This window comes from Perca flavescens, chromosome 24 (assembly GCF_004354835.1).
Source record: "Perca flavescens isolate YP-PL-M2 chromosome 24, PFLA_1.0, whole genome shotgun sequence".
NCBI lineage: Eukaryota > Metazoa > Chordata > Actinopteri > Perciformes > Percidae > Perca > Perca flavescens.
Genome location: NC_041354.1, coordinates 5,187,794 through 5,259,882, shown reverse-complemented (window position 1 = coordinate 5,259,882; position 72,089 = coordinate 5,187,794). Strand labels below are relative to the sequence as shown.

The 72,089-nt window shown below is 42.2% G+C and overlaps 1 protein-coding gene and 1 long non-coding RNA gene across 3 annotated transcripts; both read right to left on the bottom strand.

Moving 5' to 3' along the window:
* Window positions 1-16,377: 16,377 nt before the first annotated feature.
* Window positions 16,378-24,236, bottom strand: LOC114551226 (uncharacterized). Of its 2 annotated transcripts, none has more exons than XR_003691877.1 (4): window positions 23,959-24,236; window positions 18,699-18,800; window positions 17,385-17,440; window positions 16,378-16,606 (listed from the first exon to the last, which is right to left on the bottom strand). It is a non-coding gene; the product is annotated as an uncharacterized LOC114551226 (long non-coding RNA). The 2 variants fall into 2 exon arrangements; XR_003691878.1 differs by having other exon boundaries at window positions 16,378-16,575.
* Window positions 24,237-31,550: 7,314 nt separating this feature from the next.
* On the bottom strand, window positions 31,551-64,088 carry LOC114550946 (fidgetin). Its single transcript, XM_028571946.1, has 3 exons — window positions 63,905-64,088; window positions 62,958-62,988; window positions 31,551-36,488 (listed from the first exon to the last, which is right to left on the bottom strand). Exons 2-3 carry the CDS (start codon window positions 62,980-62,982, stop codon window positions 34,225-34,227), a joined length of 2,289 nt encoding a protein of 762 aa, XP_028427747.1. The 5' UTR covers window positions 62,983-62,988; window positions 63,905-64,088; the 3' UTR covers window positions 31,551-34,224.
* Window positions 64,089-72,089: the final 8,001 nt, after the last annotated feature.

Genomic DNA, 72,089 nt, shown 5'->3' with positions numbered 1-72,089 from the left:
TTCCGTTATTCTGTTTTTCTCAAAGCCAACTTTTGAATCACACAAAGTGTTTGCAGTATAGGCATATGGTACTTGAAATGGATGTTCAAATAACACAGGTCTGCGCCGTCTAGCCGTGTCCATTTTGTATTTACTACAAATTCCCATTTTATTGGGGACTGGTTTCAGCTGCGGACTAAGACATATTTGGTCTAATAACAAATATCTGTGGCAGCAGGAAGGTGTATGTGGGCCAGTGAGTCAAAATAAACTATAGTGTGTGTGTTCCTGTTAATGAGGGAACATTTGCACTTGGTTACATTTTCCATTGATTTTTTTTTTAATAGTTTCTGGACAACAATGAAGATCATGGCCCGGAGGAAAAAGATATTTTATATATGGTAAAATATATATTTATATATATATATATATATATATATATATATATATATATATATATATATATATATATATTTCCTGTATTTAAATAAAAAGCCTGTGTGGCTAGTGGATTTTAAAATCCACCTGCCATGGTGGCTGGTAGCCAAAAAAGTTCACTCCAAGCCCTGGACACATACATTGCTTTTGTGATTAGTTGACAAGCAGACAAATGCAGAATATCATCATCTTCAAAGACATGTTCGTATAATGTCAATTTGGAGTGGAAAGCTTTGTGGAAGAAATCACCCTCCCTGTCCATTTGTAATATCCCGAGCTGTGTGAATTGCATGACCAACCAAATGGAACTAAACATAATTAAGATCTACTCAAGGTTAATTTGGTCAGTAATGGTATTAAGTATGTATGGAGTAGACTTTTTCTAAATACCACCATTAAATCTGTTATTAAAAGACAATACTGAAATGAGACCAAGCATATACACATTAAAAATAATTAGTTTGTTCTGTGCGGTTTTCTTGAAAGAAAGAGCAGAGTGTAACTAAGGTTGGATTTTAATGTTTATAATCACTAATGTTGTCTTCATTCAAACCAGTTTCTTTTCATAATTTCATTTCCTTCTCATTCTGCACAGAGCAAGTCATTCATGGGCTTTTGATAAAAATCGATTGGTCGTCGTGCACTCATTTGAGCTCCATTCAAACTACAAATAAAAGAGTCTTTTTGAATTAAGCTTTGGTACGCAAGGAGTGCTACTTAAAAACTGGCATCTATCCAAGAGAAACATTCTTATTCATTTCATTTGAAAACTTGGTCACAGAATGCCCTTAAAGAGAATAATTTCCATATGCCAAATGTGTTGCTAGTTATCCCTTACAAGGCTAGCTTCTTTTAACAAAATGATCTGAAATAACCAAATAATCCATCAAGAACCACTGCTTTTCAGACAGCTCTACCTACAAAAGGCTTGTGTTGCCTTGTATTGAAATGTTCCTGTATTATCTGACCATTCATTTCATTTAAATAATAAAGCTTTGGAAGATATAAAACCTCTGAAAAATGCATCTTAGTGGAGCAAATTACTTTTTTTTTTCTCTCTTCAATGTGAGGCCTGTAATTTGTGCTGTCCCTGAACCAGCAATGGCTATTAAGAATGACATATCGAAAGCTACTGCGTATGATTACACTTTTAGTCTTGTCAACCCTTTCCATATGTCCTTGATACAATATATTAATCTGATGTTGAGTGTTTAGAGTTTGAAACAAGATACCTGTAATACCATGGCCAGAACTCACTCCGTGTTTACATGCATGCATATGTGTGTTTGCATGAGTGCACACATGGAAATATTTGTTTAAAAGGGAGATTGTTATGACCATTACATTATCAGCTACAGTTTACACTCCAGTGGCAATTAGAATGTCTGCTTGTGCGTAAATATGTGTGTGTGTGTGTGTGTGTGTGTGTGTGTGTGTGTGTGTGTGTGTGTGTTCACAACATACGCTGGAGTCAGTGGGGAATAGTTTTCCCCAGAGAGTATTCCTCACAGCCCTCCAGTCTGTGTCTCAAATTAGAGGGAGCCGCAGCATAGCTGTGCCTCATCCACTTTAATAGCAATTTAACTGTTATTGGAGCTCTTTTATATGAGCATTCAGTGATGCTGGTCATGCCGGCACGCCTATGAAAAGGACAGTGGCACACATAGCCTCCAACTGAACTGTGACAGGCCAATTAATACGCCTTCATTGGGAAACAGTCGTTATATAGGTCACCTAAGAAGTGTAATTAGAATGCATTGTAGATGCATTTTTATTGAGAGCGTTAAATTGAAAGGGGGAGCACAATCAATGGCAAGTCGCTATAACGATGCAGTGTGATAGATTTGGGTAAAACAAAAGGTGACTGTTTATGGTAGAGATGCAAAGCGGCTCACATGCAAGAGATAGCACATGTATTTGCTACCACACACACACACCCACACCCACACATAAATGTCGCCCATGAGGCTTGATAGATGTGTCACAGTGGGGATGTGAATGCGAGCCAATTACATTTATAATGTCAAACATGGGGCAGAAATTAGCTTCAGTATTATTATGTGAAACTAATTGCAAGAAAATGCTAAAATGATTTAAATCACCAGGGCTATTTGAAGACATTAAGACATTTTGAAGATAGCTACAGCACTAACAATTTGTACCACCCATTTTATAATTACATTTAATAGGTTGTCTTATCAGTGCTCTAAAAGTGGATTCAGATTATCGCAGGCTGGACCAGACCGACAGAACAAAATTGTATTTTTTCTTTTTTTTGAGTGATGAGTGCTGGCTATTCTGCTCATTGGAGAAGGGGGAGAGATAATATTCTGGTAGTTAAAACTCTTGGATTGCCTCTTCAAAAAGGTAAAATGGAGCAGAATGCCATTGGCAGGGCCATGCTTTGTATTTTCAAGAAGGCAGTCTGGAAGGTACTATTGGCATTCACTGCCACTTAACTTCCCACCGCAATAGATTTCCTACAGTATGCAAAGACACATACAGAGCGTGTTGCCAAGCCGTCCTCAGAATTGACCCCAACCAACGGCACTGACCTCACCATTGTTGGTGCTCTCAGCATTCAGATTGTATGCTAATAAGGGCAGCGGATGGAAGGAAGGGGAGTCATGCTTTGTTATTAGGTGTATGCAACACTTGAGTTGCTGCTGCTTATTAACGTCCAGGGTCCAACACTTGAACGGTGCTATAAATTATGTTGGTTATACAGTATGTAAGTATTGTCCACAAAAAGATGAGTGTAAAAAAAGGTTAAAGATTAAATGTAGTCTTTAGGAAAATCTTTTCTTTGGCACTAAACAGAGGTTTTGTTTCATTTCACTCACTGTAGGTCAGTTTGAAGGACAATCAACACTACAGTGCAATTCATTGTTGAATACAAGATGGGGACTGCCTCCGTGTTAGCTGTATGTGTCACAAGTACTCTCTGAACTGTGACTCCAAGTCAGAAAATGAACGACAGGAGATGTGATGGAGAAAAAAGAAGTAGAGCGAGGCGCTGATGAATGGAGGAGACATGATGAGGAAAGTGATTGTGTGTACATTTGAAAGGAAGCCGGATGAAAGGGAGATCTGTATTCTGTGAGTGTAGGCCGTAAAGGGCTTAGGGCTCTCTGTCCGCAGCACCTGAAAGCCTTATCCACAGGTGTACAATCAGCAACATAAGCAATAGGCCCTTTACCCTAAGACCACATCATCCGCGGGCCAGCCACGAAGACATAGGGTGCCGCTCGGAGCTTAGGAGATTACGGTCTGGATCTTGTGAAAGAGGAAATGTATCATTCATAAAGCAACATTTCCTAATGGTGTATGATGTCCACACCATGTCTTAACCATTTAACCTCTGGCTAAAAATGAATTCCATTTCCAGTTTTGCTTTAAAAAATGTACAGGATTTTCACGATTGACTCAGTTAAATAGCTTATGTAATAACCAATTGCTTTTTTGTATTACAGATATTTACTTCAAAGAGGCATACAGTAGTCTTGAATCCCAGGTTTGGATCTACAGTAATGTTATTGCTAACATTAATAAATGAATTAAAACACGAAATAAATCAAATGCCTTTTGTTTAACATTTCTAGTGTTTCATGTACAGCGCAATTGATTAATTGTCAAACTACTGAATTAATTACCAACTATTTTGATAATCGATTAATCGGTTTGAGTCATTTTTATGAAAAGAAAAGTAGAAATTCTCTGATTCCAGCTTCTTAAATGTGAATATTTTCTAGTTCCTTCACTCTGCTATGACAGTAAGCTGATCCACATTTTCCACTTTTTTATAGACCAAACAACTAATTGAGAAAATAATCAACAATGAAAATAAGTCAGTTGCAACCCTAGTTTCAAGTAGTGATTAATATTCTTCTTGCTCAGCAGTTGGCAAAGTGCCATATTCCTTTCATGGAATTAATTGAATCATGTGATCATCTATATGTGCTATTTGTTCAGACTGTGTAGTAGTGGGTTTGTACTTCCATGCCATCATAAAATCAAGTCAAAGTGACACACACACACACACACACACACACACACACACACACACACACACACACACACACACACACACACACACACACACACACACACACACACACACACACACACACACACACACACACACACACACACACACACACACACACACACCATTAGCCATTAGCCATTAGCCATTCCAGACGCAGGGTGATCAGCAGAGCCAGCCTGGCCTGAGACAATTAGAGACCCCAGAGGTGGCTGCACATCACAATGAGTCCTGCGGCCATGATTAAAACATCAGGCGCTCTCTATGCAACGCTGACGGGAAAAGAGAGAGAAGGGGGAAAAGAGATCACTAAAAAGACGAAGGGATAGAGAGTTTAGTTCTATCAGCTGTCTGTTAAAGAGGTTCCTGATTTAAAAAGGGGTTTGTACATCATTTTATGAGTCATCAAAAGGGGTGGAGGGGGGGGGGGGGGTTGAGCTTCATTTAATCTTAATTGTACATAATATTCCCCCACATACACTAGGGAATTGGAATCTGGTTCATTTTTAATATTCACATTCAAACTTGTAAGACAGAGGGACTGGGAGGGATGTGAACATATCCACAGAGCACAAACCCACAGACTCACTTGCGTAAGATTACAACAGCCAGTGGATTACCACAACTGCAATGTTGCTATCTCCTTTGACATTTGTGGCTTTGATATGTATCTCCGTGAAGGGAGATTTAGATGGCAAATCCCTAAAGTGCTTCATTGAGCCAAGGTGCATACTATTCAAAAAGCTCACAGAGGCGGTCAAAATAACTGGAACACCACTTGAAATAGCTGAGCTTTGAAGTAACCAAACCATAATTACAAACGGAAGTTAAATTATGTTAAATGCATTAAACATCTCAAGCCCTTTAAAAAGGCCCATATGAATATAAAGATTAGATTCAAGTCATAAGCACAGGCATAAATTGAGTTTGAGAGGAAAGATTTTAATAATATTTTTTTTTCTCCATATTTTGTTTATTGTAATCTATTGAATTCTGGGTAAACCTACTTTGGGCAAATTTCACTGTGCAGCGGTATTACAATACTGTATGTGGGAGTTTAGATGTCCAGGGTGCCCTTCCAGCGGAGAAAGCAAGATAAAGTGCCCTCTATAAGGTGCACTTCTAGTAAAGAAAATGTGGTGCCCTCTAGGGTAGCGATGGTGCCTTGCATGCTAGAAGCCTTTCTGCGCGCTGGTGCCCCACCACATGCAGGTGGTGCCCTTTTCATTTTTTTTCGCCCATGCCCCTCAGACAGCCTGAGTCCCCCCCCTGGAGAGAAAACACCTATGCCCCAGTATTTAAATGCCCTTACTGCAACATTGGTGCCAGTGATTATGATAACATGCTGCATTACAAGGCACTGTATCACAAGTACTGACAGTTTAATAAACTGTCATCCATCAATCAAGGCTCTTCTTTATTCAACTAAGATACTACATATTTAATTGTCTGCTGGCCTAAAAGTCATATTCAACTACACTGAAGCAGCACAGGCCGAAATATCCAGACTTTTAGTCCACAGTAAGCTCCAAAATACCCCATCATACATGTCCCATAATGCAACTTACTAGCATCTTTCATTGGACCCTTGCTGTTTTTCTCAGTAGCTTTGGTACATTTCTCAGATCACAATTGACACTCTCAAAACTACTTGTTCAACCTCCTGATGATCTAGTCACTTGTGCACAAGATAAAAGCAATTTATCATTGTTTTGGTCAAATTGTAATTGCTTTTGTACATGCATGCAATTGATAATGTACAATTGTCTGCGTTTTTTTTACATGATCAATAGCTTATATGTCATGTTGCTCATAATATAATACATTGGATGTCTGTTGAATTGGTTTACCCCCCCAAAACATCTAGGCATAAGTTCATTGAATAGGTCTTTAAAAGCAAAATAGTTGAACTCATTGTCATAATCAGTCAAGCAAGTTTTCCATACAGTACATTCCAATTCTTCTTACAGATTGTTGTTGTGAATTTGTCCAGAATTAATTACTGTAATTTTTCTCAGGTGAATATTGATTTCCATAATTAAGGGGATTGTGTAAAACATTAGATCAACCAATGATCAACCAGATCAACCTCTATGTAAAATACCTTGGAGGTGCACCTAATGAACCTCCAAGCATATCTAAACAGAACATAGTTTTGTGTCTCTTTCTGAATCGCAATGACACTGTAATTTGTTGAAAAAATATATATATAGTAATGTATGAATTCATACAAAATGTATGAATTCCATACAGAAAAATTGCAGCCTTGTGCATTATTGGCAACACGACTAAGCTTTTTGACAAAGCTAAGCATCTACTTTGTGAACAATCACACAAGGACTCGACATTCTGATGCCACTGACATGTTCACTGACATAAAGATTTACTTTTGAGGAATGGACTAGAGATTTTGAGCAAGTCACAGGCTTTTGCAGGTCATCCATTGTGTGGTGCTGTTTGTAATAATTGTTTTAAGAAATCGATTTAAAAAAAAATGTAAAGAATGATTGGATGTTGATGTACCAAAGCGACTGAGAAAAACTGTAAACTCTACGTCCTGTTTTCAATGACATGACCTCAGTGTCCTCAACGGTAGCCACTGCCCCATTACTGCATGTTAATTGAAAGTTTAACTAAATGAGCCTGGTCCTTGTAAGACACTGCCATTTAAATATTTGCAGGTGTTTATTTCTGCTACATTTGCCCTTATTCCGAAAAAGACGATATTCCGACTGAGCGGTTTACACTGCTAATGAAAGTGAATATTCTTCTAATATTCCCGTTTACATGTAGCCGCGCAAAATACGATTTTTTCAAAAAGTTTACCAGCGATGGACTTGTTGGACCGTACAAACACAGCCTCCCTCTTTCATTCCTTCAACCAGCTTCTTGAAAAGGTCGGCGTAACGATGTGTGCGAATATCCAAAAACCTGTTGATATCCAAGTCTCAGATAATGTTTAAAAGTAGCTGCGTTTCACCTCATCTGGTCTGCAGCCTTGCAAACTGTTGGCTGGCTGGTTTGTGTACAGCAATCATAGAAACGCCCAGAGCTGACCATAAGCCGTAAACAGGCAAGAGGCTGTAAACTGCAGTAAAAACCCCGACTGAGACACACATATTCCGAATACGTTGTATACGTGTCCAAAGAATGCCTCTAAAACCCGAATAATACCGGAATATCCCACTTCTTAATCAGAAAATGCTATATTCGGAAAAAGGCCTAATTTTGGAATATCCAACCGGAATATGCTGTTTACATGACCTGTATCTGTATCTGTACCTGTAAATTCGGAATATTGTCATATTTGGAATAATAGTGGAATATTGTTGTGCATGTAAACATACTCACTCATGCCTGGTAGCTTTACAAATTGTGTTGTAGTAACAAAGACAATGTTTGACCTGACATTTGAAAAATAGTCATGTAACATTTAATTAATATTGTGTCGCTCAAACATTCATAATGCTTTAACAAAACGCTCCTGAATATCATCATCATCCAGACTGAACCCACATTTCCAATCCTGGCTCCAGTCAAATAAAAACCAACCTACTCACTGCTATTCCCACTGTGATCTGCCCTCGTATCCCCTGTCCTCACAGCCTCGGCCAGCCCTCGTCTCCCCCTGCCTCCCCTCCAACTCTTGCCATCCCACCCTGCTCCGCCTACCCTCAAGAGCCTTGCTGTCCTCTGATCTGGAGCGACACCACCACTTACCCAAGGCAGCGGTCCTCCCAGAGAAGGTTGAGCTATCCCAGAGTCCCTGTGGTGCGCAGCCCTCTGTCCCTCTGTTCTTATGGTTCAGTCACCATTGAGCAAAGCCACATGGGAGCTCCACTCCAGCGCCTACCTAACCCACAGTGGTCCCACCGAAAACTCCCAGCACACCCACTGTGCGGTGTTGTTCTTTTGTGCAACCAGCGAGGATGAGATGTCGCAAAGTTTCAACTCTGAGATGGATGACTGACGAAAGAGCGTTTTTGCAACGGTGACAGATCAACTGTGCAAATGTTCATGATGTTTAACGGCTTCACTTTGCACCAATCCTAACTAAGACAAAGCAATAAAGGACACACAATTAGACAGAAGTTACCTACAGTAAATGAAGGGAAAATAACGCTTGTCTAACACAATCTTGTATCTAATGTGTCCAAGGTGTGGCTGCTGATGCTGTCGCGTTGCATTTGAGATGTTGCTGCATCCCCTCCTGTTCCGACACATGCTATAACGGCTAATTAAATGTGATGGCTGGTATTATTCAATTCGGAAACAGTCGTACCTCAAAGAGCAAAGAAAATTACAAAATTGATTTGATGACAGCTAAATTGCACGAGAAGGCCTTGATTTAACCAGCCAATGTAAATGAGTCCAATTTAGAATCGTGTAATGTGGCCGGGAGAACGCGGCGGAAAATGATCAGGCCGGCCAGTCACAGATATTAAAATGAATTATATCTAATCGGAATTTTAGTCACGCTACATTAACTAATAGAAAGTTATTAACATTTCAAGAGCGCAGGGAGGGAAGCTTTTGCCTGCAAAATTAACAGTGGCTGGGCTGACCCGTGGGCCTGGGGATGGGAACGCTGTAATGACAGCATAATGGCATATTTACATTTAAAACCCTGCTGGTTAATAATCAGATTCAGAATTAGACGTTAAGTCAAAGGAATATTTGGTCTGCCCTCCTGGCCTCTCTGCAGAGGGTTTCTGTGATTTCAATACTCGAGTCTAACTTTTAATTTCCTTCACTATTTCTACCTAATCTTTTTTCTTTTTTTCTTTCATCCTCCCTCCACTTGTCACTGCTGTCTTTTGTATGGTTGGAGAAGGTCTTTCATCTAACATGTTACAGTAACGTGCCAACTCCTTCTCTTGTTCCCGTCTTTATTTATTTCCGTCTTTAATCTTTTCACTATAGAAATATTGCGTCCCCACCTGTGTTTGTCTTTGTCTCCCTCTCATGATGAGCCCAGCCTGTCATTAGGCTAGAAGGCCATCCCTGACAGCAATTTTACCTCTGGCAACAGAGATTTGTATTTTAAGTGTTTTACTTTTATATTAATTTTCTTTGCTCACCAATATCACTTCAGTCTCTTATGCTTCTTCAATCCGCTTTTTTTTTTTTTTTTTTTTTTTTTTTTTTTTAAGTTCAAGGGCTGCAAAGAACACAGAGGAGTGCTTAACGCTTTCGACGCTGTTGATACCTGCCAAGTTTTGTTAATTTTCAGAGTATAGTGAATATCCATAAAGAAACGGCATCCACCAGTCAGCCAAGAACAGAGCAGCATTCAAAGACGTTTCATCACTTATCACTGCCCACCGAGCCATTAGCATTCACAACATATTACAAGTTTCATGGACATCATACAGACGATTCAGATGAACTCAAAAGCAGTCAATTCTTAATAAAGGCATCACACTCTTTCAGTATTCACAAGGTTTGTTTTCATGACCGGGGGTTATTCAAATTCCAGTGTTTTTCAGTAAGTGAACACAACAATTTACAAGCACACAATGTGAATGTATGTATGTATGTGTGTGTGTGTGCGTTTGTTTCTGGGTTTAGCCAGAGTTGGGCTGACCTCTGGCTCAACACGTTCAGCGCCAGACATCACCGCTCCTCTGCTCTCCTCATTTCCACTCCTCCGCTTGTCTGCAACTGCTCTGTTCATCCGCAGCAAGCGATGAAATTTTTACATAGGACAGAGTGCTTCTTTTTTTGTTTTATAATTTAACACAGTACGGAGGAGAGCAGGAACCGGTAGCCAGTAGTATAGTGTGGGGGAAGTATTTAATGTTTGATAAAAAAAAAGGGAAGAACCGCGCTTCTTTTCCCGGGGTTGTCGTGGTGGTTTGAAAAGCTTTCAGGTTTCGGGAGGATTTAGCGTGAACGTGTGTGTGTGTGTTTGCAGACACACAAGGGAGGACAATATCTGGGTTCATGTGTCAGGGTTGATTCATAAAATGTTCCCTTTGCAAGATGTACGATGGTATTTGAGGAAAATGTGCTTTTCTATGTCCTTTGAGGTTGACACTTTTAACTTTTGACATTCATATGGTCTCTCTCTCTGTGTGTGTGTGTGTGTGTGTGTGTGTGTGTGTGTGTGTGTGTGTGTGTGTGTGTGTGTATCTATGTATGCCTTGCCGGTGCCAGCGGTGGTCTGTTCCAGAAATAATAAAAAAAAAAAAAAAACACAACAAAGAACGTCTTGGGCTGTGACGTCCAGGCAGCAGACCTTCCTCTTAGCCCACCATCTGCTCCCCGGGTCACCAGCCCCCGCTGCCTGTGAGCTTCATAACTGGTAGTAATATGCACTGATGTGTGAAGCGTTAAGAGAACGAGCTCTGATTTTCTGTCTACTACGTTTTACCCCCAACAGCCATTGTTAAAACACAACTCTTGGTGCCCGGCTATTTCCTGTAGGTCTAGAAACCCCTCACACTAACCTTGAACATTTAACATTCCGTACCAAAATACATTAAAGACACAAGAAGCATCTCCATGGAGCCATGTTACATAATAGTTCCTTGTGGCATTTTTACCATCGAAAATCACAGTTATTCTTTATGCAAGGCAGCTGATAAGTGAGTAAAACAACAGCACGTGTTCATAATCAAAAGGATTTGCTGGACAAAAACTAGGGCTGTCGAAATTAACGCGAGTTAACGCAAATTCCTTTTAACGCCACAATTTCTTTTGACACATGATTAAAATTAACTGAATGGCAAGTTCAGTTTCAAAGCCCCTCCCCTCCCGATGGTTCTCTCCACAAGACTACAGTTATTTGAATGTACCGTAAATTGAGTTACCACCGGAGTACGTCGAGCCTCAAATACCACTTGAGCATTAAAAACTTGAAACATATCCCCTTTAAAATAAAAATGTTAATTATGGACAACCATGTACATATTTTAATCGATTGACAGCCCTAACAAAAACATCTTGCCGCTGCCGTTCAGAACACGTCCGCTACTCTGATGCTCAGGTGATAAATGTGCAGACAAATAGAACGGATAGCTGGTGTCAAATGCTCTCATATTTTGCTTCCCTGCAGGGGAACAGAAGCAGCCGAAATGTAAAGTGTTAATGCAGGTTACAGTGTCGTCCCAGCAACTGCCCGCATGAGTCTACTAGCAAATATCTCTAAGATGTTCAAAGGAAGAATGTGTTTGAGGATTGATGCAGTCTCTAAGCTACGCTCAGCAATTTAATTGTTGTTTTCTTGATACTTTCCGCCTGCAAAGAAAACTCTCACATATCATTAGGTTTCTTTTTGCTACCTTGCTGAGATAGCGGGAGATGTATGCAGCATGTTGTAGTTACTTTATATAATGAGACTCCCTGTAATGGCAGGCTGAGGGGGATGCAGGAAAAATCCTGTGGACAAAGTCAGTGAGTGTGTCCATCTGCTGATCTATTTTTTGTGTGTGTGTGTGTGTGTGTGTGTGTGTGTGTGTGTGTGTGTACACACACACACACACACACACACACACACACACACACACACACACACACACACACACACACACACCTGTATATGCTGGAGACCAAGGTGAGTGGCGGGGCACATATATACAGCATGTGTGCGAGCCCGCATGTTTGTGATTTTGTGTGCGAGCAGTGTCTGCATCACAGCGACTAAGTCCGTTAACACCCTGTGGAAAACAAAAAAAAAAATAAAAAAAAATACCAGTTTGTCTCCCCCCACCACTTTACAAATGAAATCAGTGCTGTGAGGCGGTGGATTAATATCATAAGGAAGGCCAGAGTGGGCCATTAGAGTGGTGTAATGTTGCTCCGGGGCCTTGTGATGGATGGCCATCGGCGCTACGGCCCTATTTGCACACAGTCACCTCTGTGGTGGCCGCCATTAGCAGGACATGGGAGGTAAGGGCTAAGGGATGGTGATGAGGTGGCTGGAGCAAGGTTTTATTACAGAGGTGTGTGTGTGTGTTTGTATTTCACTGTATATGCCTGTGTGAGTATACCAGCGTGCTCATATTTGAGTGTATATGCGTGTTTCTGAAACTGTGTGTTTTTTAAAGTGTGTGCGTGTGCGTGTGTGTGTGTGTGTGTGTGTGTGTGTGTGTGTGTGTGTTTTCAATTCTTCAGCAGACAGATGTTGCGCTCCCCACCCTCCACTCTATCTAAAGTGTCTGTCTCTCTCAGTGGACGGCAGTAGTAGGCAGCAAACACACTCAGTGTAATTAAGACAAATTAGCCCGGATGGCAGCTTGCAATAACAACAACATATGTTGGGAGGTTTGTGTACAGAAGAATACAATCAAAATCATCATTAGCAAATCACTTATCGCAAACAGAATCACATTTTCCACCTTGGAGTTCTTGTAGATTAATAAGATGCCTTGATTTCTTTTCATTTATTTATCTTCTTTATGTCTTTCATCACTTTTTATTTGCCGTTGCCACTTTCTGTACTGCAAACTTGCCCTCTTGGTTTCTCTTGTCTTCTCTCCGTTGCTTTCCATCTCTCTGCCTTCCTCTATCACTCTCCATGTCAAGCTTTCCTTTCTCGCACAGCACAAATGCAGTTCACAAGGATAACGGTGGCAGATTAACCATCAAATAAAAACCCTAAGTCATTTTTTAACAATGGGTCTTTGATTTCAGACAGAAGAAGAAAAATGCAGCCAGCTGTCACCATATTCTGCTGAAGTGCACACACTGGATTTGCATTTTGCCTTGCATGCAATCAGCTGTTTTATGTTTATTGATAACTCTCACTGTGCTGTTTGCTCATTGCATTGCTAAGACTTGACCAGCATCTTAATTTCTGTTTCAGAACTGGAATTGACATGAGTAACTTTTGCAGTAGGATAAGAGAGGACACAGTGAGCTAGGCTTGTAGTTTGTTTTGGTTTCCTGATGAGGTAAGAGTGTGTGTGAGTGTGTGTGTGTGTGTGTGTGTGTGTGTGTGTGTGTGTGTGTGTGTGTGTGGTCAGAGGGTAGAACTCATGGTTCGCTACTGTTGAAAATTCAGCCTTCAGCTCACTCAGAACGTTTCCATCCAACATGTTTTAATGATGTAATGCTAAAATAAAAGCTTAAGCTATTTTCCAACTGCAACTATATTAATAGGAATTTAAATCTTCTTTCCGTTTATTTCCATCTCTCTGCCTTCCTCTATCACTCTCACAGTCAGGTTTCCATCGAAATACATTGCAAATTTGATCCAAATTTCCAGAAAAATTGGCAAAAGAATATACAAATTAATGTTTGTTTCCATCAATTACTCTTATGCGAATATTAGGAGTTGGTTCCTCGAGATAAGCAGAAGGTGTGGCCCATTCTCTAGTCAGAGAACAATTACACCAATGCAGAAGAGAGTGCGACAAGATGATGTTATTAAAAGAGTGCCCGATGAACCCCAGACGGTGAAAAACAATGTAGAAAACTCGATGGATGTTTTATCGCCCTCTCTCTATTCTCTGTTTATCAGACCACAAATGAGACAAGAATTAGTTAGCTTTAGCGGAACTCACGATCTTCCCCGTCGCTACTCTGTGACGAGAGCGGACGGCAACAGCGCCGGAGCACTGGAGACCTTAGCGGCTGGCGCCCCTCAAAATTACCAGCTGAGCGTAAACCCCAGGGCCTCAAGAAGCTGGCGGCAGCTAGCCCTGGGTCTGACCAGCAACAAACCCACGATTACACCCCCGCTGCTGGGGTTTGTGCTGGCTGAATTCGGGTTGCTAGAGCGGCTGAGCTCTGTGCGTCCCCCTGGTTTAATTCTGTGGGAAACTCTGCACGCTTCATGGGTTAGAACCTATCAACCGTAGCTACAGTAGCAAGTGTAAGCTGATTTTTTTTCTCTCTCCATTCACTTATCCTATAGCGTGTTTTCTGCTATTGCCACTTTTATTTAATTCTCTTCGTTTCTATCGTCTTCTCTCCTGCCCCTCCTCCTTTGTCTTGCTCTATCGCTTCTCCTCACTTCTCTCTCCATCTCCCTAAACATTTCAAAAGAATGAATTACTTTGGGCTGTCACTTGGCCCTGGCCAAGAATTCATTGTTGTGGGTCAAGTGTTTCAAACTGTCATCTTTGACAGGAACCATCTCATACAATAACTACATGGATGGACCTTGACTTGAAGTGCTTTCGGTTTTTTTTTTTCTTCCTTCCTCCTCTTCTCATATGCATGCTAAAAAGATCTTGACTATTGGTGGTACAGAAAGAGGTATGGGAGAGATAGGGAAAGTGGTGAGTGGAGCTGTGAAAAGGGTGGCAAAGCAGAGATCAATACTGAATAGATTCAACTCGACCACATGCAAAGTTACACGAGGAGTGAAAATATCTAGGGCTCTCGCCGAGTCATGAAACGTTCCAACGAGAGTATGAATAAAGTCACTTGACAGGACTGGAATATTGTAACAGTCTGTCCTGCCAAGGTACCTAATGCATTAAAGAAAAGGAAAACGCATACAGTAAAAAGATTATGGCTTAATGTGTGCAATACAGTAAAGATGGCATTGCAGTGAACATAAAGCCTGTGCGAGTGTGTGTGTGCGCGCGTGCTGGGGACAGCAGGGCTTCAATGGCATTGGACTTGAGCAGACAATCTATTTACAGTGTGCTCAGGGGAGCTTATAAACAAATGTTGAGTAATTTCAGCCAGGAGTAATTACCCTTGCCGCTGACAAGGAGAGTGTGTTAGCACTCCCCTTCACCCTCGGCCCTGTCCAGAAGGCTTCGAGCGCAAAAACACACACACACACACACACACACACACACACACACACACACACACACACACACACACACACACACACACACACACACACACACACACACACACACACACACACACACACACACACACACGCACATCCACAAAGTACAGAACTTTCACGTATACGTGTGGCGTTTGTCCAGCAGTCGATACCACAAACACCTCCCCAGCCTCTCAGTTTCACCGCCCCCCCTCCTCATGTTTGAGAACGAGCTGATGAAATATTCCTGCCCGCTTGGAAAAATGCAGTGTTATCCCTGCATGTTCCAGTCAAATATTTCATTGAGTTTATGTTAATCTGCTAATCTGCCACTAGCAAAGTGTGTTGTTGTAATCAGCAAAAGTGGCCCTGCCAGCCAAAAGCAGAGGTTTCCAATAAAAAGCCAAAAAGACACGAGAGAGATAAAGCGTTCAAAGAGATTTGTGTGCCTCTGAGCCGAAGATCGACATTTTGCAGGGAGAGGTAGATAAGATTGATACTACAGCCTGGCTCATTCCAAAGTACTGTACATGTCTGTCTGTGCACGCAATAAATAATTAAAACGCAAATAGTAAAACAATTTATCAATTTCAAAGCTGAGTAAAGGATTTTATGGTTGCGATCTTTGTGAATATGGATAACGCAGATCCAATAAATCCACTTCTCTTCCAATATTTAGTTTCGGTACAAAACATAATTAATTAGCAATAAATCCGCAGGATGTGGCCTTTTTCAACTTTATCGCGGTCATTAGAAATAAAAAACTTAACTAAAGAAGGTACCACAACTAGTTTTCATTTTAATGCAATCGATTACTGTGTCCTTTTTAGAGATTTAAAAAGTCCTGCAAATCACCTTTAAGCCTTGATTTATCTGGGGATTTTTGACTGACAGCGCTCTCTCTCTTTTCACTAAAATGCATCCCAGTCATCCAAAACGACGTATTCAGAAATAAAAGTTTAATAAAATTTTGGAGCTTTGTTGTAGTCAAGGATAAGTCAAAACAATACTGTCTTTGAGAAAGGTAACAACAATAAAAGAAAGATTTGTTTGCAACCTGGGTTTCTCTAAGCCAGCAGCTCCCTCCCCTTCATTAGGATTCTGTCGGCACGGTCATCAGGCCAACAGATCATGTTATCGAATAAAACAAACAAGCAATCAAAGTCACATTCATTGCTCCATTGTTTTACATTTTAATCATTTGCAAGACTTAATTACAGGATTGAAATGTAACTAACGAACAAGCAAATTCATTTTCACCTTAACCTTTCAAAGGCAAGCTAGATGCAGGCTTTATCCCATCTGATCAATTATGATCTCTCGGCTCAAACGGAATGGATTCCCATGCAAATTCAGCCGGATCAATCTGCATTTCCTGCAGAATCAATGAAACAGCTTTTCCAGACCTTCCAGAGACAATTGTATGATTAGGAGACGAGATGGTAACGACTGGAGAAGTGCACACAACAGATTCTATTAAATCTGAACAAAGGAAAGCTGGAGGCTTGAACTATAACCAGCATTACTACTACAGAAACTACAGCATGTCAAGGCAGAGGCAAAGCAAGAGAAAAACTACTTCTCGTGTTCAACTCTTTAAATTCCAAATAGTGAAGCTTTAAAAAGCCACAGTGGAGGCCCTTTCCTCCCTCATCCCCGTCTCTATTCTCCCTGCCTTTGATTCCTACTGAGCAGGGTAAAGATGTGAGAGAGGTGGCTGCTTAGGCTGGGTCTCTTGACAACTGGGCGTCACATGTATTCTAGTGTTGGAACTATTAGACAGCAAGGGAGGTGTGTGTGTGTGTGTGTGTGTGTGCCTGCAAACTGAGCAAGGCTCGGGGATGGAGAGGGAACAGGATGGAATTTCTCCACTATTAAGTTGTTTAATTGGCATGAGAAATGTAGGTGTGAAGAAGTAAATATATATATATATATATATATATATATATATATATATATATATATATATATATATATATATATATATATATATATATATTTTTTTTTTTTTTTTCTTCTTAAAGAAGCTTTTCAATAGCAACCTTTTTAACGCAATCTCTCGAAATGGAGCTACCATTCTCACATCTATAAGATCAATATGAAGCTACGGCCAGCAGGCCTGGCAACAAGAGTATTACTTAGTGAGTTTTAAAGGTGCTGGTAGGCTGGGATTTCTTTTTTTACCTGTGGGAAGATTTAGGCCAGCTGTTTCCCTCCGTTTCCAGTCTTTTGCTGCATTCCTGTGGTGTCAGAATAATCGGAAAAATTAGTTAGAGAAAACTCTGAAAAATGTTGGTACCCGAGTTGGCAAGTTGACATCATATTACAACATAGCGGACCAAAGTAAATGTTGGGTTGATGGTGAGAAACTTCTTATGAATTTGCTTATTGAATATACATACATTTTGCTCACACACAGTGAGTTTATCAGAGGTTTTTCCACAGAAAACAGCTGCAGCTAAAAAATTAGCTGAAAGACGCTAACATACTCTGTTAAGCTAAGGGGAACTGCAGCGATCTTTGAGTTTGTCCTAAAAACGACACCATTCACATAACAGTCACTTCATTCATTTTTTACCTAACAATATTGATTTTACCAGCTTTAACTACATTTAAGTAGATATCTTTTGTTTTATTTCCTTTGCCCAAAAGCAGTCAAATTTAAAAAAAAGATTGACTCTCCAAAGCATCATAGTATAATTTCTGTCACTGTAGAATGTAGACTCTTCATCACGTCATTAAAACCCTTGAAATTCCAAGAGAATACTGAGGACATGTTCCTTCTGATTCACACACCTTTTAACTAGTTGGTTCAAACATGTTGGGTTCAGGCAACTCAAACATACGTTTCGAAAACCTTTGCTCGTGGGAGAAAAACTTGCATCAGTTGTATCAGCTGGGACTGAAAGCGCGGTGGTTGGAGGGAAAGTCTCATTTTCACTTCCCACTGAACCATTTCAATGTCAAACTGCTCTGCTGTGTCCTCTACATCATCCATGGAGGGGAAATATAGGTTTCCCACTTATAGAGGACATCATTTGCAATTTAACGCATTATGCTCAATTCAACATTAGTGCACTATCCGTGTGTGTGCGTGTGTGTGTGTGTGTGTGTGTGTGTGTGTGTGTGTGTGTGTACAGTATATACACTGTGACTGTATAAGTTTCTGTAGAATGTAATGCATACTGCTTTGTCCTCTCTGTGAACAACTTTTTTCCCCCAGCTGATTTGATATGCTGGGAGGGTGGCGGGCTACGTTAAGCGCCATTGTGTTGCCTTGGCCGAGGACTGCAGGAAGTTGTGTTGGCACGAGGCCCAGAAGCAAGGTGAGGACAAACACTCCCAACAAACACTCACTGACAGCCACAAATCTACAGACCTGTACCTGCTACATAGTACACATATGTGGGGTGTGTGTGTGTGTGTGTGTGTTTGGGGGGGGAGACACACATGCAAGCACGTGTTAGAGTGGGAATGCACATGTATGAGCGGGCCCACCTTTCATCTGTGCCGAGATTTGGAAAGGCTTCACTTTGCACAGGCTCCTTAATTCTCCCTTAATTCATTTGTGCTCCAGATTCACTTGGCTGCTGGGATAACCTGGGAATGATAATGAAGTGGAGGGGGAAAGAAAGAGATAGAAGCGGGTGGGCAGAGAGAGAGAGAGAGAGAGAGAGAGAGAGAGAGAGAGAGAGAGAGAGAGAGAGAGAGAGAGAGAGAGACCCATGAAAACATCACAGCACATGGCTCCTTCTCCTATCTCCCCTTTGAATTTGTTAGGAATGGATTTAGGGCTTTTCACCGAGTCTTTTAAGAGAAGATGGATCTTATTAGTGCTGATTGCTAGTCATAGGACATTTTCTGCCGCGGGAACCCACCTTGCTTAACCCTTTCACAGATGCATAGGGACTGTAGCTTTACTAGAGTAGGGGCTTCACAGCATTTTATCAAATATGAATCTGGTATTGACACCACTTATCAAATGCGAGTCCTTTCAAATGCCTTATCCAATTCGTGTTTAGGCTCAACCCTTTTCAAGACAACGTCAGTATTACAAGAGCCTAAAAAAATAAATTAAAAAACAAAAAGGATTATTTTTCATGAAAATTCCTGCGTTTTACAATATCAGTGCATGGCAACTATAGTATGGTGATTGGGCAACTATAACACGGTTATGTTCAGAGAAATACTGTGTTTTAGGTTACTGTAATAAAAGGCACACGTCACCCACGACCTCCACACCTAGCCCCCGTTTTTAGCCTCGCTACATAAAGGTCACACTGCTAACTGCATTGGCACTGGATGTCAACATGGGATGTACAGTAAACCGCATACTGGGTTGTTAGCTCAGCTTTCAACGTTTTCAACATGTACTCAAGTACTGTACTTAAGTACACATTTGAGGTACTTGTACTTTACTTTAGTCTTTTCTTTTCATGCCACTTTCTACTTCTACTCCGCTACATTTCAGAGAGAAATATAGTAATTTTTAGTCCGCTTTAGTTACTAGTTACTTCACAAATGAAGATTTTTGCATTTTTGTGTGGTATTAGTACCTTTAAGTAGTACCCTAAGCATAGGATCTGAATACTTCTTCCACCAGTGAACATTTCTAAGTAACTCAACTTAAAAATAAGACTCAACTGAAATCTGTAATTAGCCTTTGTCGGCTTTCTAATTGCCCTCAAGTATAACCTGAAAAGGAGATGAGCAGCATAAGATATGACATTCTGCAGCCTACTCACTTCTGCAAACCTTAAATTTCATACGCTAATTTCACTAGCTTGCTCCAAACACAGGGGGTCCCAAATCAGAACTATTAAGTTGATTTTAAGTTGATACTCGGTTGGATTGTTGGACTGTGAAAATACACTGCGCACTTGTAATAATAGAGTGGTGTTTGAGAGGGATGCCTTTTCTCTAAAAAGCCATCTTTGTTACAATTTGGCTTTCAGACAAGTAACATAAAGCTGCTCTAATACATATTTTATAGGTTAATTTGTGATATTGGGCTATATAAATATAAGTCAGAATCAGCAGAAAAGCAGTTTATTGGAACTACCACACACACACACACACACACACACACACACACACACACACACACACACACACACACACACACACACACACACACACACACACACACACACACACACACACACACACACACACACACACACACACACACACACGGCTTACAGGCGGATGAGGGAGTCAGGTGACGGGCAGGTGGAAAAGTCTGAGGGCAGCTGGTGGACGGGTAGAGAATGGCAGGGAATGGGTTTGGGGAAGTGGGAATGTTGCTGGGGGGTGGGGGGGGGGGGGGGCAGAGAGGCACAATGTGACAGACTGTAACGTAAAGGGTGTTGCTCATAGTGTACAGTATGTAGGGGAAAGCCATAATGAAAGCAACACTTTTCCGATAAACATCATTTAAAAAAAAGGTAACGTTCCAGACAGAAACGTATTGGTCACTGCGATCAACAACTGACGTGTGTGTTCTATCAATACCAGGTGTCTCAGTTCTGCTTTCTGCATGGACGCTCACAGGGACACGAGTGGATGCGGAATTGTGACAAAGAAAAATGTTGATCTTTTATACTCTGTGCAGGTTTCTCCTCGCGGCAAACCAGCAGCTCCTCAAAGTTCTCCATATTTTATCCGCCTATCTGTGTAGTTAGAAAAATGTCAGAGGTGCATAAATCAGGCATAAAGTATCACTTTAGTATGGCGTCACGTTCGTACCTGCTCTCCCCTATGACTTCTATGAATCAAGCTGATGGGTCCACTAATTTCACTTGTGATCTTTCAATATTTAGTTTGTCATTTTGGGGAAAAATGTAGTTACGTAGCTTAGCAGGAGGATCCAGTCTATTTCAGTGTTGTCATTCTCCTTAACTCTAACTGACTTTGTTTAAAGAGCACAATTAGGTCATTTACCTAGTCAATGATTTAGTCTCTTTTCAGAACGAACGGTCTGTGAATCAGCAAATCACTTTCAATTTCCTGGCTTAACTTAATTGAGCTGTATGCATGTCTTGGTTAAATAAGTGTTCGGAATGGCTTCAATTACTTCTCTGTAACTAATTGATCTTGCCTGAAACAATGGCACCAATAGAGAAGTCCCAGCAGGACACAGGCCTCCCCTGCAGGAAAGCAAACGCAAACGCTGCCACTAATTGAAACCATTTCGATTAATATGGAGCCTAATCAAGGCTAAGTATGCAGCATCACAGTGGGTCATGCAGTCGGAACGCTTATTCCCATTCTCTCGGTCTCCTTTTTGTTGTGACACAGCACCTCTGTGTTTTGACAATCTCGCCCTCCTCAATACACAAAGCAACAATTCATCCTGCGGAGAAGAGCGAGCAGACGCGAGGAGAGGGTGGGGGGTGGGGGAGATCTTGCAGCGGGGCCGATCGATAAACAGAGTCGGAGCTGTGATTTATTTACCGCTGTGTGTTATGTAGAGACAAGTGGAGGGAGAAGAAAAGCCTTCTGATATGGCCACGGGCAGCCGACATAATGGGGCCCTCTCAATCTTCAGTGAGTGGCTTGTTGGATTGTCAGGCAGGTTTCCGCCCGTGTTCAAAAGCGCTATCCGATCAAACCCCCGAGACGCGAGCGACCAGACAGATGATTACTCACTGTAAACGATCCAGGAATGGGGGGTGAAGAGAAATAACTGCAGCAGATATTGATGACTCAATAGACGCAGTGACAGACGATTCCATTTGTGTCGAGATTAAGTGTTGACTGTCTTGGATCAATCATAATATAGGCCTCTTATTGAGCATAAAAACCATGTTTAATGTCATTAAATCCAGATCTGGCTCCTCCTCCTCCTCCTCCTCCTCCTCCTCCTCCTCTGCCTATTCCTTCTTTCCTAGAAGCTTACACATATCTGGCAGCGTGCCTTCTACAGTACAAGTCTGTGAGAAGGAGGCAGAAAGACAGTGGGGGATGGGGATATGAGTTGTTGGTGGTGGTGGTGAGGAGGTATGGGGGGGGGCATGGGTGAACAAGGGGAGATGGAAGAAGAAAAAAGAAACCTCGGAGGCAATCATTTCTGGCAGAGTGGTGGCAGTCAGTTTGGGTGTGTGTGTGTGTGTGTGTGTGTGTGTGTGTGTGTTCGCTTTTTTTGTACTTTCAGACAGTTTGGACGTGGCCAATGCTCAGCAAGGGCCAATAACAGTTTACAGACTGCTGATGTCATCACATTTTGACAAACTTCTCAATCTGGAGTGACCTTCGCGGTGCTCAAACACACTCACCTCTCTCTCTGCATCTACTCTACTCCCCCTCATCTCAGAGCAGAAGTCGCCAGTAGCAGGGGGTGTTGGGTTTATTACAGGGATTTGACTATGAGAAATATACAATTTACATAATAGCCTGCTTTTATACAGTAATGAGGAATATAGGCTGTTTGATATGCTCTAAAATAAAAGCAAACCTAAGAAAGAAGGGGTTCTGGGAAATGCATAGCAACAATATGAACATCTCTCTTATAGGGCAGCAACTAACCATTATTTTCATAGTCAAATAATCTGTCGATAATTTTCTCAAATAATCATTTAATTGTTTGGTTTATGAAATGTCAAAAAAAAATTGTTGAAAAAGACAAAAACAAATCCATGATTTGCATGAATGCAGCTTGATTTTCCACAACTTCCCACTGTGGGCCCTTACTTACCTATTTATAACATCTAAGAATTACACTTGCTTGTAATATTAAAAAGACAAACAATTTAGGCATAATTAAAGTTGGCTAAAATTGAAGAATAAGACCCATTCATCACGTGACTTGGGCCTACTGCTTCTTACAGTAGTAAGATTAAGATAATAAATAAATAAATATAAAATATTTCCATGCAGCCTATGCTTAGAAGAGGAATAGCCAATCAGACACAATTACAGTGAGACAAACCCAGACTACTGACACCAAGCAGCTTGTCAGTATGTAGTGTGTTCACACTGAAACAGACAGAATGAAGAATGCTCAAAGCAGACAGCATCCACACTACAGGAACTACAGCGGACTGTTGAGTGTGCTGTTGATGGACACTATTCCCGTGCAAGAGCCGAGACACAAGTTCAATCAATCAATCAATCCAAACTTTATTTATAGAGCACTTTTCATACATGTAAATGTAGCACAAAGTGCTTTACAATTAAAAACAATTGACCCCCCATCACATAAATACATCCCCAGACGCCTACAGACACACACCCACCGACGACATCCGCAGACACTGTCTCATACACACAATAAAACTAACATGTCACTGGGCACAGAAAAGCTGAATTAAACAGGTGGGTCTTGAGCCTGCTCTTAAAAATCTGAACATTCTCTGCAGCCCTGAGGTCCGACGGCAGACTGTTCCACAGACAGGGGCCGTAGTACTGAAACGACGCTTCGCCGTGAGTGTGTGTCCTGACCTTGGGAATAGTCAAAAGGCCAGTACCAGAGGACCTCAGGGTTCGCGAAGGCTCATATGGTAAAAGCAGTTCAAAAAGATAAGAAGGCCCACTACCATTAAGACATTTAAAAACTAACAAAATCACCTTAAAATCGATCCTGAAACACACAGGGAGCCAATGCAATTATCTTAAAACCGGTGTAATATGTGCCCGCCTTCTAGTCCTCGTCAGCACACGAGCGGCTGAGTTCTGTAACAGTTGAAGTGGAGAGATACTTGTAAATGAAGTTAGCCTTCATTTACAAGTTGTCAAAACAGAACTTTGTGTGTCTTACCTTATGTAACATGAGTAGCCTTCTCCCCTCTGGTCATCCTCCTTGCAAAGAAAATGGGTCAAATCCATCCAGGATTTCTGTTCCTGCTCTCTTTCTGATTGCACTCCTTATAGTTCAGGTTAACAGCCTACTTGCTGTCGCGGTGACGGGTCATGACAAGTGACATGTTGCATCTATCATAATAAACGTTAACACCGGCTGTTGGCCATGTGGAACAGGGATAACTCGCTGCTAGCACGTTAGCATCGCTCATTTGCCGATTGACCTCACCTGTGCTCTGTGACCCTTCACCTCCGGAGCAGGGGCAAGTCGCTCGCGCACGTCATTCGCTACCACACACACACACACACACACACACACACACACACACCAGGGTTATTATAGTAAAGTTTAAACTCAAACGAAATTAAGCTGAAACTATACTGAAATGATATCCAAAAGTCAAAACTAAAATAAAATAAAAACTAATTCAAAACTGTTATAACCTTGACACACACACACACACACACACACACACACACACATGCACATGCACATGCACATGCACACACACACACACACACACACACACACACACACACACACACACACACACACACACAGCATCTATAATGATGAGCATGTCTGAGCTCCACTCGGGTATTACACATATAATGTTAAACAGACCCAGGACCTGCGGTGGAACAGAACCGACCCGGACCCAGTTAACCGCGTGGATCCGAGCTTGTACGGTTCCCGGGTCAGGTCTCAGGTTCTAGGGTTCAGGTAGACCCTTAAACATCTCTAGTATAACATAGTAGTATTCAGTAGTAGTATTTATGTTGCACAATAAAATCAAGGCAATAGGAACACAACAAGAAAAAAAAAAAAAAAGAAAGAGTGTGCAGGTGAGGTTAAGTAAACCTATGGGGGCGTACAGAAAGGATCTCACTGAAGGAAGAGAAGGAAAAGTATCATGAGCAATTACAAAAGTCGTTCAAAAGAAAGATGTTCCATAGCTGTGCCCCCTTAACTTCCTTAATTTAAGTGGGGTAACATCTTATCAAATGTTCAGATCAAACGCAAATAGTAACTAAAACGACAGTCAGTCCACAACATGCATCAGAAGGTGTGTGCTCATCTGTTTCTGTGCTGCAGCCATCCAGGCAACTTCAGAGGCTCATATGCAAGATTATGATAGTGTGTGTAAGACAGAAGTATGAATTACTTCCTATACGGCCTCTCATACTTAAGTGCAATAGCATGTATGCCAATATAAATAGGATACATCCGTGATATTGTTTAAGTTTGCAAATAGGTAGTAAAAGTGTAGGATTTGTTACTTTTATCTTTAAGTAGTTCTGATTTCCTGAAATGCAAATCCCCACCGTGTGTGAGCCAGGATTTGATGTGATAAACCTGTGGAGGAACCCAGGCTTGACACTCAGCCCATCAGTCAGGCCCTGTCCTCGCCAACCCCATCTCCCATCAGACTTCCACCAGATCTCCCCCTTCCCTCCCACCCTTAGCCTCATCCTCCCCCACCGCCGGAGGCCTTCGCCCTGGGGCCCACCTGACTGACAGCTGTTGATTTGGATCTCTCCATCACACGCCAGATAAAAGAGGGATTCGGGACTCATTCCTGTTTCTGCCTCCGCTCCATACCTCCCTCCAATCCCCGGCGCAAACGCAATTCCCAGGCACCGGACTTCTACAGGGCCTCCTAATGAAGTCATTCCCAGCACACATGATTGGGTGAGATTGCCACAGCACCACCACCACCACCATCGCTGCAACCGCTGCTGCTGCTGCTGCCGCCGCCACGATCCCCGCTCTCCCCTCACATCTCAGGTCTCCCATCCCCCAACGCCACTGAGTGTACTCATGTGGAAACAGCAAGTGGTTGTGTGCATTTTTCTGTGTGCATCCATCCCTTGCCTGTGTGCGTGTGTGTGTCTTTGTACATCTGCGACACAAGTGGTGTGGTGTGTGTGTGTGTGTGTGTGTGTGTGTGTGTGTGTGTGTGTGAAGGTGTGTGTTCTCAACTAAGCTAACACAGCCTGACTGGCTACTAATTGGATGTCTCCATCGGCAGTTATACACAATGTGGCATTATAGCCGAGAGAAAATCACATAGGAAACTACAGCTCCAACACGATACACTGTGGAGAAAAATAGAAGCAGTTCAGCAGTGACGGATTTTCCTCGCATCGCAGGAAAAAAAATCAGATGATGATCAGATGATGGTGTTGGTACAGTATGTGCTGTTATAGAATCAATCACAGACGCAGGAATCAAGTTATTTCAACCCGTCCATCACTGTCTCCAAAGATGAAAGGCTTTGATGAGACAGCTAATGAATCTCTCATCATAATAATAAAAAAAAAACACACCTCCACCCACTTTCCAAAAACTTGTCTTTGTAGAGGTCTCTTGCAGAGCCTAATGCACATCACAGTCCCTGATAGTTCACTCAGCGACACCTCCTCAGCAGGAATCCTCCAGAGACAACCTCGCTGGCTGTCAGTCGGTCGGTCTGCCACTCACCGCTAACACGACAGCCCATCCCCGAGTGCCTGTGAACACTACACAAGCGCCACCAATTTGACAACACACAAAAAAGAAAAGCAAGAGAGTGTTTCTGAAGGTACCCTCCTGTGACGCTCGTTTTAAGTTTTTTTTCTGCCGAGGGAGGTGGGCTTCGGGAGTGAGGATGACTCACGTCTGACTCCCCGTTAGCGAGGGGGCTGCGCGATCACATGGATCCCATTTTTTATTTTTTTTGGCACCTTTGAATCTTGATGATGGCTGCAACGTTAGGAGCCTCTTAAGAGAAGAGCTGGAGTGATAACCCTGATCTCGAATATCGTGTGACACCTTGTAGCTACGAGCGAACGAATGAACGAATGAATGAATGAATGAATGAGTGTGGTATTCAATCAACCTGTTAATTATTAGTTTCTACCAAATCAAAGCTCATTCCTGTTGTGATTCAGAATCTCTGATAAGTGTCAATTAATAAGCCTCTAACATGTCATTTGCATGACAATAAATGCAATGCATTAGCAATATGCCAACATCATGCATTATTAAAGATGGACACCATTAACATAATGATATATTAGCATAATCAAGACCACCATTTGCATGCAAGATGTTCCGTACAGGATCTCCATGCATCAGCAAAAGGTGAAGCCAATTCAGTTTCATCTTCAACATCTTCAAAATCCGAAATCTCAGCTTAGTTTTAGTCACATTGCCGGCGTTTATGAATCTAATTTCACGGATCCGGTGCTGAATTGTAGTGGTGGAAAGTACATCATGTACTCTTTACTTTACTTAAGCAGTTCAACACGAGTAAAGGTGAATGCAGGATGTCTACTTGTAACAGTTTTTATACTACGTTTGCGGTTTAGGATTATCGATAATGGACTTGTGTACTTGCACTGTTTCCCGTACTATTGTCCCCCATGGACAGATGTCAACAGCATGTGAAAGAAAATAGAAAATGTGATTAATTGAAATTGTGCGTTAGAATACACAATGGGATTTTAATCATTAAATCAGAAAGGTACGGGTTTTCAAGTTATATTCAAAGTGAGGCAATGTGCCCCTGATAAAACAAAGACAAAGGCGCTTAGCATGTGTTCTCCTAGTTAAGATTCCCTCTCAGCAGTAATACAATGTTTCTGAGTGTCTGCTGGAAAACAAGTGGAAGGTCAAGAACACGAACAATAGATGTTGATTCCAATTATGTGTAAAGCATTGAACAAGATGCGCTAATGATGGCGTTGTCGGGAGAAAAAAGGTGTTTATGTGCTACTCTCCCAAAGCCTGTGGAACAGTTTATTAGGCAAAGGCTTTATTTCCATAAAGGCTGATAAGACTTCAAATGATTCACTGAAAAACAGTCCTGGCATCAGCACAGCAAAGCGCCGTGTGTATTTATCTCTCCCGACGCTGGGAGACAATCAAGACAAAGATGATAGCACATTTTGAAATGCAGCGCAGAGGCATAATGAGATTGCAGCTACTTCAGGAACAAAACCAGACAAAATGCTTTTCTTTTCTTTTTTTTTCATAAATGGCTTCTTGTTTTTATTCACTCACAAAAAAAAAAAAAAAAAAAAAAGGCCATCGTTTTCAATTAATGAAGCAGAGAATTGAGTCCGAGGTCCTGCGGGATATGGATTAACCATGATGGCTTAAGGGCCCAATCTCACACTGAGTCTACGCTGCGGTCTGCATGGAGGAATTTCTCATTCAAGGCCTCCACCAGCCCCCCCCCCACTGCCACACACCACCTCCTACCTCCAAATCATCCATCCATTCCTCTTCCTAAGGTGAGTTGCTTCAGCGCAGACCGCTATTAGTGGTAGGGGGAGATAAAACTGTAAGTGTTGCTCCCAATTAGTGCATCAGTGACCGCTCTGTGCCTCCTCCACGGCGAGGCCTGCAAGGAGGGAGGGAGGGAGGGAGGGAGGGAGGGGGGGGAGAGGGCCGCCGCGCAGAGTGAAAGATTGGAAGAAGGATGACAGGAAAGGAGAGAATGGCACAAAGACGATGTCTTTGGAAAGGAATAAAAGAAAGGGAGTGGGTTCTAGAGGTAGCTAGATAAAGAGGGGACAAGCGATGAAAGGGGGAGAGAAGAGAGTGAGTGGTGGTGTGGAGGGAGGAGGGGGGAGGGAAAAGTGACTAAAAAATGGCTTAAGCATTCATTTTGAGTGGGGAGACAGGTCCTATTAACATTTAACAGCGTTTGCGCAACTTGGTGTGGAGGTTAGGATGCAAATGAGGAGGAATTAAAACTGGCCAGAGGTTTGTCATTGATGGATTGCAGTCTGGCGGTACTCACCACTTCCCAGTGTCCATCACAGACGATTACTGTATAATTAAACCTTATTTCGGGACTCTCCGACGCATAATTACTTGTGTGGGAATGTAACCATCATCTAAAAGCTCCAGCAAAATGCTTTAGCATTTAGTCTGGCAGGCTGCAGTCATTTTACAGACCAGTGACAGATAGAGCCATCTGATGATCGGCAAAAAAAGAACAGTCACTTTTAATAAGAGGTGGGAAAAAAATATTAGACGACAGTGTGCTGATTATAGGAAAATTAGGCTTTTAAGTGGTAAAGTCCTTTGTGCTATTTGCATAATTTATTCTGGCTTTACCCCCATATTCAACCACCTCTGGTATTTTTTTTTTTTTTTGTGAGCTGTGGGCAATTTCCTCTCATATTTGAATGGATTGCACATTTAAGACTACTTAAGGAAAATGATCACTTAGCATATTTTAATTGTCGTGCAAAGAGTGAGCAGGGGTGTGAGGCAAAGCTTATGGAATGAGGACCCTTTAAAGTGAAGAGGACACAGTGGTGATGTGGTAGATAACCTCGGGGTGCGCGCACGCACACACACACACACACACACACACACACACACACACACACACACACACACACACACACACACACACACACACACGTGCATCGACTCATACACATAGGTAGTTCTTTATATTGGTAGAAAGCATGTGAACCTTTAAATTACAACTAAAACTAAAAAAGACTTTCCATGAAAGTCTGCACCCAGATTTGGATAAAAACACATTTCATGCGTTCGATGATATTTCCTGTATCACTCCCCCTACTGAGTCGAGCCGAGACCAACTGCAGCTTATTGAATACAGGTTATTTACAGAGCAGCTTGCTGCTACAGTATTTATGAAGCTTAGAGCAACAACAAAAAAGGTGGGCAAAATGATCTAATCTCTTCTTCCTGGTTGTCTCAAACTCTGTAAGAAAAAACACACTGGCTTTAAATATAATGGACAAAAAAAAAGAAGCTTGTGGCGTAGATTATTTCTGATCACGGCTATAGCATATTTCAAAGTGGAAAACTGAAGAAAACAGCAGCCCTCGATGCACTCTAACCTCTTGTGAAGCGTTTTTGAGTTTTCACAGATAATTATAGAGGCTATACAGCAGCTTCCCACACCTCACCGCCAGCTATATAATGATACCTTGGAAATGTAGTGGGCTAATGCACATCATTTTCATTAAGAGTACTCTCATAATCCAAATTCTTTGTGATGGAGAAAGATAATTAATGCTTTAATGTTTTGGTCTTGCCACTCTTACCACAGCAAGAGAAATGAATTGTTACATTTTAATGAGAGAAAGCGACAGCGCCGGCTTCCTGCGCAACACGGATGATTTTATAATTGCACACAAGGGTGACTAACTCAAGGCTCATTAAGAAGATTTTTCAGCTGGGCTATTTTTTGGCAGGACAATACATACTGTATATTTTTTTCTCCATTCTACTGATAAATAAATTCTGTAATTAATCTTTTTTTGTATTCATCCCTTCCGAGCCTTAATGTGACCAATGATAATAAAAAAAAGGACATGTACAAGATATAATCTCCCAAGAAAATGTCTTTAATGAATCGTTTGTTGCTGCTTGTACCTAAGATTACATGAAAATACATTGACTGCAAGTATGGCAACATATTCACACATATAAACAAGTGGTGCATTTGTATTGTATGTATAGGTATGTACAACAGAAACACGTTACACTCTGGTTTTAAAGTTGTGCAAGTGTGTTATATATACTAACAATTTATAAAATTCAACACACTAAATAAAAAAAAAAACAAGAGTGTGCCCACGTATATACACATTCACACGCGCACAACCACAGTAGTTCACAAAAGATTAAAGCAAATGTATCGGATTATACATTTCCAGGTCACCTTTAGGCCGACCCCAACTGTTCCTTCCTCACAAATCGCTTGTGAGTGTTTTTTTTATGTCAGTGTTATCAGGTGTGTGTGTGTGTGTGTGTGTGTGTGTGTGTGTGTGTGTGTGTGTGTTTCACCTATAGCTCCGATCTGACACACAGTGACAGAGACACACACACACACACACACACACACACACACACACACACACACACACACTAGGCTATGCTGCAGCCTGCGGTTGCACCATCAGCTAAATGTTTTAAGTACAGTCATCTGAGGTAGACTGCGCAAAACTTGTTGTTCTCTCCACTTCGTTGTTTTTTTTTTTTTGTATTTTTTTTATTTATGCATTTTTCACAAATGTTTGACATTTGGAAAGACGTAAATCAAATACCACGTGTGTTTTGTAGCCATGAGGTAGAAATGCTTTAAAGAAGAACTCCATTTAAGGAAAGGTTTCCAAAACAGAAAAAAAAAAAAAATGAAGAAGCTAGATTTAAACACCATGTAGAAAAAAAGGTCAAGACACAAAAGACGGACCACAAAACACCTAACAAACAAGCGTAGCATTGACCGGTGTGTTTCAAGTAGTTTGTTGGTCGGCTGTGGAGAATGGGTGGGAGTGGGGGGGGGGCACGCCTGTGCTGTTGTTGTGTGCTCTGAAGTGCATTAGGAGGTTTTTCTGTCTAAAGGGACTCTCTCTCCAGAGGATTTGCTGACAGAAGGAATTCTGGTACAGATTGTTTTGAGGGTGGTTTTCTGACGGACCACTCTGCTTTCCCCTTGTGTTGCCGCCACACTGCCTGGCTGTCTTTCCTTTCCGTCAATTTTGCTGATGCTCAGCAGAACTCCCCCCCCCCCCCCCCCCCACATCAGGTGCTGCACTGATGGTGTCTAGACCAGAGATAGCAGCACAGAGTGGGCCTGAGCATACAGTATGCAGCTCCTACTTCAGATATTGTTAAAAATAAAATAAAACAGGATGTACAATAAAAGTTGGAAACTGATCATTGGTTCATAAATGAAATCTCCTTCAGGATAAATACCGGACAGACAAAGCAAATACATTTCAACAAAACAATATAACACACAAAATGCTTTAGTGCACGTACATTAAACTATTTTAAGTACTCCTGTGTCACAACAGTGGAGCTAAAGGACAGCTTCTTACATGGTGACAAGGAAGAGACAAAAATACATTCCAATGGAACACAATGGAGAACAGATAACCTTCAGAGATGAAGGACTTCAAGACTGATGCCACAATTCCTCACTCATGTTACAAAGCTTTTCAGTCAACTGAAGTATGTATCCAAATGCATTTCGATGTCATTTGTGTAAATATAGTGAAACATAAAACTGATTAACACAGTTCAGGTCGAGGAAAAGAATGATGTTTGAATCTGGGTCTGGGTCATTTTGGGTAAAACATATTTGAATACTTCTTTTCTGATTGTAAAGTGATTAAAATAGTGTCCTTGCTAACTGCGTAAACTCCTGCTGCTTGGACATGAACATGGCCACTACAATAAAAATAATAGTTGCATTACAGAGATGTCAATCAACCAGAATTGCTATTATGAAATTACACTTTTTTTTTTTTTTTTGCACACTTTAAGGTATAGGCATGTAAGATATGTACTGAATGAATAACGGTTTCTAATTTAAATTACAGGAGCGGCATCCCATTCTCCAGCTTATCCAGTTCAAATCCAGCTAAACTGTGTGAGTGACAAGGCAACATTGCAAAATCCATATTTCCATATATAGGCTGTGGCACCTATTAAATCCAACTTAAAAACTGGCAGGATATCTGGAATGAGCTCCCTTAATCCTAGTTTACTGTTATGAAAACAGATTTTCATTGAATGCAACAGATGTGCTGCTCACTGATTTCCAATACAGCATTTCTGGCTGAAACCACCTGGAGTAAAATAAATCAAATGACATTAAGTAAAACATGTAATTAACACAAAGAGAATAATTGTTCTTTTGATATCGCTGGGATTTAAAAGAGTAGTTTGGCATTTTGGGAGAAACGCTTATTTGCCAAGAGTCAGATGAGAATGTCGATACCACTCTCATGTTTGTCCTTTCAATATAAGGCTACAGCCAGCAGCTTAGCAGCACATACAACCAAAAATCTTTTGTTTTTCACTTCAGTTTTCGTACAGATCTGACAGAGGCAGGCTAGCTGTTTCCCCGTTTTCAGTTTTAATGCCAAGCTATGCTTTCCGCTACTGGCACTAGATGGATCTTCTCATTTAACCATCGGTAAGAAAAGCAAACAAGGGAATTTCCCAAAATGTCGAACTATTTCTTTAAATTTTTTGGAGAGGTTTTTAGCATCAAGCGTATCCTCATCAGAGAATACATCTCCTCTCACTAAACAGTATGACAAACGAGCCATTATTTTGCGCAGAAGTTAGCTGACAAACTGATGGAGCCTCCATGCAGCCTAACCATACAGCCTAGATCACGTAATATAAACAATGTTGATTATGGTTGTTTTAATAAATATACAACTCAACCCCAACACCGGCTTGTCTCTTAAAACCCCCAAACAGCACAGCTGGGACACTGCTTTGTGGCTTTTAAAATGTGATTTAATTTTTTTAAAGCAATGGAAATAAGCGATTGGTCAAGTAGAAACAGGTAACTAGAGCACCTGCTGTGGGGGGGAAAAGAAAAAGAAATAATGTTTTTTTGTCTTTCACTATTGATTATGCTCCATCATTCCAGAAAATATCTAGTACATTCATTGTCACCTCTTTGCTATTTATCCTAGCCACTTGAGGTACACATAACAGTGCTCTGCTAAACATAAACTGCCAAACCACCTCGGATTCTCCTCTCAGATCTTAGTGCTTTTCGTCAAGATAGCTTGAGGTACTGTACAATTTACAAACGCTTTCCTGAGTTTAGTTTGTTACGTTTGCTTGTTTTGCAGACAAAGGTTCAGAAGAGATGAGTGCGAGTCAGGGCCCAGACTACTGCCGCCCTGATGGATTTCTGCTCTTAGCAAGACAAAGAATGATTGACCACCACCAATGGCAACTGTCAATCTCTGGTTTTCAGACTCACCGCTGAAGTTTTAAAGCTCTTAATAATCATCAGCTCATGCCATGAATGTAGATTGTGAGGCAAAAAAAAAAAAAAAAAAAAAAAAAAAAAAAGAAAATCAGAAAGCACCACTTCAGGCACTTGGATAGCCAAATAAATCTCAACAACAAGAACATAACGATATATACACAGACACTGGGGCGTCTCTTCTAAAGCCAACTTGCTTTCAATGTGTAAACAATGCCTGGCTTTCTGGAGTGTCAAGCATTCAAATTAAAACTCTTGCTCATTAACTGCAAAACTGCCAGTTGTCTCGTCAAACCAGGTCTCTCGGTGCGTCTAACCCCTGCTTGTGAGATCTCAGTGGGCTTGTGTTGGCCTTCTGTGTGCCTTTCCCTCCAGCACAATGCTTCTGCCCTGAGGGGAGGAATTGTGGATGCCTCTTTTTCTCAAGGGCAGAATCTATCTTTTCACTGGCTGCAGCCGTACATTTTGTTCCACTCAGTGTACGTGTCAATCTCTTTCTGTGATATACTGGATTGGAATTTACAAAAGACACTCTCAAAGTCCTGGTAGGTGAAGGGCCTGACCTGTCCCCTGGGCATCATACCCGACATGTCCATGCCCTGTGCAGAGACATGTAACAGACCTACAAGGGCCTCTTGGCAGAGTCTGGCCAGGTCCAGTCCAGAAAAGCCCTCGGTACGCTGGACCAGCAGCGCCAGCTCCTCCTCGCTCATGCAGTATTTGTGCTGAGATTGAGCCAGGAGCTGGCTCACGATCTGGTGTCGGGCCACGCCATCCGGCAGTGGCACAAGGACCCTTCGAGCAAAGTACCTGCGCAGCCCTTCGTCCATGTCCCGGGGTCTGCTTGTCGAGCAGACCACCAACACTTGGTTGCCGTCGTCGCCTGAGCCCATGAGAAGTGAGTCCAACTGGGTAAGTAGCTCCCCCTTCAGCCGGTTGATGGGACTCTCTTCACTGAGGTGGGCTGAGAGCAGCATGTCCACCTCACTAATGAACAGTACCGAAGGCTGCCGGCAGCGCGCCACCAGGAAGGACGCTCGGATAATTTTTTCTCCCTCTGCCAGCCACTTGGTGGCCAACGTGGAACCGTTGAGCTGGAGGAAAGGCGCCCCCAGCTGGCTGGCCAGGCAGCGACCCAGCAACGTCCTGCCACTGCCCCTGGGGCCAAACAGCAACACGCAACGGGGTGCTGGACCTAAACTGCTGAACATGTCCGGACGCAGAATGGGCCACAGGACCTCCTCCTTCAGGGTTGCCTTGGCCAGTTCTAGTCCTGCAATGTCACTCCAATCCACCGGGGGCCCCTGCTGAACGATTTCAGAGGTAACCATGTCTAGGAGGTGAGGGTCACTGGTTTTCAGCTGCTCTTCGGCATGCCGGGAGGAGGAAGTGGATGAGGAGGAGGTAGGCCCCGGCGCTGAGTGCGAGAGGTGGAGACGGTGATCATCGGCACCCTGCTCACTGAGGGAAGGGGAGGTGAAGCTGGCAAGGGAATCTGCTGAGCGGGAACCCCCCAGGGTGGAGGTGACATAGGCTGGCGGAGTCAGTGGCCCGCCTGTTGCCTGGTTGCTGTACTTCCTCTGCTCTGAGGACATCGTGGACTGCTTCTGAGGATTAAAAGGTAAAGACGACTTTTCAGCACTTCTATCAAATCCACCACCGCTAACGCTGTTGGAGCCGCCTCCGTTTGCACTGCTGCTGTCTGCTATCCTGTACATGGGGCTCTCAGCCGAGCTCCGAGCCTGGCCATAGCCAAAGTTACCATAAGCGGAGTCTATCTCTCCTTGGCCGGTCATGTAGAAGGCTTTCCTCTTCAGTGAGTGGGAGGAGCTACTGTTGAGAGGGGTGGGGGCGATCGGGGTCAGGTTGTGGCTCTGGTATGGGTATCCAGGTAAAGCAGAAGATGGGGGAAGGGGTGTAGGTGCAGCAATGCCTGAGGGGAGATATGAGGATGGAGGGGGTGCTCCCCCAGGGCTGTATCCTGGCCCGACTGAGCTCTGAGCTGGGTATCCTGCTGGGGGGTAATTATAACTAGACAAGTTGGGGGAGCCTCCGTTGTAAGCTGGGACTAGAGTGGGGTGGGAGGGCGGCGGAGGGGGCGCCTGCAGGAGCCCAGAGCTGTGCAGTGGGGAGGGTAGTGCTGGGGCGGGGGCAGACTGGGAGCTGTAACTACTGTGCAGGTAGGAGCTGCTGTATGGGGGGCCATATTCCTGAGAGGCCATGGAGGAGTGGAGAGCAGTGGCAGAGTGGCTTCCACAGCTGCTGCTGGAGTAGCTGGGCTCGCTCAGGGTGCTGGAGGCCAGGCCCGGGGAGCTGCACATGCCAGACACCACCTCCGAGGCTGCCGCCACCCCTCCCTTTCTGACGGAAACCCCCTCGGGGATGCAGCTCATGGGGTAAACGCCATCCTGCCAGGGCTCTGATTCACCTTTCCGTCCGTTCATCACCCCTGGGGCCTCAGAATAGGAGCCCGGCATCTCCAGAATGCCGGAATACTTCTCGGCATACTTCTTGAGCAGGTTGGAGGCCGTGAGGGCTGAGATGTCGTCATTGGCCCAGGCGTACTGGTAGGTGGCTGAGCGCTGCAGGTGGCCAGGTACCGCCCTGTAGGCCTCAGCCTTGTGGGCTGGGGAGCGCGTGGTGGAGGAAATGTCGAAATGCTGTTCGGCCCACTGGCTGTGCTCGGGGGTCCACTGCATCTTCAAGCCTGAGAGAAACGGAGACAGACAACAGCACGTGAACACATTGATGTGCTAAAATCATTTTAGCAATAATTAATATGACACCTTCAAATTGCCTGGGATGGAGTATGGTCAATTAAAAAGGTGATATATATATATATATATTCCTGATACATATGAGAGGGTTTTGTGTCCAATTGCACATGAATTATTAATTTCTACAGATCATAGGAAGGACAGCGTGTGTCGGCAGGTATAGTGCGGTACAGAGGGAAGGTGGGATGGCTGGTTACACCAGCCTAATGCACCCTGGCCAGACCAATAAGACAGAGGCATCGAGGGTCATTCTATAATCCCCGGCTCATCTGAGGTGGCTGGAGATGGGTTTGAAAATGTGCCTCGCCGAGTACCACAAAGCAACACACACACACACCCATACACATCCAACCCCCCTCTGTTCACGGTGCTTTCATCGAACACACACACACACACACACACACGCGCTCAGACACACTATAGTTAAAAAAAAAAAAAAAAAAAACTATATATGCCTGCACTCAGGCGTGCTGGCGTGCACAAGCACACACAAACACACACACACACACACACACACACACACACACACACACACACACACACACACACACACACACACACACACACACACACACACACACACACACACACACACACACACACACACACACACAAGCTCACATCCACTGACCCAGACGGACAAACACAGGCACGCACACAGGAGCTGTAGCGAGCAATGAATTACAACACATTGTGTCTCAAGCTTAGTTCCTGTCTGCACAGCTCCACCTTGACCTCCTCTCTCTTTACCTTTCTGTCTGCCTCTCTTCTTCATGCCTCCCTGCCGCCTTGTCTTCCCTCTCAGTCTTTCTTCTTGGCTTTTTTTTGTCGTCCATTTTCCACCTCCCCTCCTGCTATATCCTTCTTTATTTCTCTTTGCATCCTTTTATTCCGATTCCATCTATTTTTGATATATATATATATATATATATATATATATATATATATATATCTCTATCGTTTCATTCCCTTTCTTCGTGCCCCACACCCCCCACACTCCATCCTCTTATTTACTCCCTCTGTGCTTGCTTCCCCTCATCCCCTCCCTCCTTCCTTGCTCCATCTCATCTCAGACAAACTCACCTGGCTCTCCCCTTTATTGCCTCAGGAGGCTGGAGAGCCACTGTTTCCTTTAATCCCAGCCAATGCCATCTGCAAACACTGACAGTCACACAGCGACTCCATCGTTGTCTCAATATCAAAGCTGTGGCGCTATCAAAGGCTGGACGGGGCGTAATCACAGCAGCCGCACGGCAGATTGAACCCCGTTTGATTTGACTTAGTGCACACAAATAAAGGATAATATCGGTGTCATTTAGGCTGCTTCCTCTGACTTATTGACTGGCTGCGGTTGCATGTAGAGATCCACAGTTGGGGGTCTGGTGAGCAATGCCGGCTTCAGAATTGGTTTATGTGTATGTGTGTTTTTGTGTGAGTAAAGCAGGCATGCACAATAAAATCCATTCATAGAGAAGCAAATCTTCCCTTCCTCCCATCCATTTATGCTACAGCAAACACAGACACACACACACACACACACACACACAAAAAAACAGGCTTCAACACATACGCGTTCACTCTCTCTTGCTCTCTTTTCCAAGGCCCTGTGTTTGTTTGGTAACAACACAGAAAGGGGGGGGGATCCCCAGACTCCTATTTCCTCTCTGATTCTGCTCTCTATCCATCTCTCGGCAGACACCAATGGCTAATTAGCAGAATGGTGATCTGCTAATTGTGTTAATTTACAACATTTTAGCCGAGGGGAGTCTAGCAGGGGCTGGCAAGCATGTCACCCTCCCAGTGTACCGAGCAGGGAACGCTTCAGACAAAGAGCTGAGTGGAGGAAAGTTTTGTATTAGCTGGGAGTCTCCTTTAATATTGAGAATATATTAAGGGGAAGCAGCACCATAAAAGGGCAGTATTTCAAGGAGATAATTATTACTCTGGACAAAATAAGAGAAAATGAAAGATAGGTTTCACAACAATTCTTCTACAGCAGCCAGGTTTATGTACACCATTATATTGTTATTATATATAAAATCAATGGTAATAAAAAAGGATGTAGTTTGTAATTTCTTGAATATGGCCATACTATCTAAGAACTGTACATGTAACCTCTACACAGAATGAATAAATGATATCATTGAACAGTTGTCTCATGGAAGCAGAGGAAATCAAACAATGTTTAAGGGCTTTTAAGGTTGGGTTGATCTCAGGATTGTATTCTCAAGCTACATGTTTTATCTGTAGCCAGAAGTTAAATGCTGGTTTGGCAGTGCACATGAAATCTTGATTATTTCTACATTAGCTCATTAGGAAAGTGAGGAGAGAGAGAGGGAGACCTGTGGAAAAGGCTCTAAACCACATTCAGCCACGTCACATCAGTATATGCCTTCGCTGCACATTTTGTCACAGTCTTTAGTCTGAGTGCAGAAAACACAGGCACACTATGGAACTGTCTCATTGATGCAGGGTCAATCTACCATGAGTCCCTTGATTCTGCCCCCTTCACATGTCATTTAATGAGGCATTCAGTAATCTAATTACTGACCACCACTGGTGATGAAGGTACCACAACAATGTCGTATAGCACTTCACCCTGGCCTTCACTCTGGCTGTGTACTGTATTCTGGCTTTATGTTGCAGTTACTGCCTGGCCTGGTATTTTCGGGACTCTAGAACCTGCCATTGCACTTTAATGCTCTCTTTGTGACACAGCAGACGTTTTACTAGACTGCTTACTAAAGCTGCAAAGATTAATCGATTAGTTGTCAACTATTACATTAATTGCCAACTATTTTGATGAAAAAACATCAAAATACTCTGATTCCAGCTACTTAAATGTGAATATTTTCTAGTTTCCGGACTCCTCAGTGACAGTAAGCTGAACATATTTAAGTCGTGGACAAAACAAGACATTTGAGGACGTCATCTTGGGCTTTGGGAAACACGGATCAACATTTTTCACCATTTTCTGACATTTTATAGACCAAACAACCAATCCATTAATCAAGAATAATATCGACAGATTAATCGGAAACGAAAATAGTCGTTAGTTGCAGCTAAGGCAAGATAGCTATTCGGGATGTTGAAATTAATCATTGCATTGATGCAGTGACAGACCATAATCGATTATTGCCTACTGATATTGCATGTTCATTTTCTGGTCACTGCTTTTTTTTAGTTTAAGCCTTTTATCTGCTGTGTTCAGACTCCGCTACATTCTGGAAGTGTCTTTTTTAAGAGCAGATACAATAAATAGGGGAGTTCATAAACATCTGACTGCTTGAATGTGTTACTGAAAACCACGTTTAGCAATATATAATAATATTGAGGAGTTAAGGCATTATGATATCGAATCAAAGACAGTATGATCGTAATCAAATTGAATTGTGAAAGATTCACACCCCTAATAGCTATCATGTTAACGTTAGCTAAAGGCAAATTTACAAACTTTTTTTCGCAGCTGTAATTTGTAATTAGACAATAAACATTTTGATGAACCAACATTTTGGTAATTCAGTTACATAAATGAGGTATAAGCTAAAACCAGTCATTATCGGTAGTCGGTATCGCTAGCTAAACTAGTTCAGGTAAAAAAGTAACTAGCCTACCTTAACAATGTAGTAGCAGTTAATTCATTATTTTGTTGTGATGTCTGATTTTAATTTAAAATGTTCAATTCAGTTTATTTTGTCAACGCAGTGAAATGCTTTTTGTCTGCCAGTCAGTGGCGAGAGACTACATCTTGGATTGAGGCTGTTTCAGGACAATAATCAGTTGATTTAACACATCTCTTGAAAAATAAAAAAACCCGGCACTGCATTGTAAACAAGTGCAAATATTATGATGTGTTAAGATGGATGTGTCTTTGCGCTGCCATGATGAATTGGCCTGTTTAGGCTTCATTTCAGTGCAGGGAGGTGTACAGACGAAATAGATGGAGATGAAAAGAAGTGAGGATGGAGAGGGGGATGGCAAGGAAGAGAGGAAGCAAGCTCTAAAAGAAAATGGGCGGGGGGGAGGGTGGGGGCACAAAATAAAACAAGCCTTGTGAATCACACACTTCTTCTCTTCACTCCACACAGTTTGACAGTCCATCAAACTGCGATATGTCCTCCATTTAAAGAAACATGAATCTTTCTAATTCCATCATTAATAAAGATAACATATATAAAAGAGTGTGTCAGGCTCCATCAGGGCTTTCATCTCTTCTATAATGAGGTTAATGCAGAGACGCGGTGATTACCCCAGCAATGCAAATGAAGGCCAAATGATAACTTGCACTATTTAAATAAGGTAATAGCGATTACTCTACGTTATTCAAATGAGGACAGATACTTTGAACTGAGCGCTTTGAACTCGCTGCTCCTTCTCAGAAACATATGAAAGGGATGGAGGAGGATTGACTTTGGAATCATTCAGTGTGTATCCTCTAATTCAATGTGATGTAAACCAAGGGCAATGAGCAAAGTCACCTAATGTGCTGGTGCAGGACGGGCGGGGAGGACTAGGAGAATGTTAAAGGTAGCCTGCCTCACAACACTCCTTTACTTCTTTTTGAAAGACCTTGAAAGTGATTGAAAAGTCCTTGAATTCATGGTCAAAGAGAAAAAACAAAAAATAGAGACACAAGACATGGTTTAAAATCACAGCTGTCCATCATAGTATTAATAAGAAAAAAAACTACTCTGAATGCCAATTCATTTCCAAAAGAAAACCTTCCAAGGGCCTTTTCTTATTTCAAATGTGAAAAGAATTATGGGAAGCCCAATTCGCCCCGAGCTTTAATAGTGAAATGAGTGTGTTCTGTGTTTGGCCTTCGTCAGTGTGACAGGATTACATATATAGACCATTCAGTTATATTCATTCTTTTTTATTTTCTGCTTATAGCACCTCGATGGAGCTGCAAGCTTACAGCATATCCCGTTATTTGATTTTTCTCAACAATCTTTCAAGGGTTCGAGGGCCTGGGGGAAATTCACAAAGCATTTAGATGGCCACATGCAGTAAAGTGTGCGAGTAAAAAAAAAAGTGTGCGAATGTGTTGCAGAGAGAAAGGAGGGAGAGAGAGATCGTGCACTCAGTTGAAACAACATCCAACAGAAATCTTCTCCACCTTCTGAAACGTCAAGTCTGCCAGTGCTCTTTTTTTTTTTTTTTTTTCCTCCTCCTCCAGCCTCCACATAGAGAAGCCTAATCATTCTCATTACACTCGGCGTCCATCTGCATCAACAGAGCTGCCTATTACTGTGCGTGTGTGTATGTGCAGTAAACAGCTCTTTAGAGAGAGCTAATGAGCTCTTTTAAGTCTGTCCGCTCTGTGATTCTGCAAGCGGGATGTCAGAGCAAACTGCCCATTTTGGTAACGTCATAATTAAGCCATGTGTGTGTGTGGGTGTGTGTGTGTAAAAAGAGATGCCGGCACATGCTGACGCCGTCATGCCCGCACACACATACACACACACACACACACACACACACACACAGACGTACAAATATGTGCCCTTCTTTGTCGCTCTAACATAAACAGACACTGAAGACCTTCAAAAACAAACAATCATGTCATATCTTTTTAAACATCTGTCCCCGACTGAGTGTAGGAGGAGCTGCATGACAAGCGATAACTTCATCAAAAGAGACCTGTTTCCACACACCACCGGGGAAATCTTATTCAAATCCTTATCAAATACACCAGAGGGCATCTTTTAACCTCTAAATCGCTGCACAGAAAAAAAAGCCTGAATATGCGCTATATGTAGCTATTGTTTTGCGGGTGTGTGTATTCTCATGCGCGCGGGCCTTGTGTGTGTGTTCGACAACCTCCGGACCACCTTGTTAATGAGTCCAGCACACTGTGACTAAGCCACGGGCTACGCTGTATTGGCACACAACCTACAGCAGAGAGTCAAATAATGTGATTAGGTCCTCCAAAAGGCAATTAATTATGAAATTAGTCATGAGCTGGTGTCACACACGCGTGCGCGCACGCACACACACACACGCTCACACGTGCACACACACACACACACACACACACACACACACACACACACACACACACACACACACAATCAAAACTCCCTGTGTTCGTCTGTAATGCAAACTCTTCAGAGCAACAGTTGCAGGAAAAGTGACGATAATGTAAATATTGAATTATTAGCAGCCTTGAGTTGTTTAGAAGTGATTCAAAAATGTATAAAATAACAAATGTGTGAGCTAAATTCCTCTTCCATCACCAAAAAAAGAGACAACAAAACTGTTCTGCAAACCAGACTTCTCCTCTGCACATAACCAACAAGCCCAAATCCACGTCTTTGAAGCCGGGCAATTCAAGCTCAGCCGCAGCTTACCATTACAACTGCTAGTCTGTCGCAAAGCAACGACGACAACAACAACAACAGATAAGGGAGTAAACAGAGCGAGTTCAAAGTCTAGACGGCGAGCAGTGACCGGGAGAGATGAGCTGTCACTAACTCAAAGACAGTAAGAGATTGCTGTAAAGATGACAGCTTGGAGCTGCGATATAAGGATATCTGACAAATGACAGCATCTTTAAAAAAAAAAAAAAAAAAAGAAATCAAATATTCATTGTAATCTGTGATCTTTGACCTTGTGATAAGTTTCCGCTGCTCCGACCATCAAACTCTGAAATGTCTTTGTGGAGCGGGTTTGGAGTAAAAAGAAATTCAGCTTTGCGAAATAGGCTTCCTTCTGGTATGTAAATGTTAAAAATATTAGGGTATATTTAATGATGACTCTAAATTTAGCTCGCTGAAGAAATCAGCTATAAATCTCTGACTAAATTCCAGAGGCATATCATCGCCCCCCCTGCCAGCCAGTATCAGATCTTCCTTCGAGCTGTATAAATTGACACTGTCTAAATTTCCTTTTACTAGACAGACTATTGAATGGGTGGGTTAAATGGGTAGGGCGCAGTTAAACAAATGCTCCGGATCAAGGAAATTGTGCGTGGCTTCTTTTGTCATTCAGAGAGGAAATTGAGAGATATTCGGCGGGGGCTCGGAGCCGCTAACGCATGGCATTCATCTATAATGCACTCGGCCTGTCCGTCAGCTACTCCATTTCCTGTGACTAGCGCAGCGTGCCTAATCACCCGGCTCGACGCGGGGTTCCTTCCTCAAAGACAGCCCTGCACACACACACACACACACACACACACACACACACACACACACACACACACACACACACACACACACACACACACACACACACACACACACACACACACACACACACACACACACACACACACACACACACACACACACGTGCGCGCGCGGTCACCCAGGCAAGAATGAAGACAGACACAGGCAAACAAATTATTCTTATCTGGGGGACAAAACATCTGTAAAGACTCTCGACATCACAGTGCCAGGAACAAATCATCAGTGGGGAGAAAAGACATTCCTCACTTAAACTGAATGGCTTATTACCGATCCATATAGCATTATTACACGTATTAACTTAATAAAGCCATTTATATCAACTTGTACAACCCAAGACATACTTTACTAAGTTGTTACAACTTATAAACCCCTACTAATGCATAGTTCATTAAAGCTTTATAAGTTGTTACTAATGGCTTTATTAAGTTAATAGATCTTAACAATAATCCACATACGATTTATTAACTTCATAAAGACACAAGTAACGCCTTCTAAACCCCTAGGAAAGTATGTCTTATTTAGGATGAATGAGTTGTTACTTCTGGCTTTATTAAGTTAATAGAATACCAATCCATAAGCAATTTATTAAGTTTATGAAGACACAGGTAATACCTCAAAAACATTAATAAAGTATGTCTTAAGGATTAATAAATTGTTACCTTGGCTTTATTAAATTAAATTAAATCATTTATTAATTCTGATCTATAAACAACAGTAAACAATTTATTCAATTAAAGTTGCTACTAATGGCTTTATATAAAGGATTATGAATTGTGACCAATATCTAAAGTAAAAAAAAAAAGTGTATACGTTGTTACCAATGCCATATTAAGTGAATTAATCTATATTTATAAGCATACTTTCTTAAAGGTTTACAAGTAGTTAATAAAGTCTTTACCACGTTAAATCCTTATTAATTCCTATTACTGCTATATTACATTCAAAAACTGAAATCCATTAGCAACTGCTTAGAATCTTTATTAAAGGTTTACACATTGTTACTAATGGCTTTATTAAGTCATTACATCCATTATTAACTCATACTGATCTCCAAAGGCATTGGATACCAACTTATTAGCTCAATAAAACCACTTAAGGCATACTTTAAGGGTTTGTAAGTTGCAGATTTTAAGTACAGTATGTCTTTTTAGAAAAAGTGGAAACCAAGTGAAAACCAAAACGTGGTGCCATCTTCACATTGCAGTTTAACGTAGTGGCAGGCAGCCCATACAGCATCACAAGCTGAAGTTACCGATACTAAAGTAATGCCTGACAGACTAACTCTGCTTACTGTGTACGACAAGTAAATACTGTAACATCCTCCTACGGTGGTGTCAGTTAGAGCTACACTGTCCATGGCTGCAGTGTTTGTCAGGAACATTCCCTTCAAATTGCTCTGAGGCTGCTGCTGATGTGCTCCTACCTGAGGCGCAGCATCTTTCAGAGTGCCACTGAGGTTAACATGGGCCACATACTATCGATACTCCTCTGACGCCCAGATCCATACCTGTGAACCACCACCACTTTGTTTACCTGTGTGTTCAGTAATTAAAATAGATTTCTGAGAGGAGGCCTAATCCTTTTAGAAATGACATTGATCCGGCTACCAACGCATGAAAGCTGTGCTATAACTTTGTTGCGGTTTTTATTCCCTTCCTCTACGCTCTTCCCATACATGCGGCGTTGAGGACGCTCTCGCACCTTCCTCCTCGATGCAAACTTTGGAAAGTCCTCAACGTGAAGGACGTCATTTAGGGCCGGTGGGAGGTGGGGGGCTGCAGTAGAGGGGTGGCAGGTGGAGATAATAGAGAGGAAGCCTCTAACCTCGTCTAAAGCTGTCTGTCTTCGTAAATAAAATGAGATAATTATTGAGTGAACAACATTATTCGCCGACGACGCACTCTTTCTTCTGCCCCCCTCCCTCCGGTGCAGTTGTAAATCTCAACAAACACGGTGCTTTTGGACATTAAGTGCTCACTAAGCACAGTGGATGCATCATATTTCAAGAGCAGGCGTTGTGTGGGTGAGGAGCTGGGGAAAATGGAGTGTAATGGTTATCCATTATCTTATACGGCAACGGCGGCAATGATCATTTTCAAGTGACTCATTTCTGGAAGTACCTATCTATTGGCCACTTTGAGAGAAGACTTTGATGGCTAATCCAAAACAACTATTCAGAGGTCATTTACTGCAGCAGCGCCGAGACACTCTGCACAAGAGAACGCTCCAGCCTCCCTCATTATTCAAATACAATCCTCAGGAAGATCCACATCACAAACAGCGGTGCCGCAGCCCCAGAGTGGGCGATTACCTACACAGCATACTCCGGTCCAGAGTGGAAACATTAACAATGCATCAACAAACGAATATATCACAATTGAAGGAAGAGTTTGAAAGAGATATTTGTCAAGGGAATTAAATAGTGATACTGGAGTGTATTAACATATCAATGATCCCACTTGTGGAAAAGCTTCAACAGCACCCAGATACTAAGTCGTGTCTGCGAGAGAACTTTCATACTATTCAATCATATTATATTATTCTGCCGAGGTAAATGTATTTTAAGAAGTGTAGGTGCGATGTTTGCTTGTGTGTGGTCTCGTCTCCACATGAATGGTTACTTAACACCACACTGATTTCCCCTCAGCAGTTAGAGAAAAACCAGCCGATGCTCAATGATGCATCACCGTGTTTGTTGCCGCCAGGCTGTGTGTATGTGTGTGTGTGTGTGTGTGTGTGTGTGTGTGTGTGTGTGTGTGTGTGTGTGTGTGTGTCTGTGTCTGTGTGTGTTATCATCGCTGGCACGTAGACAGACAGCCCAGGAGTGACTGCCGGAGTGTCACCATCTGTGGATGCATTTATGTCTGTCTGCACAGGGCTGTGTGGGTCTCAATGTGTGTGTTTATGTGTGTGTGTGTGGGTGGTTTGGAGAAGGTGGGGGCTGTGGTGGCGGGGGTGGGGAGAGAGGGTGTGCACTCAGTCAGACAGTAGACTTGGACCACGGCTCCATAGTTTGTTACTTCTGACAACAGCAGGCCAATTCGGTGCCAAATACTAACTACGCTGCAAAGTTTTAACGAGACGACAACAAGTATTACTTTCTACAAAATAAGTAAAGCATTGTGCTAAAGAGCTGAGAAAATTCATGAAATAATGGAAAAATGTAAAGACGATATTTAAACTGGCATTTCATCACCAGGGCTAATAAATACCAACATTTTCAAAGCTGTCAAATGACTCGTTAAGACAGATTTTTGCAGTGGAAGAACTTGGCAAGCAAGCGAGATTAGAGTTCAACAGCAGTTGGTGGAGATTAACGCCCGCCGTGAGCGGCGCACGTGCGAAGGTGTGTGCGTGTGTGCGTGCGCGCCTGTGGTGGGGTGTGTGGATTACTGAAGAGGCCCTAGCTGGGATAACCTCTACCCCCAGCCTGTGAACTCGCAGGATCCTTCACAGTGCATGTTTGAAGTGTCAAATCCTGCACACTTCATATAGATTCTGGTAAGATCTGCCAACTCACCGTGTCCCAATAAAAAAAAAAGAAGGAAAAATCGCTTGGACTCAGATCCACATAAAAAAAAAAATTCCACTTTTCTGCTTCTCTGCCACAGCAAAAAAAACTTGAGTCGTTGCATGTTAGGCTTTGTGTGTCGGCAGAATATACGGCATGTAGTGCTGACTGACAGGATAGGTGAAAGTGAAACAAGAGGACATGTCGCTTAAGTACAATGCATTTGGATTCCCACTCTACCGATAGCTGCTATGAGCTCCAGCCCACACCGAGTCATCAGGCTGGTCCTACAGCTGCTTATTCTCCATCTGAAACGGAATGTGCTGTGCATCTGCAGCTCCGGGTATTAGAAGGAACGAGCGCTCAGGTACGACGGCGGCGCGCGCACTTGAAGCCTGCGCACATCTTTAAATCCACTGTGGCTCGCATTATGCTGGAATTCACACAGGTTGTCTAAACAGTCAAACAGCGGATCAATACGCCCATCGATCGGTGGCATTGAGACTGAACTGGTCGTGTCGAGGGGGCAGGAGATTCTCACTAGAGCTCTCTGCAGGCTGCCGGCTGGAGGACGCACGTACACACACACACACACACACACACACACACACACACACAGACTACACGGCTGAGGATCTGGTGTGGTATACAATACAAATATGTGGGAATGCGTCCATACAGATTTATGAACACACTCATGCGCGTCTCTCCACTCATATCTGCCTCTCGAACAGAAACTCTGGCTTCCTTGGGACACTTCCGCAGCAACACTACAGCATTCATCTCATACGAGCAGATTCAGGTCCTGTCTCTTCAAGTCAGAGCAGTCTGCCAGCAGTTTGTCTCAAAGTGAGGGCATCCAGTCAGCTTCAGCAGCTGAATATCAAGCTGACGGCCGCCGCGGCTCCTCGCACTCGACTGACACAGTCGATAGCTCTGCATTATTCATGGGGACGGCGGCGGCCGATGAGATGGCCTCTCACTGAGGGCTGGATTTCAACAGTCCCAAACTTTAAGCGTGACACCTTCAACAACTGCTTATCGTCAGCGAAAAATGACAACGTGAGGCACAAGAAAGGGCACGCAACTGCAAAGGGGAGGCATTTGAATTTGTAAGCAAATTCAAAGGCAAACGTGCGAAATGTGGAATGAGACTAAGTTTGACATGATGGTTTGAAGACAAACCGTTAACAATGAGGTGTTGGCGCCTTTTAAATAAAATGGAACAGAGCTAAAATAGCCCCACTCTGACAAATGAAGGACAAATATTTAAGACTCTCTTGTCAGCTCCTCTTGTTTGCTATCAAGTCAATAAACACGGATCACAAAGTTAACATGAAAACCTGAAGCGTCTCTTTGCGCTAATAAAAAGAAAACAAATCATAATTTCAAATGTTGCTCATCCGTGTTTGCTGATTTCCATTACACAGACTAAATACATCAATTAGCCAAACTGAAAAGAAAGAAGAAAAAGAAAAAGAAGAAAGAAAAAAAAGACAGTGATTTGGGGTAAATCAAACAAGACGCAAAGAGAACCAGAGGCAATGAAAAACGTCAGGCTGCTTGATATCAGATCTCGGAGGAGGAATTTGATGGGCACCGATGAGCAGAAGGCATCTCAGGAGAATTGGACAGAGGAGAGATTTAATGTGATCATAGGGGACGCTCATCTTTCAGGGAACGGGGTAATAATGAGCAATCAATAATGTCCTTAACAGAGTTAGAGCGAGTGGCTGACAGCAGATGTAAGGCTCCGGCTAACAGGCTACGTCTGATCTCACATTACCACACTGGATCTGGGTTTAACACACACACACACACACACACACACACACACACACACACACACACAACTGCGTACAGTCTGCATGTACTGTACATGCGTGGACACCAGCATATGGACCAACGCACCAACATATGGACACGCATTTCCTTTCTGTTTTTCTCAGTCACTCACACACATACACACCATCACACACACACACACACACACACACACACACACACACACACACACACACACACACACACACACACACACACACACACGCTCTCCTCAGGTGACATCCACCAGCATCGTGTCATTGTCTATCGATCAATAGCTGTAATCACATTCACAGGCGAGGAACACGGTATAGGCTCTGTACTGTGAACACAGGCATCTCAGTTTATGCGCCGACGGCTGATTTCACAGGCTACAATGACAACCACCGCTGGCAGATTCTCTCAGCTGTAGTAATAAAATAAAAAAAGCATGCAGTATAAAGTATTTGAAGCTCTGTACTCTGCCACCTGCTGTCTATATGTAATAAATAAAATGCCATCGCCACCTCGCCAATATTAGGAAAGCCTACTAATTCTAAAGTAGGGCTGTCACTTTTCACTTTTTATTCAAATTAGAACTATCATTACACCTCAAAAGTAATATCTGGTATGTAATGATGCGTTTACATTTAAAATCTCCAGGCCGTGCCTCGTACTCTAATTTACTGTGCATCTGACCGATTGCATCAACTCTTACCCATCTACGCTATTGCTCTTTTAGGTTCTTTTAACGCAAGATAGAGATAACTAGTATGCTCTATGCTACTTTTAGCCCAACGGATAATAATTAGACCAAATTATCTGAGGAGTAACGGAGGAAGCAAAAAAGTAGCTCTGAATTCGGATCATTTTCAATTAGTTGTTTGGTCAATAAAAAGGTCAGAAAAACAGTAAAAAATCGTCTTCCAAGTGTTTTGTTTTGTCCGACCAACAGCCTAGAGCCGAATGATACTCAATTTAGCATCATATAAGACGAATCACACCTAATATTTACACCAGAGAGGAGCTATGAATTTGGCTTACTAATCCAGTAATCGACTAGTCATTTTAGATCTAATAAGCAGCTTTTTAAACTTTGTCTTTTGATTGGTTTAACATTCTTAGATGTCACCACTAAGGCCAGGCAGCCAGTAGACTTCAATTCCCCAAATTGAAGTTTTTGCATGAGGCTGGCCTGAACAATTCAGTTCATTCCACTGCTTAAGCTACAATGCAGCTGAAAAAATGTGAAATGCTTGATAAAGGTCTGGACATTCCAGTCAGTGTTGAAGTTGAAATGTGCCCGGGTTGTAGTTTGTTGCTGTAGACTAAAGAGGCCACTTTATGTACAGAAGCTGCCGATACTAAATGTGGACACAACATTTCTAACATGAATTAACCTTTTACTTTGACAACTCTGCATCTTCAACCAAACCTCTGCTGCCAGAATCACTTTTACTACGCATATGGAGTTCCGTATGTTAGGTGAAAGTGTAGTACTACAGCACCCATCAGCCAACAGAAAAAGAGATATTTCATCCCTCTCTGCTCACTATTTTGCATATTCCCTACAGTTCTGCCCGATCCAAGAACCTTGATAACAGTGTGGATGTGTGTGTGTGTGTGTGTGTGTGTGTGCGTGTGTGCGTGTGTGTTGGCAACTAAATGTACTTTCACATATTTTCAGTGCAATATTTCTTGCAGCCGCTGCGTTAGAAACTTTTGTTGTCACGTCTTAAGAGTCCATAAAGAAGATGGATGGATAGAATATGATCAGGTAGAGAGGTTGAAGAATAGCTAGAGAAAAAAAAGGGTGTGCAAATTAGCAGTGAAAAAAAGGACGTGCAGTATTTTTTGAAGAGATGAGCTGTGACATAAGATAAGGAGTGACTCTGCTGTCCTGTTGGAAGGGGAATGTCACTGAAGTCCCAGGAGGGAGATGAGTCAAGGCAGAGGAACAAAGGGCCAATAGCACAGCTTGATATTCAGGCCATGGTATTTTCATTTTTGGAAAGCTGTCATGATACAGTAATTTCCTGCAAAATGAAACCTATTTTGTTAATCCCTTTTTTTTTTACACTCAAAAGTGAAGACATATACTCAGCCAGCAGCCCTCCAGTACCTGCATGGCTGAAAAACCGATTGACATTAGGTCTGCAGATGCTTTCATTTTGTAAACAATATCATGCTGTTACAGATGCTCCAACCCTTGTCAACATCTTGTGCAACAGCTGACCAGATGTGTCAGAGGGTTTCAGCGTCTCCTAGCAACAGTAAAATGTTCTGGCACCACGAGCAAATCTGAAACCACAACACTGATTTCTCTACCGTGTCATGTCATTTTCTAAAGGTTTGCTGTCCAGCTGAACTCCAAATAATGCTCCAAATGCACATTTAATTCGGTGTTTATTCTGTGTACATTTTACACTCGCTCGCATTGTTGGGCCCAGATTTCCCTGCGAGTGCCCCAACACTGCTTCATCACGGATTACGGCTTCGGTTGTTAGTTGCGCTGAAGCTCTCAGACCTGGCTACGGGCCTCTTATCTTATCAGTCAATCGGCAACAGCGTGCAGGAAATGAGACACGCGACAGTGATACTGCCAGCAACGCTCATCTGTCAAGACACGCTGGCTCAATTACCATGCCGCAGCACAAAGACTCGCACAAAACAGGACGCGCGGCGCGGCGCGGCGGTGAAGTGGATAAATTGAATTGCTGACGTTATACAAGCTAAGTCATTAGTTGCGTCCATATAGGGAAACCAAAAGCTCGGCGGAACGAGAGCACAGGAGGTGTTGTTTTATTTGGTGTAGCTGTGCACAAAAGGAAGTGATAAACTTCTTGCAGCCTGGGCATAATTCTGCATTTTTCTAATCATGATTGTGTGTGTGTGTGTGTGTTTGTTTATGATGCTACCCCCTCATATTACTGTACTTGTTTGCTGCCTCTGTCTGGAGATAGAAAGAAAAAGGGAGGGGGGCGGGGATATATAAAGAGAAAGAGAGACAGAGACAGAATGGGAAAGAGATACACTGAGAGAGAAACAAAGACTGAAACAAACACATACAGAGAGAGAAAGAGGGAGAGAGACCGAGACAGAGAAATAGGGAGAGAGATTGGGAGGGATGCTGATGTGTGTACTGCATCCCAAGGGATCACTTACTCAGTATAGACACAGCACTGGAGGACAGAGCACAGCAAGGGTTCATTGGCCAAAATCTCTCCTCTTTACACACACATACACACACGCAACCCCTCCAAGCTAAATTCCTGTTAGCACTCGTCCTCTGAGGATACAGCATTGACTGAAGTGGAGTGAATGTAAGAGGACGGTAGAATGAGGGGAGGAAGAGAGAAAAAAATATATAAAACGGAGGGATCAGGAGGAAGCAGCAGGAGGAGGAGTGTCCACCTGGCCAGTGTCCAGGGGAATTAAACAGTCTGTTTACCGCTCTGAGCGCCTCAGCAGCGCCATGTTAGCCTAATGGCACGGACATGAAGCCAATTGATTTGTGGACCAATAGACCTGTCCCACAGCACAGGCAGATTACCTAGATCACTGGCTCCGCATCGAGTAGACATCGCTTCTCATTCGAGCCCCACAGGCAGCCGAATGTGAACAGGGTTTAATGTGCGTCTGTGTGGGCATGATTGCATATATGTACACGTGTCCCGAGGATTAGAACACGAAGCAAGGGGGCTGGTTTATGTCCGTACGGGGTTCATTCTTAACTTGCATTTGGTTGCGTATAGGCCTAGTTTATTGTATTTTTTGAATGATGATATACATAAATCAACGTAATAATGGTGGCTTTGGGTGGAGTTATAATGTTCTTGGCTCATACTGTGTTATTTTACAAAATTCTGCAGCCCGAATTAATAATTCTGAGCAAACTGTAGCTAAAAAACTGACAAAATTCGTAAAAGATCGGATTTTTGAAGAACCTCATAGGGCGGAACAATTGGAGGAAAACATCTTATATCCATTTTTCTGACTAATCCTGTGGTTGTGTCTTAAATTGTGATTATTGATTGAATAGAATCAGATTAAATGATGCAGTTACTTGAAAAATACTTGAATGTGATCATGACATAACATGACAAAAGTGCTGTTTTCATTTAATGATAACAGCTGACAATTTTGTGATATCGGACTATCGATACTACCGTTAACGTTAAGTGCGGTGACCTTTAAGTTTTACAGAAGTTTCTTTTTTCATTTACACTCAACACCTGACGAGCTACCTGCTAGCTAACAGTTTAAAAACAAACGTAAAGCAATGGCCAAGATTATTTCTGTAGAAAAATACTTCCTCAAAACTATCTTCAGCCAAGCAGACATCAACTTACAGAGAGAATATTTAAATAGAAAGGCAAGAGTTTCTGTTTTGTTGTTATATAATACATACATAAAAAAATATTATTATTAATAACATTGCAACAACTTAAAAATGTGTTAAAAACTCAGTTTATTTTCTGTTTGCACTGAACATCAATTCCATCATTTTAAATGTTGTCTAAAATTTGCCATTCTGTCATCCATGTTGTATTGAAAAGTATTTCTATTATTATCATTATATCGATTTCGCCCATATCGGCCAGCTCTACTGGAGCCTTCTCAAAACCAAATGTGATTGAGTAAGAATAAATGTATGATGATCCACTAAATTAGTTTCCTCTGTTCTGATGAAGTTGTCATACATACATACATATACACACACACACACATATATATATATATACATACATATATATATATATATATATATATATATATATATATATATATATATATATATATATATATACATACACATATATACACACACACATACATATATATATATATATATATATATATATATATATATATATATATATATATATATATATATATATATATATATATATATATATACACATACACACACACACAGTATATACCTGATGTTAAATGTGGCTTGGGGAGTTCAGTGAGCAACATTTTCCCAGACGGATATAGTTGGCTGCATGCACGATGCCCATTTCTGGCATTAACAGTGCACATTGTTCCAAATTGAATGATACACCCAAATATGAAGAAAAAAAAAAACCTTGCTGCAGGACAATGAAAGACCACACACACTTGAAAATACAGTTGTCCATGTGTACGGCCGAGGAGTGAGAATAATTCCACATTCTCCACAGTTTTCACTCATGTCAGTGTCCCAGTTGATAAGCATGAAAATCCATTTATCTACAAAGGAACTGTATGGTCCATAGTGGACAATGTCTCTTTCATGGTCCCTTGCAAGCTCTTTTTTTTTCGTCCACAAAGCCACCCAACTGACTCCACCACGTCTGTAATAGGCCACATTCATTTGATATAAACACATCAAGGGAGATATTGCAGTGGTTTAGCCGTGCATCAAGAGAAGTGGTGCTGGTTCATAGAAGCAGCAATATGCCCTGAACATAAAAGAACAATGGACCCAAGGCAGATGCAGTTAGGCAAAAAAGAAAAAAAAGAAATAGATACAGTGGCCTGGACATGAACACCAAACATGTATGCTTGCATGGAAAACCATAGGGAGACACGGTACGGCTCACTGTCATCATCATTCAGCCTTTTTCTCCTTTTGTGAGTCCAGACTGCAGAGTGAGCAGGAGGACGGAGATCCAGAATTAGGCCTCTGAGGATGAGGAAGAGGAGCTGTCAGATTACAGATTAGAAGGTGGGGAAGAGGTGGGATAAAACATGCAGTCTAGATGGTAGCCCGACTAATACAGCTCACAGCTCGGCTAAGGGTGTCAAATTTAGTCCTGTGGATTATAGTGTGGTTAGAGGGAAATGTTTAAAAAAATAAATAAAAACGACTCTCCTGGAGATCCCTATTCAAACACGTTCCACACTGGTCAATGTTATTCATTGCTCATCTAATCCATATTTGTGTAAATGAGGTGCACGGAGCTTTACAACACCAGGCAGACACAAAAACCTTTGAGACTGTGGTATTAACAATGATGCTACGTCTTAACCACCCTCTGGCTAATGCAGCTAATGAATGAGAAAGCGCTAGCAGGCTAAGGGCTCTAATTCTCCTTCACAGGCTATCATGTTGCAGCCCGGAGACAGATCAATACCATTTGCTCAACACACAGGAGGCCTGGGAATCTATAAAAGGGCTTTTATTGAGTAATTAAACACCCATTACTGTCCCGTGCAGCCAAACAATAAATTTGATCAGCCTCTCAGGCGCAGATCCAGCCGTGATTAATACTCAGTGCATGCATGACATAAAAGACCACAATGACAGTTTGCAAAGTCCTGTATAGACCGTTTGACGGAGCAGGGACAGGGACAGGGCTTAGCTGCTGACGGCGGCAGTTTCAAGGTTGCTTAGTGGGGCCGGACCATATGAGAGCTCGGTGTGCAAGGAGAGACAACCTCGGCTGTATGACCCTGCTGGTCTGGGATCCAATCCCGCCAGTAGCTGCTGTCTTGATGCCGCCATAGCAAGCAGCACGCCCTGCTTCCTGCTAAAGACACAACATCTTACGGCAGTGATGAGCTTCAGAAACTGCTCAGACAAAAAGTGATATTTCAAACCTCTTTTTCTTTTTGCACTCTGGAATGTAACCTTCTAAAGGCTCACAGTACAGTTAAGTTACTACTTCATATGGCACCGATATATGTCTAAATGTCATTTTTAACGCATTTTAAAATCATTAATATTCAAAATTAGTAATTGGTATAGGCTTAAAATACACGTTGGTAAGTGTTGAGGCTGTTGTTTAAAGAAATACATTATTCATCAGCTTACACATTAACACTTTAACTCCCTTGTTATCATTTATAAGCACTATATAAATATTTAACAAAGGGATTGATGACACACTGTAATGTAGTTCTAAGCACATATATTGAATATATATATATATATATATATATATATATATATAAAAAAGTATTAATAAATATGTAAACCTTTTCCTAAAAAGGTGTTTATTAACAAGCTATATTAAGATTAAAGTCCCTTTGAGTTGCTTTATTTTGCAAATTGATCTTTGCAGGTTAGACAGTGTGTGCGGGAGTTTCTTTACAACTTCTGACCAACTCGTCCCTCTCCGACGCACCTGTCTTATGCTATAGACGTGTGGAGTATTGGTCTTTTCAAAATGTATCATTTGACTGACATCCTGTACAGAGCAACGCAGAGGGCCTGATGCTTGTAGGGAGAAAAAAGAAAGACTATTTTGACCAATACCTCTATTCTCACATGACAACCAACATAAATAAAACCTTCTTTTTTTTCCTTTTAAGCAAAGTAGGAACACTATTATGTCTTTTCAGAGTGACTGAGGGCTGAACAGTTTTTTCCCCCAATTTCCCAACGTCCTTTTCCACACTTGCAAAATTGAAAAACCTGTTACAATCCCATCCTTGTTGGAGAATATTTAGCGTTGTTGAGCCAACAATATGGCATCTGGGTGATTCTCCTAAATATGAATGGCCCATTCACAGGGCTCAATGGAGTCGCTTGGCAATGGCCCTTCTTCCCCTCCCTCCTCCATACTCAAAACAATATTCAGCGCAGCAGTCTTGGCATTTTTCCCCGAAATCAACAAAAGAGGAACTCGAAGCTGTCCCTGAAACCCTCAAAGCATTAAGCCTCTGTGAGATGCAAGTACTTGGCACAAGCAAAGCGATTTAACAACAATGGGCAAATCATACAGTGCTTTGTGAGATTTAGGGGATACAATAGCACTCCGTTTCCAAAGCACACATTAGTAAGCATGTCATTGGGACCCCCTGGGGGATTTGAGCGGCCTAGAGGATTGTGTAGTGAAGAGGATAAATATATGTTACTGGGCAAGAAGATGGACCACTGCCAATGCCTCCCTCACGCACAACATACTGTGGATTATGAGTTGTGTGGAATACATTAATAGAATAATCTTCTGAACACACAAACTAACCCACAAATTGAACCCATTTGGCTTGTTAAGCATATACATTGCAACACATCCAAAATCAATTTACAAGCATTTAACAGAGCGCAAGAGGTTCGGATGAGGAGAGATTCTCGCCTTACAAAAAATGTTCGCCCGCTATGAAAATAAAACAAAAAAGCCATACTTGTTATAAATGTGCGGCGCTTGCAGCCATGCTGACCTCTGAGTGCTAAACAAAACCAACAACGGACAAGCAGACACCCACTCAAAAGTCAATACCATGCGTGCCTCCTCTTCCTCTTGTATGGTTAATGCATGATGCCAGGTAGGGGAGACAGACGGAGAGTAGGATCTCATTATACGCTGCACGCTATCATTAGCTATCTACCACATGTGTCCATCCTGCCAACAGAGTTGTACAAGCAACATCCTAATGCTCTCGCATGCTTCCGGTAGGGAAACTTGGCCCACACACACACACACACACACACACACACACACACACACACACACACACACACACACACACACACACACACACACACACACACACACACACACACACACACACACACACACACACACACACACACACACACACACACACACACACACACACACACACACACACACACACAAGCATACAAACCACTTTCTTTCCCAGCCGGCCTTGGTACATGTAGAGAAGTCCTTTTTAAGTCATTTTTCAAGTACAAATAGTAAAGATTCTCTGGTTCCTGCTTTTCTAATAGGAGGATGATCTGCTTTTCTCTGCTTTATATGACTGTAAACTCAATATCTTTGGGTTTTGGACTGTTGGTCGGACACGAGATATTTAAAAACGTCGCCGTGGACTCTTGGAAACTGGGATAGACAGATATCAATTGTCTGAAGATTTATCGCTATTACAATTAAACCCTTAGTTGTGGCTCTAATTAAAGGCGTCACCACATACATACAGGTGCAAGTTAGACATGACGTAGACTAGAGCTGAAACGATTAGGCGATCCAGAGAAAAATAATCAGCAACTATTTAAGTGATCTATTAATCCTTTCAGTCAAAGCAAAAACATTGAAATAAATGCTGCAGTTTTTCAGGTTCCAGCTTCTCAAACGGGAGGATTTGCCACTTGTTAATGTCATATATGATAAGAAATTAAACACATTGGGGTTTAGGAGTTTTTGATGAGACAAAACAATACATTTGTAGACGTCGCCTTGGCTTCTAGGGAGTTGTGATTGGTATTTTTTCACTATTTTTTTGACCTTACACAGACCGAGCCATTAATCAAAAAAAAAAAAAAAAAAAGCATTGGCAGATTCGATAATGAGTTTAATTGCTATGTAGCAACAGCAGTTGTTTTTGCTCTCGCTCCCTGTTTGTGTCCATCTCCCAGAGGCCACAGGCAGCTCAGAGATGCTGTGCCACACGCCCAGCCACTCATCCTTTGTGTCCATCCCCTGGCAGCTTGCCAAGCTCAAAAACACACACACACACACACACACACACACACACACACACACCAGTTCTCCCTCGAACCCAATGAGCCATTGTTCATTAACGCGCACACACACACCTTTGCTGCCACGCAGACAAAAGTGTCCGACTTGCTTGCCGCTCGCGCAAGATGCCTCGCTAATCAAGACGTTCAAGCTGAGCTGCAGACGGGAGGTGGGGCTGGGGGTGGGGGGGGGGGGTTAGCAGACGGTCACTATCTAGCCCGAGCTCACTGCTACCAAAATCAGATCATCCAGCCAGAGCCAGACTGAAGAGCAGCAGCAGCGAGAGATTACAGTCAGATCCTTCCTCTCTCTCCTAGCTGTCATTTTCTTTGGCCCTTGTGGGGGGAAAAAAAAAGGCTCTCGTTGGCGTCCTCCATCGTCGGGCCAAATGAGCGATGAGCTCCTCCGCATATCAATGCACAATTTAACTTAAGACTTCCATGGCAATAACCTAATTAGAAACCGCGCCTTCTCATTTGAAGGCACAATGTAAAGGATAAGCTGTACGCCGCCATCTCTATCGCTGTCTAATGGTGTGGAATATTCCAAAGTGGAAGTTAGATTTTTTTTTTTCTTCCTTTTTTTAATAAGTCCTTAGCATATTTAACACTTCCACATGCTGAATGTTTTAATACCTGCCTGAGAATCCGGGCCATGGGTGGTGGAGATTGCTGGTAAAGAGTAAAGGGAGGTGAGCGGGGGTCTGCTCAAAATTCAGAAAAGGGGGCAGCGGATTGCAAAGAAGGTAGGAGGGAGGGGGGGGGGATCTACAGCTTTGATTTGATTAAAACCTATGAAAATGACGCATTACATAAACCAAAGAAACTTCAAACATTTTGGGGGATTCGCAGTTCAAAGAAAGTGAGATAATGCTTTTTAATGCTGGAATTAACATGGAGATGAATTTAGCTGAATGTCTCTTCATGGCTGGAAAATAAGAGGCGGAAAAATTGGGAAATTTGGTGACACTGATCTTAGATCAGCTTTGGCTCTACTGGCTTTAAAAAGGTTCCCGGCTGTTATTATAATGACCCCGATCTGATCGTGGCGCTGCCATGGTCTTTATTTCATCTGTAAATGTAGTGACTTTTCTTACTTTTTATTTGCGACTTGAAAACGGCTGTTAGATCATTTGAAATGCATTGTTCAGATGCAGATTTGTAGACTTCTTCTCCAGGATTTTTTTTTGGGGGGGGATTTTCTTTTACAACACCTAACTCAACAGTATCAGTAACATCACATGCTGAGCATTGGTTAGAAACCTGCTAAAACTGTGATACATCAAATCATCATCTTGGTATAAAGCATCACAGGTTACAGCAGGTTCCGCAGTAGTGAGCTGAAAGTATTATTCCACCCTGAGTCAGTCTTGTGTGGATAGCCCTCGCCTTAAGTACACCCATCAGATTTTGACTGGATAATAACCAGTCGGCACTGGGAGAAAGACATGAGGGCAGAATGGATATAATTTGTGCGTGAGTGAGTGTTTGAGGAAAGGGTTGACTCCAATTGCAACACGAAAAAAAAAAAAAAATCCACCAACCGACACCAACTGTCAGTCACAGCAACACTGAACCCCCCCAACCACCCTCCCCAACTAAATCCAAAAAGCCAGTGTACCAATACTGAAGGAGGAAAGGAGGGGGAGAGAAAGAGGAGGAGGATTGAGTGGATCATGGTGTCAAGGATTTTTTTTAAGGAATAGGCGTCCACTCATCGACGGAGAAACGTGTTTTCGGGCAGCGGCGCTACCGACAGCTGCCTGCCGTCTCTGGGAGAGGAACTTAGATCAGCAAGGAGGGGCCTGTCAGAGAGCATGTAGGGAAACGCACAAAGACTTACACAGCCGCGCTACAGTTAGCTGACACACACAGCCCCAGCACTGTCTTCTGGGACGGGAGAGAGAGAGAGAGAGAGAGAGAGAGAGAGAGAGAGAGAGAGAGAGAGAGGAGGAAGAGAGATGAGGGGAAAATAAGTGGACAAAGAGTGAAATAGATGAGAGAGCAAGGAGACAAGACAGGCTGACGCACTGTCGAGCAAACGTGGAGGGAAGAAGGGGGGGGAGAGAAAGATGAGACAGAGAGAGGAAAGATGGAGAGAGTGAAACAGACAGACGGGTCCGAGAGGGATTTGTTCTATTTGCATGCGCCGGGCTCCCATGGGGTCCAGCTCCGCTCGGCGAGCCGAGAGCACAAAAGATAACACTTAACATATTTGCTAAAAGATGACAACTCTGGTTGGGTCTCGTTTGAAGAGGCCCTTTGTCGGGACGTGCAGACAGGAGAAATCCACTGATATGGATGCGGCTGATACTAATGTCTCTCTGTGTGTGTGTGTGAGTGTGTGTGTGTGTGTGTGTGTGTGTGTGTGTGTGTGTGTGTGTGTCTAAAAAGAACAATATTTCCACACATCTGGCAGAAGTCCCACGAGGCGGGCTAGATCGCACGCCGGTGGTTCCGGGACAGTAAAACAGCTTTTAATGGTAAACATTACAGACTGATAGAAAGTGTCAGGATAATGTATTTCTACGGCCCCACTGGGAGTAGCGGAGCCACGCTCGCAGCCCACCGGCTCTCTTTATTCATTTGAGGGGAAAGTATTTAGATAAATAAAGGCAGAGTAAAGGGTTGCCTGTTTGTAAAGCACTTTTTCTTCTATTCCTGTTATCTCTCCTCTCTCTGTCCCCATTAGCTGTATCGGGGCGGGGGGGCTGCTGCCGGAGATGTGAGGCGATACGTTACGTGTATAATGAGGGGGATTATTGCTACTGTCACTACAACATGCGCAGAGCGCGGATGCAGAGGGACGGATCTTAAGCCGGGGACTGTAGCAAACAAATAGACTTAGAGGAATAAACACACCGCTGAGTGTCTACATTATTTACATTACACACAGAACCTCCACACACACGGCTGCGCCTGGGTTTTCTCGGCTCTCTCTCACACACACACACACACACACACACACACACACACACACACACACACACACACACACACACACACACACACACACACACACACACACACACACACACACACACACACACACACCATATGGTCCTCTAGACTTCTCTTCTTTAACAAAAACAGCAAAAAAGCAAGCTGAGACAACCTTGCACGTCCTCCAATATCTCTCATAAAATCACATCCACAAATCCGAATCACAAGTGTAATCAAAAACCCGTCAATTATGAACAAATTGAAATGACAACGGTGCATAAAATATGCAATTGTATATGTGTCAATTGTAAAAAAGTGCACACATGCTGCATGAGAGAAAGAGAGAGAGAGAGGGAGAGAGAGAGAGAGAGAGAGAGAGAGGAGAGAGAGAGAGAGAGATAGCAGAGAGAAAGATCAAAGGTGAAAGCTTGAGTCCTCACTAATAACTGCTACAAAAACCAAGAATGTGCAATCGTGGAAGTTCGGCCCAACAGAAAGCACATTGTGGTCTCAAACGTAACTATTCATTCGAAAAGTATCCGCTGCCATTCTTACTTGCAACAGGGTGGGATGGCTATTTTCTATTTCAACAATCCACCATTGTTCTACATGAAAGTAGAAAACACTGCCTGCAACGACACTCTGCAGCATTACAAACCACTCACATGAATCTGTGTTTTTTTTTTAAAGTACCTGAAATTTGAATGAAGGCAGGATCTATTTATTTATTTATTCCTTATCGCTGTTTAATCCTGGTATTAATGCACAATTCTCTCACTTCAAAGTGTTAATATTTGGCAACTTTACTGCAATAGAGTAAGAAACATGAAATAAAGTGTAACTAATGAATGAATTCTGATTATAAATACACATGACTGGGCAGTGATAGAGGCCTTTGTTCACTGTGACTCCAATCACATCTACTTGTTCCATTAAACAATTTCTATATTTTTATATTCAAATGAAAAGAAAAATCTGCACATAGCTGTGTGTGTATGTGAAAGCGTGTTTTGGAAAAATAACTTCTGCCTCATATCTATCTTACTCATCTGCATGTTTGATTTAAAAAAAGTTCAAGAACAATATTTGAGAACAGATTTTAACGTCTTAAAAAATCTAATTAGGGCTGCAAATTAAGCCATGTGTAATTTAAAATGTTGCACACTTATAATAATTACCAGGTGGAAGTGTGGCTGATGAATGACAAAATGCTGTGTTAGTGTGATATGAGCAATTAACATAAAGATGGAAAATAAACCTAAACAGGACTGTTACAATTTTAGAGATTTATCCTATATAAATAAAAAAGAAAGAAAGAAACGGATGCACAATTTTAAATAAAGCTGAAGGTGTGAATACACACACACAGTGAAATGAATACATATAAATACACTCAGTGTGCGGTGTCACCTTCACCAGCTACTGGAATTCATCTTTACATTTTTACACCTTCTAATACATTAATTAAAAAAAAAAAATTGCACAAGTTAATGAAAAGAAATCCACCTACCATAGACGCTGCTGCTGCTGATCATCTCGTGCTGGAACAGTGAGAGGAAGAGGGAGAGGAAGAGGAGATGAGAGCATTGGAATTAATTTGTGACGGATAAAAAAGATGTCCCCTTCAACCAAAAAAAAAAAAAAAAAAAAAATAGAGAAAAATGTTACAGACACTTTTTCTTTTTTGGTCCTAGCACTGCTCGGATTTCAAGCCGTGTGAAAGGTGGGCCCTTCAAGTACTGGAGCGAGCAACTCAATAGGAGAGGCATCTAACCTACATGCATCTCATTAGAAAGTGGAGCCCGGGATGACAGGCAGCGGTGGGGAGGGGAGGAAGGGAGGGAGGCAGGGGGAGAGGGGGGGGCACAGGCAAATCAACTGGTGCAGCTCAGTGATTGTTTGGGAAATGATGCCCGGACACAAGTTAAATCTGTTGATAACGCCCTAAAAATCCCAAGCTTGTAAAAAAATAAAAAAAAAATATATATATATAAAAAAAGCATGCTGCGGTGACATTGTATCCGCTCTCTGCACGCATGCATAGGGCAACTTGTTGTAACCGTAGCGCCGCAGCCGCCTGATAGAGGCTGGAATAGCAAGTTGTGTATATTTTTTCCTGTTGAGTGAGTGCCGCACAGCCAACACACAGAAACAGCAGGCAGCCAACCTACAGTGCGGCTACGTGTCCGTGCCCTGGCGATGTAACCGTGGCGCAGGTGCGCTCCTTGAAAATCACATTTAAAAAAAAAAAAAAAAAAAAATAAAAAAACGTGCACAGTAATTCACGCTCAGTATCGTTAGCGATACGGGAAACTTGTAAAATGACTAACCGCACATGAATGCATGATACTGAGGTAAACGTGTCCTCTAGAGCCGCGCTGCCCGGAGAGCCTGTCTGCTCTGTCCACTCTGTCTAATTGCAGACGCAGCGGATCAGACTATCCTTCTCCTCCTTACCTGCTTTTTTTTAGCGACAGGTCGACCTCTCACGTGGGGGGTTAGGGTCGCATCGATCCCGGGGAGGGGTTCTGCTGATGAACGGGGGGTGCCGAGGTTAAGCCGGGTTGCGTGCGAGCTGAAACCATCCCAAGTGAACGCAGGAAACACTGACCACAGCCACTGCCATGTTGGAATTTCACCAGCCCTGAACAGCTGCTTCTCAGACTGACCAGTACGCTTCCCACTGCGCATGCGTGCAAAGGGGGGTAAAGCAAGAAAGAAAAAAAAGAAAAAATCCTCACTTCCAGTTATTGCCCATAAGGTTATTAGGGGGAGTCTAGTTTGTAGTGCGTATGGGAGTCCAAATGGTGAGAAAGATGAAGCGTAGAATGAACAGAGAAGTGTTTAGAAGCCAAAAGAGAGACTGAGGAGCAGCACTGCACTTTAACTAGTCGCGTCTACTGACTTGAATCCAAATTTTTAACAGATTAAAGGTGAGACAGTCTTTCTTTTTCTACTGCACACTAACTTTAAAAGCATTTGTGACAAGTTGAGTCTTTAATCTGTGGAGGTAGTTTGTTGAAATGGACAGTGTGTAGCCTATACTAGAATAATCACGAGAGCCATTTATGCCAAGAAAGCTGTAAATTGTGGTTGCAAATGATATCAAATGATGCAAACTGGTTTAGTGGACCAATCTGAGTATAGTGAGGATAAACTCCGCTCTAAAGCCTATTGAGTGTGAAAACAGCCCATCTATAGGACACTGGAGGCCCCCTAGAAGCCCCCTGGCCTGAGCTTTGGAACCCACTGAAGTGCACATGGGGGCAAATCTGCACACCCGCCTCCCCGTCTGCCCGAAATGTGACTCCAAACGCGCCTGCAGTGTCCGTGTATCTCCCCGTGATAATTATAGCAGCAATATGGAATTAGCAATTGAAGCCCTAATTAGAATGAAAATGTCCCAGTTAGCCAGTTATCAAAGCATCAGCGGGGAGAACAGATTTAAACAAGACATCAAAGATGGAATAACTATCGGTTCATTGTTCCTAATCACACCCACACTGAAAATGTGGTCATATCAAATTTAAGGGGTTAATAAAAGGGTGTAAATAAAAATGTGGACACAGTCATGCCTCACACACACACACACACACACACACACACACACACACACACACACACACACACACACACACACACACACACACACAGAAGGTCAACTGAACGCACGCGCTTCTGCACGCGCCCCTGCACGCGCCCCTGCAGTCGAACATGAAGCCCTGGAGTTACCGCTGAGCACGTATGTAGAAAAGTGGATGGTTTCCTTCCTCCACCTGCTGTTATTCCCAGTCTGTGTTTATTAGAGCAGCGGCTGCAGCAGATTATACACTCCTGCAGGCCTGAGCGCTCTATTACTGAGAGTTACAGCTCCACCTATCACTCTCTATTGTCTATAATTAATTGTCTTTTTAACAATTCCATCAATTCATTAAATTTGTCAAGCCTGCAATGCAATCAAGGTTTTGTTAGCGTAATGAAAATGGATTGAAAACTCAACTAATCGCTGTGTAATGGCTTTGTAAAGAAGTCTTTTTGTTGTGCAGTGCTAATTATTAGTTAGTAATTAGACAAAAGCCTTAAATTAGCATCTGTAATGTTTAAGTGAGGAAAACAGGGCTGTGTAGTTTATTGTGCAGATGTATTTCCAACCGTGCTCTTTCTCCTCTCTGATTAACATTCTGAAGGCTAAGGTATGATTCAAGTGTGTTGAATATGCAGTGTTGCTATAAAAGGCACACATTGATATGGAAAATCTTACATATGGGACATTTTCAGGTTAAATCTATGACATATTTTCTGATTTGTGACGACAAACCGTGTGTGTGTGTGTGTGTGTGTGTGTGTGTGTGTGTGTGTGTGTGTGGTGTGAGGAGACTTAATGGCAACATAAATCTAAATAGATTTTAGACATTAGCCATTGGAGAGGTAATGATGTAAGTCTGCCACTAATGAGCTTAAGCTCTTAATTGAATAGGAGGGGGATGGAGAAACGCGCGCACACACACACACACACACACACACACACACACACACACACACACACACACACACACACACACACACACACACACACACAAAAGGATCTACACACAAAGACACATCCACACACACCTACAAATACAATCCTGTGCTGTTGTGGGGTGTTTTCCCCTCCCTTTGCTCTCCGGGGTAATGAGGGGGGGAGTCACAGCTAAATTTCAACTCCAGTGCCTGCGGACTTCAGTGTCGGCTCTCATCACTTCACCACTGCACTTTTTCAGCTCCCCCCCCCCATACACACTCCATAAAATAAAAAATGGACAGATTTAATATTATTCCTCATGTGTTATTTATTCAATCACTGCTATAATTGATATACAAGTCATTTTTCTTTAATGGGAGGCAAAAACAAAGGCGTTTTTTTCCACAATCGCTTCCAAATCAAAGGACCCATTGAATGTCACACTAATCAAACCTCTACTGCAAATGTTCCATATTCACAGTATTAGAGGAAAAACATGCAACAAATCCCCGCTGCTTTGATGTCCCCCATTCTAGACACATTTCATATTTTTATTCATCTCTTCCAAATAATTATCAGCACTTAACCCCGCCATGTCTGCCAAGACGTAAAAATGTCAAAATCAATTTGGATAAAGGAGAAAGCTTATAGGATAAAATGTCCCTTCTTTATAAACTGTGCATTTAAAATAGACCATGTTCCCTTGGTAATACAGCCTATGAACATGTTGAATGATAATATCCAAGTTCTTAGTGTCTTCTAACAAAAGTACCCTGATACAAACAAAGCCCCAATGAATGGGGGACAATGGTGGGAAATCCCAAAGAGGGAGAAAAAGGGGAGATTAGAAAAGCCCAGATAGTGTTTCCAGTAGCTCAAATAAAGAAGAGGGAAAATAATGTAGGAAAATAGAAGAGGGGATGAGTCGTCTTTGCTCAGAGGCGAGTGTTTGTGTGTGTGTGGCCAATCCACTTTTATGAGCCCAGACTAACGCCCTGGTGGGACCCGGCGTAGATTTGAGCAGAGCCTATTGAGCATAAGCTGCTAAATTTGGCAATAAAAGGAATGTGATTTACTGTAAGCTCCACTGGGCCGAGAGCGACGCAGTCACACACACACACACACACACACACACACACACACACACCTGTGAGCAAAATCACACACACATACACTAACAATAACTCACTCACTCTGTTACGGTCTCATGCTCTCTCCCTCATTCTCCCTGACACACACACACACACACACACACACACACACACACACACACACACACACACAACCCCTGGCCGGCTTGCCTCTGAGCCCCACACTCTCACGCAGCCACTCATGCGGCTCAGCGGCAGTGACTTTGACAAATAACCAGGAAGTCCTGGTGTTGGCTTAAAAACTCCAACTTGTTCAGTTGCAATTCTGCATTTGTCCTGCGTTAATGGCTGTGGAAGTGGCTTTGGAGGTAATCTGTCAGTGATTGATTAGAGCCCGGCCAAATCCCCTCACTGAACGCATTGGTAGGCTGCAGGCCCGCCTGCTACTGTGTGAGGCAGAGAGCGACACACAGAGAGGAGAAGACAGGAAGATGAGAAACAGAGGCTTTCAGTGTGGGAGTGCATGTATGTAGGAACATCAACTCAGCAGCAATTTAAAATGCAAATTGGACGCGTACTGATAAGAATACATTAGGTAATAAATACTGGATCAATTTCAAAATAAAATACAATCCGATTAGAATTTCTAATGTTGTAAAAAATAAAAAATAAATCCCTGTATATTTTTTTCTTCTGATCTTTATTAAAACCCAATATGTAGAAAATAATTGAATCTAATCTATCTATTTCACATAAATTAACATAAAGCATTGTTAATTCGCCTTAAAAGGAACATTTTGCGAATATTAAATATATTCCTTTTGTTTGCCAAAAACGTTGTTCACGGACAAATACACGTGCAGTATGTTATCCTACATAGTGACGTGACTTGTGTTTGGGGTCAATCAGACCCCCAAAGAGGTCGACCTGTAAGGGCTCTTATAAACAAAACTCAAATAACTTTTCGGATTTCGGAGGGGCAGTGCTGTGTGAAAAGTAAATAAGAGACCCCAAAATAGAAGCAATGTGTCATTTTGTACAAGACATTGAGAATATTTTCACTTGTTGGAAATCTTGCAACTTTTAAAGAGAAAAAAGAAGAACTTTTTTTTTGGGTTGAAGTATTAGTGTGAGCATCATATAGCTTCAATATAGAGTTGGAAAAAGCTGTATTTAGATAATTTACTTAAGTATAAGAAGAAATAGTACTGTAAAGATGTACTCCATTACAACTAAAAGTAGGTATCAACATACAAGTATTTATTATGGAGGATCAACAGCTGCTGTCATTGTTAGGCCTATATTTTTCTATATGATATCATTGTATTATTATTAAACATGCACATAGTAGCAGAATGTAGTTTTGTAGTTCTATATTGTTGCTGGTTGAGGTGGTCATAATTTACTTAAATGTAACTACTTTTAATACTTAATAATGCTCAGTCATATCTTTTGTATATTCAAAAATCATATACTGTATATACAGGTATATAAATATATATAAACGAACAGTCTACGTGTCAGAGAATTAAATCTATGCCTGCAATTTTATTTTGCGTAGCTGGAAGTTGGCTGCCTTGCACAAGAGTACCTCAACAGCAGCCGTAGGAAAAGGGTAGAGCACTGTAGTGTAACGTCATGTATTGTGATGAAATGTAGTGTCACCACAGTGTAACGTGTGTGAGGATTGATAGGATTGGCGATGCTAACACTTCTGTACCATCACAAATAATTGTTTTCCAAACTCCATCTGCTTCCCATTGGAGCTTTGTCAGAGCCTGGAGGATTCTTCTTTTAGATCCAGAGTGGATGAGGCTCTTTGCAGCTTAAGATCCACATTATCCTCCATCTAGCAAGGAAAAGACATTTTAATGGCTGCACCGATTCAATCAATTCTAACACTTCACATGCTGTAAATGAATGAGACCACTGATGATTACACTTCCCATGATGTAATCATCACTTTTATATACGAGTTGATGACTGCGTTTGAATTTTCCATGCAATACAAATGATGCTGCTGGTTATGTTGTTTATGGATATAATCAGTAATCGGCCTAAACAAGAATGCAATGCATTTAAATGTGTGTTGAATGGACACTTAGGTGTATTATTTACTAAATCATTAAGACTGGCCATGCAAATGGAAATAATGTCTAGCAGTGTTTCTAGACGGTCTGCAACATTACTGTCCCTTTCTTAATCAGTCAGAAAAAAAAACCATTCCATTTCTTTTTCTTCTTTTCTTTTATAATCAAAGACGAGCCAGTCCTTTATACAGAACATGTAAAGGCCCTGACCATGAAAATGTTTAGCGTGAATCGTAATATCGCTTTAGTGATAATTATTCTGCCCGCCACAAACCTGACTAACAAAATGGAATTCAATCAGAGCCTGCGCATAATGACAGTCATTATGAAAATAATGAATAAAAAAGTAATAATGACATCCCTGTCTGTATTCAGACCCTCTTTTTTTTCTTACACATCTCCATGGTGATCTGAATTATTTTGTTCAACTCTATATTCTGGCTGGCCCATGGCTGCTTTAATCACATTGTTTTTGGAAAACCAAGCGTTGTGTGCGAGCTCTATGCTTAGACTCATTTAATTAAGCACTTGAGAGGTGTAGCCGAGTCTACGGTGGCCCAGCGTTGTCTCCTGCAGTGGCAAGTGCAGGGTTATTGTTGCTGACCGGTCCATCTCTCAGTAGCTCTCTGCAGCTCTCTCTGTCGGCGCTTAGAAATAAGACAAGCCTCCCTCTGAGCAAGAATTTGCCTTCCTATCACTAATGTGAAGCAACATCTGATAAACAGGAACAATATAATTATAAAAAAAAACATCTCACCAGGGTTGTGGAGGAAAAGATTACGCATGCTGGGATTAAATGACAAATCTCTGGCTGCTCTATGCCAATACATCTGCAATGCATTGTAATGATGAACTGTCTATTAAACTTTAGGTTCTCCAGATTTACAATTCTGAATTAAAACAATTTAATTGACTAAATTGCAAATTCAAATTTCTCAGCTGGTACTTATACTGTATGTGACAGACTGCATTTTAGCCCTATTACGATCACTATTAAGTGTGTGTTTTGTGTTCTGTCGTTGGTACGGGGGAGCATTCTTTCCTAGCTTCCACACAGTATACGTGTGTGTGGTGGACCATGTACTTGAGGTTTACTCTTTTGATTCAATAGCGCTCCACATGGATGGACTCAATCAGATACCTCAAACCCAGTGAAGGGTGATGTTCAATGGAGCTGAAGTTACACCACAGCAGCTCCTCGGAGAAAAGACGGCCTGGTTCTCAGACGATGTTTACATGTAGAGGCACTTCTTACCCCTGTAGAAGCCACAAAGAACCTGCATTTTAAGTATACGTGAACCAAGCCATTTGGACTTGCTGACATGCAGCTGTGCAGCTAAATTGCTTAATTGCAATTCGACTTTATATAGTTTGCTGTCAGTGAATGTGGACGATTTCATGCATGGTTGGAGCATGTGAGATCCAAGGCTACACTTAAAATAACTCCTCTTTGGCTTTTTTTTTTACTTTTTTTACAAAATAACTTAAAATCAAACAGATTCGAATGTGTTTTAAAATAATCAAAGGGGTGGCAAAGAGATCACATCATTTACTAAAATCTGATTTAGAACAGATGTATATCTTAAAATGTAGTTGCAGCTGCAGTACTTTTTTTTTTTTTTTTTCAAAAGTCTGTCCTGTCTCTCCAAACACTTACACTCAGTTCCTGAAAAATAACTAGGAGCAAAAGAACTTGAAATGGCCAACAGGGTTTCTGGCCCTCAGAGCCATTACTCCTTGAATACCTTGAGGATAATGAAACTGGGCCAGGGGAGAGCGGAGATGGAAAACTGCTGTTGGAGTGCACTGAGCCATTGCACATTTCTGTTTGAACCCATAACACTGTGGCCATGTGACAAATGATAGCAAACACCGAGCCTGAGTCACTCGGAGGAGAATTTAGTCAAACCAAGGGTGCATTCTTTTCTGGTGTGAGATTTTGTACTGTTCATGTTGTTTGTGATAATTAGTAAGCCCAGTTCAGTTGACAAGAACCTATTTGTATTCCTGCAACAAATTGTCAAGTAACCTTAAAAGGGAAGAGTTTGATATTTGAGGAAACACGCTTTTGCTTTCTACAAAATAAAATGCACCTTCCAGCACCTCAAAAGCTCACAAATTAAGATCTTGTTTGTTTAATCCGTACAAAAAATAATTGTAAAAGTAATTGTATTTTTTTTAACCTTTGGACGAAGTCAGACAAGCGGTTTGTCCCTGCTTGCGATTTTATGCTGTATCTGTAGCATCATAGTTAACAGCTAGAGATACAGTATGAGAGACATGTACTGTAAGAGTAAGTAACAGTCGTATTAAAAGTTTCTATTTGTCATACCATATCAGAGTAAAATCCTAAAATCGATTTCCTCGGAATAGGGAAATACATTTTGTTGCACTTACAGCATGAAGCGCTACCCAGACTATTTCTGCTATGAGTCATATGTCAATTTGTGCCAGTTCTATCTGAGAAATGAACATTGGCTGGGAGCAGACTTCCTGATTGGTCATTTTGAACCAGAGAAGTACGTCTGCATGTCCTGACCTCTGCCCGTTGTTTCTTCATGCTCGGCTGTATAACAAGACCATCACACAGCACCGACGGGAGACAGGTCTCAGCTGCTCGCACTCTTACCAGAATGGGCTGCGCGGAGTGAGATGCCTCAAGGAAGTATAAGTAAACAACGCTATAGGGTTCCAGTTGCTATACGCTCAGGCGCTCATGCAAAATTCAGCACTTTGTATGGAGACTGAGACAAGGCCAAGGCAGAAGGCATGGGTTATGTTTTAACTGGTGAACCTTCAGAACTTGACTATTCCCTCTGTAATTCTGCCGGAAATGTTTGCACATTTGACCCGAGAGCGCGAAACAGAAATATTAATTGATGCACTTATACATGAAGAAATTCAAACAGCGGTTGCTTTTACAGAGCTCTATCTCTAACTAGTTATCTCTCGCAGTC

Excerpts from the sequence above, each read along its gene's own strand:
- LOC114550946 (XM_028571946.1), bottom strand. The coding sequence starts at position 62,982 with ATGATCAGCAGCAGCAGCGTCTATG. Across the intron at positions 36,489-62,957 it reads CAGCAGCAGCAGCGTCTATG|GCTTGAAGATGCAGTGGACC; the intron begins GTAGGTGGATTT and ends CGTTTCTCTCAG.